We start from the raw sequence: 72089 nt of genomic DNA, 5'->3' as shown, positions 1-72089 counted from the left end.
CCGAGATCAACTGTAAGCATAGGGACAAACTGCTCCAAGAGGTAGTGTGGCAAGCATGCTATTTAACCGGAGGCCATTACTCCGTCAGTATATCCAGTCACCTTTTTAGTGATTATGGAAATGAGTGCTTAATAAGTCTGGTACGTAAACTCTTACTGTATCGTTATGAACTCAAGCATAACACTGCGACAGCAATCCGTTCTATTCATTATGTGGAAGGGGAAGGTGGAGAGATTTACAGGACAGCAAATAGTTGCTTCCAGAGAATTCGTGCTAGTTGTAAAAAAAAAAAAAATGCGTCGAAGATCAACGTAGGTTAGGTGCCCAAGGGTAACATATTCTAAGGTCATATGGCACGAAATTGAGAAAAATCCATCCAATAGCACACGATAATTGTGAAACTAACTTGGCATGTTCCAATACACTGTAGTGAATTACTTTCACGAATACACACACATACACTCCAAAATCATCAGGAGCCACCACAGAGTGTCCCATGAGTTTACCCTAGCTCAGGCCCAGAAGTGTGTGTGTGTGCCGAGAAATGCTGAAAAATCCACGTGGTGTGCGTTTTCTGAAACGGATTGTCACATGCGACGAAAAGTGGGCGTTTTCTCGAAATTTGAATGTGCATAAACAGTGGTTGAGCAAGGACAACTTCCAAAACCGGCCGCTTTCGAGTATAAAGTCATGCACTGTGTGTGGTGGAGCTATGATGAAATAATTTACTTCAAGTTCGTTCCGAACGGTCGTACCATCAATGGTGACTCTTATTTCGAACAGTTGGAACAGATGTATGCTTCAATTAAAAAAAAAAAAGTATTGGTGAACCGAAAGCATGCCCTGTTACAACAGGATAACGCAAAACCAAACTCGGCTATAAAAAGCAATAAAGAAAATCAGAAACTGATGTCACAACTGACATATAGTCATGGCTTTGTTTTTTGTCCCTGGCGGACTTCCTGAATTCACCACGTTTCAGCAACTAGCAGGAAGTGGACACTACAGTAACCGACTTCTTTGCCTCTAGGACAAGAGGTGGTGTCGACATGGAATCGAGGAACTGACAAGAAGGTTGCTGCAGACAATCTAATACGAGAGGCTATTCTTTGAAAGTTAATATGTTTTCATTGTAATGTAAATGTTTTCATTGTAATGTACCAAAATATTGGACAATTTAAGACGTTAAATCCCTTTGTGAATCGCCAAAGGCGATGATATATCTGGAAGTGGGTGACGTCATGCGGCAGGAACTTCCTCCTGGTCATATAGAACATACAGTAATCACCAGCTGAATTAGAGACTACCTAATAACGTGTAGCACCATTTTTTTTTTTTTTTACTCTGATAACGGTGGTAACCTGTCGCGACGTGCACTCTTCAAGGTCACTGAAGTGTTGTTTTGGCATTTCAATCCATATCTGCTGCAAAGTCTCCCAAGACCCCACAGTTTGACCGGAAGAAGGTCTACAACCCGAAGGCGTCGTTCCATGGCGTCCCAGATGTGTTCGATGAGATTGAGGACCGACGAGGATGGCCAGATAAATGTTGAGAGATTAGAGGAGTGCTCACCAAATCAGTCTGCTGCCGTCCTAGAGCGATGGGTCAGCGCATTGTCCTGCTGAAAGGAGTCAGCATCCGGTTGTTGCAGCCGATCAAATGACAGGACATGCTCATTCAGAAGATCACGGTAGTGTTCACTTATGAGAGACCGTGTCACGTGTGTTAGGAGACCTATTGCAGTGCAAGTAAATATACCCCAGATGAGAATATCACCACTGCGGTTTGCACAGTTCTCTGCTGGCACTATGGATCCATTGATTTGTGCAGTTGATGCATGCACTCGTACGCGTCCATCAGCATGTACCAATGTGAAACATGACTCATCTACCCAGGCAATTTCTTTCGCATTTCGGCGATCCAGTGAAGGAATTTCTTTCGCCATGCTAGACGTTATTTTCTGCGTTGTGCGGTTAGAAGGGTACTCGAGTGGGCCGAGGGCTTCTGTACCCCATGGCGAGTAGGTGATTGTGGATTGTGTGGCTGTTAATACGGTGTTGTTGCCTTACATTGAACCTTTCCGCGCTATGACGCACTATGGCTCGTCTATCGGCTGTTACGATGTGGGCCAGTCGGTGCCTACCACTGTCGTCTACATGCCCCTGACCGCGGCAGTTTGCCTGTGCGGGTGAGGTTTTACAGGAAACCAGGTACTCACGACACATCCTTGACACAGTTTCCTTTGAAAATCCGAATGTCGCAACCACTTCCAAAATCAAGCCACCCAGTCGTCTGGCCCCTACGATTTGACCTCGGTGAAATGTACTCAAGTCCATCTTGCCCATCACACACTGCACTGGCACAGAAACCGAGAGAGGAAACATACGGCAGCAGTACACGCGAGATGCGTTTCATTTACATGCACTGGTGGAGCCCGTGCAGGGCTGTCTCTGCAATTCTCCTGCTGTATGTAATTCAACTGGTGATCAGTGTGTATTTTAAAGTGGTAGTAATGCGAAACAGAACAACGGAACTAGTAGCAACAAACCTAAGATCTGTATTAAGTCTGCACTATATAGCCTGTATAATATTTGTTGTTGTAGCAAGCAGAGACATTTATTTTGATTCTACTTTTGAGCGCTTTAAAAGACATTAAAGAAATTCTGTTTTGATGTTTATATTCTCTGGAAAACGCGGAAGTTGAAGTTAATTTACATGATTTCACAATCCAATCTTTCATTTTTTGTCTCTATCCCAATGACATTTTTTTAAATGAAAATTCTCTTAAGATACCTTTTTAAGGAAACAGATAAATTACTGGACTCCTATAAACTATCAATATGGAGTACTGATATCAGTAAAAATATTTTATTTTTTTAATATATCGTGGAATTATTTTACGTCACTTCCAGGTCCTTTTTTGTCCTCCGGTCAACCGTAGAAAGAAGCGATGCCTTGAAATCTTCCGCCGAAGTTTTGAACGGTGTTCCTTCTACCATAGGCATTTCTGTGTCGGAATTTCATTTTCGAAAAAAAAAAAAAAAAAAAAGAGAGAGAGAGAGAGAGAGAGAAACTAACCCATAATTTACGATTATATTTACGACAGCATTTAATCACGTATCAAGAGCCAGGAAAAATAAAAGGGTGTTCATAGTGTCATCTTTCTTGTCTCCTTTCCATGAAAATTGTATTCATATTTCGGAGACATCGACTCAAAGAATTCACTGGTGGGAAATATCCATTATATATAAACGAACATTCGAAGTTTTCTTTTTTTTTCCTTCCTTTTTTTTTAAAAAAAAATAAGTTTTATTTCGTTTTGAAGGATTAGTTTTCTATAGAATAAGAGGAAGAATCAGAATTGGCACTAAGCGGGAAAAAGCAACGGTACATCTTCGGTTAGGATTCACGGGGAATGGAGTATGCCATATTCGATCTTGGGTGAAATACCTCCGCCAGTAAGTCCATGCTTCACAGCTTAAAGGAGAAGTGGGAGGCGGTAAAGCGGATAGTACCAAGAATTCCGTCTCCAAAAGAAAACTTTAAACTACTAAAGTGTATAGAACAGCGATTCTCAAACTGTAGTCATCAAAACTTGTTCCTGTGACCCTTTTAAAGGAAATATTACTCTAAAAGCCACATGCAATATAAATAAAATAAAGAGTTCGTTTGTGTGCCTGTCTGCCTGCCTGTGTGTCTCTGTGCAGCATGGGGACCAGACGAGTGGACCGAAAGTTACCAAATTTTGATCACGGATACCTTGGTCCAGGTCCCAGACCAAGACAAAGCGTATTTTTTTAATTCGAATTAGAAAGTCTCGGGGTGCGGCGTTTACCGGGACATGTGAAAATAGTAGAAAATGACAGATATGTTTTTTCTCCTTTCGTTGTTCAGTTTGTTTACTCAGATATTTTATCTGACCCATGCGGAGAATGAGTATTTCTGCTAGTAGAATAGTGATAAGATTCAAGTGACTTGCGTATCACAAACTATAGATAAAAATCTCAAATAACCATAGATTATACACATAATACGTTATGCAGTTCAATTATATTATACAAATTCTAGTAACTCGCGCAGTAACTTTCAATTATTATAAAAACTAATAGATATATGTATTTTCCTATTAATACTGATATGCGATACATTATGGCAATTTTAATTAATACTATCCTTGAAATGTAAGTATACTGCTATACTGATATATCTCTTATAAAAGAGCTATAAGAAGATATATATATATATATATATATATATATATATATATATATATATATATATATATATATATATATATATATATATATATATATATATATATATGAGTGTGTGTTTGTGTGTGTCGTTTCTAAGGGAACAAAAGCAAAGTAGTTCTTTGAATATTCTGACTAATAAGCGAGGTCCCTGCATGAAGACAGAAGTTGAGAAGCGCTGATATAGAAGATTCAAGAAAATTTTAGAAACATATGCTACTACAATTTGATACAACGTTACTTGCTTAATAATATATTCTTTTCAATTTTACCTCTGCTAAAATGCGCTGGCAAACAAGTGTATATACACAATATAATCAATAAGTCGCACCACAGTGAATTATAGCAAAGATTTTATTTGGTTTTGATTTTAGCGTCTGTTTCAGCAGCGAGACTCTGTGGGAGGTGGACTTACAGCTTAATATGAGATCGGAACTACATGAGCTCCCTCCGGGAATCAAACTCGGTTCTTCGATGCGAAAGGCGCGTATGCTGACAGCTTAGCTACAACGGGGCTCGATTGTGACAAAGAGATACATTGAAACATTCCATTACAGTAAATGCAAAAAATGGTTTATATTAACTTGAAACTACAGGTCAGTCCTCCTCCACATTTTTGGAAACACTTGAAGTGAAGACGTGTGATTGATAAATTGAATGTACCTTGTATGTGTTATTGTCATTCAGTACTTGAACAGTTTTAGGTCGATCCTAATACTGTTCAACGAATACTGTTGAACTACTTTTCAATGAATAATGCTTCACATGCTACATATGCTTGTCACCCGCTCGAAACGCGTGTTAACACCTCCCCCCCAAATAAAACTTGTTGTCCAATTGTTAACATTTAGCACACCCCTGCATTACTTGATATTCAATGGAACTCGGACTCGACATTTTAACAATATACCTGGTCACAATGTAACAGAAACCGTATTTACTATGCAGTATACGTCTGTATTGAGTTCAGCTGATTGGTAGAACGCTTACCTCTGGCACGTGGGGTCCCTGGTTCAGTCTCCGGCCAAGTAAGTTTGTGCCGGACAACATCATATACCGTGTCTCTTTCGTGGTACTTCTATTTTCTCCCACATTATAATTCTATCAATTATTCCTTTATCATTCACTTGCCTTAATCATCGTTTTCCTTAGTCTAAAGGGCATAATCATGGGACGTTAAACTGAAATATTTCTATTGAGTTTAAAGTCTATCTTCATTCATGTCTGTGCCGGACATTTGCATAACATAATATACGCAAACAAAAGGAGAAAAGTGAATGTTTCAATCTTTTTCACCGCCATAACAAGTACACCTACGTCCACTGCAGATCAGTTTTTTGAACGCACGTGTATATTCAACATCTTATGAATTTCTTCATATATTAGATATTTTATTAGAAACTATGATGCTGGCCATATGTTATATATGTATGTGTACATGTAGCGATCTCGAATTATCAAACTTTAGGAAAATCAATAACTATTAGTGTTATACATGTAGTAATTTGTTTGCTGAACAGCCACTTCTATCACATGAAAAAGTTCAGTGAGACTTGTACATTGTTAGAACTTTCATAACGAAGTTTATATCTCGAAAGTTAATAACTAGAACTTCACGAGTTGAGTTGCAGTATTTCACACAGTTCTCAGCCACAGAAACTACTTTGAATTCATCCTCTGTTGTGTCACAGCTGTCGTCAAACAGCTATAAGGAAATTATCAGAATGACAAGCATGTGTCCAGTAAGGAAAGCATGAAGACTTTGTTTCAAATTGGGCAATCTAATTACATAATTCTCCGTACTCTACCAAAGGAACAGTTTGTTGACAGTTTTATCAACACGGATGCTAACTTCAGCAAATGAAGAGTCGGGAAGTGCAGAAAGAGATAAAATAGCGACCAAAAAAGTAATACGTTTGAGTTTGAACATCTTATTGTTTTGACTAGTACGATCTTGGAAAACATCTCAAGTACTGTCACTTGTCCGTTTATACTTTCAGCAAAGAGAAAATCGTAATGCTGTACGAATCATATATAAACAAACAGATCAAACTGGTTTCGTTTCACATTGTGACGCTACGATAGGCTTCCAAATCATGTGAATCTATACTGAAACCGAAAGTAGAATATAAATAAAGTTCCGGTTCCAATAAAGTTTTGTTTTACATTGTTAAACTACAGCATGCTTCCAAACTACAGTGAATCTATATTGAAACCGAAAGTGGAAGATCAATAAGTTCCGGTTGCAATAAACTTTCGTTTCACATTGTGAAACTACGGTATGCTTTCAAACTATGTGAATCTATACTGAAACCGAAAGTAGAAGATAAATAAAGTTCCGGTTGCAATAAACTTTCGTTTCACATTGTGAAACTACAGTATGCTTTCAAACTATGTGAATCTATAATGAAACTTAAAGTAGAAGATAAATAAAGTTCCGGTTGCAATAAATTTTCGTTTCACATTGTGAAACTACGGTATGCTTTCAAACTATGTGAATCTATACTGAAACCGAAAGCAGAAGATCAGTAAAGTTCTGGTTGCAAATCAAGTTTTGTTTCACATTGTGGAACTATGGTAAGCTTCCAAACTATGTGAATCTGTATTAAAAAAAAAAATCGAAAATAAAGGAGATCAATAAAGTTCCGGTTGCAATAAAGTTTTGTTTCACATTGCGAAACTACGGTAGGCTTCCGAACTATATGAATCCATACCTAAACCGAAAGTAGAAGATTAATAAAGTTCCAGTTACAATAAAGTGACAAGTTTGGACATGGAATCTCTTCTTCGGACGCTGAATCCATATAGAAAACAATTTCTTGCTATCTTTTACAATTATTACTGTGTAGTCGTCAAAATTGTGACCGAAAGTAGTTTTTTTTTTATTTTATTTTCTTTCTTTTTACTACTCCATTTGCGGTAGAATAATGAGAGATGAAATAAAGTATATCATCCGGAATCTAAATTCACACAAAATAAAAGTTTGTCAACTCCTATTGCCTTTTTCTGGTCTATAGGCATCATTATTATTGGAACTGTAAGGAGTGGTAATATATTTTTTTCCTGGTTGGTTGATTAAAGTTTAGCGTCCCTTGCCAGCACCGAGGCTATACGAGACGTGGAACTATAGTTTACGGTGGAATCCGAACCATCACAATACATTTAAATTTCAAGAATTTCCTTCCAAGAATCTTACCCCGAACTCCATCCGGAGGGATTAAAATTTAACCCGATATGGACGACGAAAACAAATTTGTAACGTTTCAACGCATTGTTGTATTGCAAGCCCGAGCATTTTTTTTATTCGAAACGACGAACGTTTCATATCCGTTACGTTTCGAGGATTATATTTGACAAGTGGCGAAGCCTGGCGTCTTCAGTGTGGATCACAGCTTGATACCGAAAACAATTTTTTTCTTCAACAGGAAAATAATTCCGTCCATAAAGGGTTAACATCTCTTTTAGCAGGAAGGTTATATGAAATATACCTTATCGTTTTACGTGGAATATGTAAAACTATTAGCATTGATTAAACATTAAACTATCATGACTGCTAACTTAATTTTCATACATAAAAATTAACTAACTTGAGACACTCAGAATTTAGAATTTGATTTCTGTGCTTTCGGTACTTTTGTCCACATTTATGTTCCTTTACATGAGATATTACGTCACTTGGTAATTACACTATACGAAGAATTGCAGAGGAAGATAGAAATGGGGAGGAAGAAAGCAGCCTGGGGCCATTATTTTAGGTACCATTTCAGCATTTGGCTGGAGTGAATGAAGGTCCATGAAAATCTCACTTAGAATAGCTAACCTGAAAAAATAAACTCTTACACTCCCACCGGGAATCGAACGTGGGATCGCTCGCACCAATATATATCAGATAAGACAGACATCTTACAATAGGAAAAAGAAACGATTTTCGAGGCAAAAAAAAAAAAAAACTTTAACTATACATTTTCGAGACGCAACAGCCACACATCTAGTATCTTGGGCAACATTTGTCTTCAAATTACAATCATATGCCTATATAATAAAATTAAACTAGAAATGAACTATATATATATATATATATATATATATATATATATATATATATATATATATATATATATATATATATAAAATATATATATATTGACTTGTATTGCTTTTATATTCTGAGAACTCTGTAAAGTAATGCGGAAGAGCTCCTTCATGGCTAAGCGGTTAGTGTACGCGCCTTTGGCGTGGGTGACACGGGTTTGATTCCCAGCGGGAGCTCATGTGGTTCAGATTTCTGTTAATCAGTTGTTCCCGTTTCATATACCATCGCTGCTGAAAGCGACGTTAAACTCACAATCAACTCAAGTAATGCAGGAAACCAGTAATATCTTCCCTAAACTCTACGAAATAAAGCAATAACTCAATAGATACTGGTAGATGGTTCTTGTCTTGCACTCGGGAAGTTCGAAGTGCAACCTGGACTAATGTCTCCAGCATATTTTCTTTCCCTCAGTTCCACTGGGCGAACGACGCCCTCGGCCGACATTTTTGCTATTTTTTTCAGCATTGTTACGCATGACTGTAATTAATTCATGTGTAAATTGACCTTGCAATCTTTATCAGAAAGATTGTTAAGTAGATCAAATATTCATTCCTTTGTGAAGTATTTGTTTAAAATTAATTTATTGAAATTGATCTATTTTTTTTAGGAGAAAAAATGTAATCATCACCTAAATTAAGTCGTAAAGTTGTTTTTCCTTTCCTATTTTTATGATATCTGTTCCTCCATATTTCACTTAGTTTAATGATCATTGGGTGGTCAAGATTAGACATGCAATTTAAAGTAGAAAAAAGTCCCCAGAAGAAATGAAAATTATAGACACATGCATACATATATGCTTTTCAAAACTCGTACATAAAAAAATAATAATAATATTGGCGTAACAAAGTGCATCGTCAGTTTTCTAGATATAAAAACGTATGGCAGCGTATTTTGTTTGTAACCTTATCAGTCCCTTTTTATACCAACTCCATAGGTGAAAGGTATGACTGGTCAGGTAGAAATCCCATCCTTAGTCCATAGCCGTGAAACGATTTAGTGCTCATAATTATATAGCGAATGAGAGTTGTGTACTTGGGTTGATCCACTACCTTCAGGGGATTTTCAATATGTATGGAATGGTTAGATCGCTGATCGGCAGAGAAAAAAAAAACTCCACTCTGACTCTAAATGTTGTTTTTCTTCTCCTTTATATAAAAGTTCACCCTTTTCGCCATAACCTTCTGGAGTAATAGAATTTTAACGCTGCTCCGTTTACCGTATTTCCTCATCAAAAATTAAAAATAACAATAATAATAAATCAATTGTAAACTTATGATGCCGCATTGTTAAGAGTCGAGAATATTTTTTTTTTTCTTTTTGCTCTTGTAAAGTGTATGACCTAAAGCAAACTAGAAGATTTGAGCTACAAAAAATTAACAAATAAATAAATAAATTTAGGGCTGAAAATCTAATACAGTTCTTTCCGTTGTGTTTACGTTATATATATATATATATATATATATATATATATATATATATATTATTTCTTGCCAATTCCAACTGATAGTTTTTATTCTGTTGAAATTTATGTATTACTTCTAATATATTGGTTGCTTCATTTGAAGTTTAGCGTGAAACTACATAAACTCCACCGGTAAATGAAGAGAAATTATTTCGACCATTCACTTTATAACGGAAACAGGTATTCTATCTATACCAGATTCTGATTTCATCTTTAAGGATTTATTGCAATTAGAGATCCATCACGTTCTTGACACAATCGTTCATCATATAATATGTACAGGGTCGTATCCAGAAAAAGTAGGACAGATTTTTTTTTTTTTTTTAATTATTGAACATTTTGGCACATCGACTTCATACTGTTCAAAATAGGCCCCTTGGGCATTCACACACTTATAGCGCGCCATAGACGCACGCACTTGCATTACCAACATGTATGAAAGGTTTCTTTCATCATGCATCTTGAAAGAATTTTTTGCCCACACACGTACCAACGTGCTGTCCAACATACTGAAAGTAGTTGGAGAAATGTGGAGGACGAGGAAACGCGTGCTTTTTCTTTTTGCAACTGCACGACCTTGGCATGCGACGGAGGAGAGACTCACGTGGTTTCTTCCGCTGTCGTGATTGGCGGACCTAAATATAAAACAGCCACCTTGCATGAACGAGCCCATACACGGTAAACATGCATGCAGAACGGCAAAAACATCAAACATGTTTTCAGAAAATTTTGAAAACTTTCAACATTAATGAACGAGGCAAAACACGATCAACTTGCCTGTGGTTTTATCATTTTTTCATACAAGTCGGACTGTTTCTTCAGGCATGTGTTTACGTGTATGGGCCGCTTATGGTAGCGTGTCTTGCAGGTCGCGAAGGCCTTTTGGAAGTCTCCCTCTGGGATGCGGTTCAGCGCCCTCGTCGTCGCCGCTTGGACCGCTTCCACCGATTCGAAACGATGCCCTTTGAGTGGCTTCTTGATACGGGGGAACAGGAAGAAGTCCGACCGTGCCACATCAGGGCTGTAGGGGGGTGAGGCAACTTGGAAACGCCGAATTCGGCAAGGAGATTCCTCAGAACCCACGCGCCGTGGCACGGCGCCTTGACATGATGGAACTTCCATTTCCCCACCAGGTCTGGTCGCACGCATGTGATCCGATTTCGCAGCCGTGTGAACACTTCCATGTAAAATATTGCATTTGCACTCTGCATTTTTTGACCGTCGTGGTATTGTCCATAAGGAGTTTGTACCTCCTGGACAACCAACATCGATTTCACTTTCGATTTCGACATTCTGGCCTTCTTTTTACGGGATGATTGTGCAGCTCATGGTATCCTCCTTGTAGGCCTGCGTAAGCATGTCCTTGGTTTCGGTCGCTGATTTCCCCAGTTTGACACAAAACTTGATGGCGTACCGCTGTTCCAAATTTCGCTCCATCGCAACTGACGACGAGGCGTCACAACAGGAGGTCACTAACACAGTGGTCCACACTCAAATAACGCACGCAGGTGACTGCCACCGGTCGACACCTATTCCCAAGGCTCCCCTCCATAACATCCAGCCTTTCAGGCCCCCTACATTGCTCCGCGCGCGCGGGAAAAAATCAGTACTACTACTTCTGGACACGACCCTATAGGTTCTTAAAGAGTAGCAATCAGGTTTCTGTTACCTCAATTATATCATATTCGTAATCAGAAATAAAAAAAAATCACTACTCTTAGTTATAATAATAATAATAATAATAATAATAATAATAATAATAATAATAATAATAATAATAATAATAATAATAATAATAATAATAATAATAATAATGTTTCGATATAAACAGCTCTTAGTTTTAATTTCTAAAAAAGATCCTCGCTTATAATATTTAGGAAAACAAAAATATCTCGTGACTCCACTGTTGCCTTAAATTTTATTCTCAACGTTTTCAGAGAAGCAGGTGGTAGTAAAAATTTACGATAAATTTTATGAGAGCTAGAAGCCAAATAATAAGAGGTTTCTTGTTGTTACTTGTGATTTAAATATCTCCTCCTTTCAAGTTCTGCCAATAATATTTCCAGTTTTAAGCTATAGGTTACAGAGAAAGTAGAGATGTGGACGCAAACCATCTGGACTTAACATTTTTTTTATCTCTCTCTTAAATCGCTGGATAAAGTTACTTCATTGCATTTTGTTAGTAATTATTATTATGATTATGCACCTGCATTATTTTTAAAAGTGTAACGCAATTAATAACACTGTCTGGTGTGGTAGTAAGTGAACACGAGCGTGGAGTTTTCCTTCATGATTATAATTACAATTGTTGACTTGTTGCGGAAGACTCGTGGATCCATGCTAAACTGAACATCCATATTTGTTATAAAAGTATGTTAAACGTCGAAACGTACAGTCATGTGCAAAATGATTGTCGCATATCTATAACTGTCTTCTTGTAAGAATACAATATGATAATGATTTTGCAGGGTACTTTTTAATACTGATACTGTGTGTATAATCGGAAAATGTATATTTGTGGTAAATTTCATAGCAAAAGAACCGTAAATACGAAAATTAGAATGAGCAAAACAAAATGTTGCTGAATGGACAAGAAAGTTTTATTTTCGTTTTATTGTTCTTATTTACTGCTCTTCTGACATGAAATTTGCTAGATTCATGTCTTTTCCGATTATACACGTACGTACATACATTATAAGGAATACCGGGCGAATTCGTTATCAAATTATATTCATACAACAATATATTTATAAACATGCGACAATAATTTTGGACATGACTGCACATAGAACAGGTAGTGTCCTAACATGTTATGGAATCACATATATTCAAATTAATTTGGAATTTAATTCAATTGTGATATCGAAACACCTTTATTGGTTTGATGTATTAAATAATTTAAAACAGCGGTTCTCAACTTTTTTTTTTTTTTTTTTTTTTTTTTTTTGCTGACGGCACAGTCTCCTTTGTTCAATGTGCCCGCGACACACTAACGTACGAGGTGGCACACTTCCTCACCTCTTTCATCAAATTTATCGTAAGTTAGTAATATCTATAATTTCTGGAAAATAAATATTGTTAGGCTTCTAGGATATTTTTCTCTTGTTCATTTTTTCCTTAAAAAACTTATATTGAATTATATCACGTGGCCTACGAAGAAAAATGTCCCTCCCACAAGTTTTAATGAGTGGTTTGTGGAAATAAGTACATACTATCTGATGGTACATTAAAAAAAAAACACACATATATATGTCATCCCTTCTTAACTATCTGTCGCAACACGTAACCAATAGCAATAATTACTGGTGCAGATTGTGCGGAAAACAATAAGACGTTTCATTGTAACTATGTAGGAGGGCCGGTATTATTTTGTCTTTCACCTTTATTGTCACACTTTCTTCAATGTTTCGCTTCAAATTGTGAAGGTACTATAAACATTCAAACTTTGGGATCCAATACTGAAACTAGGAGTGATAATATTTATTACTTCCAGAGGTATAAAACCAGCAATGTACATTGAATTCATTTTTTGTACTTTACCTATCTGTTGCGCATGGCATTTGGTATTGAAGCTAAAAGTGGTAAATTTCTAAGATTTTTTTTGTTTGGTTTAAATAGAGACAGAAGTTCTGGCAAATATAGTAGAGAGGATCACACGAAATATGTCCATGCTTGGGGTACGGATATCAACCATTAAAGTCTCCATTACCAGTCAATATGCTAACTAATTGAGTCGATTCATGAACTCGGCACAGATAATCCCTTGCGCTATGTATTGCAAAAATATATTTAAAAAAGCAATTCAAAAATTTGCTTACATGTATGGCATAAACCCCGTTAGTAACCGTTATCCGTTAATATGTTAATGATTGACCCCATTAACGAACTCGGCTCTAGCTCTCGATAACGATAATTGTTCTAGCTATCTATTGTAGAAAGCAGACTTTTAAAATATCGCTTCTGTTCAAGAGTTATTGTGCGGGTTAATGGAACAAACATACTAAAAAATAATATTGTAAGTCTCAGTACGTGACAGTGGTGAATTAGTATTTTTAGAATGCTAAATTCTCATCAAAATTTATTTTCCCTTGTATACAATATGCATCAATTGTTCTAAAAATGGCGCCCACACTCTACATATCACTATTCCACAACTCAAAATGAAACAAATATATATTAAAGTGGAGTTTTTAAATTATTATTATTATTATTATTATCCTTAACGACTGAAGGTGGTCCCGGAGATCATATCGTATATCATTTTATGTTGGCGTATAAGAACAGTGCTCTGTTGTCCGAGTAGGACACTTTTAGAACACTCGAGATATATATGATTTACCGTGTTGCTCTGTATAGTCGATGCTTCAAGAACTGCTGAATATCTCATTTTCCATGCATCACGAATCGGCGAATGCGCAAAAATTGACATGTTGAACTTTTTGTCGCTGTTGGTATTGAAGTGGGATGCATGAGAAGTGGGATACTCGCCGTTTCGTGAAAACATCCACGATATGGATCAATATTAAAATCAAAAGCAGTTTGATCAGCCATGTTTGTCTTTAATAGACGGATAAAAACTAAGATAAATCCTACTCTTGGTACATTGAACTTTTACACATGAGAAGAAAATGTAGTAATAATGAAATTTGCAAATTCTCATTCACCTTTCGGTGCTAGATTTTTAAAAATAGATTATGATGATGTTTCAGGCAATGTGTGCTGATCATGCCAAAAATGGTAGCAGTCCAACAGTGCTTGGACGCCATAAACGAACGACTTCTTTCGTGACGATTTCAGTGTCTTGTTGTTTTGGTCCTCACGTGGTAAGGTTTGACTTTTTGAAACATTGTTTCTTCTAAATATGGACGTTCTTTTTTATTCGCGAACGCGAATTTTAACTTCCTTCATTGGTCACGAAGTAATCGCTCATCCTAAGTGATGCAACCACGAATACACAACGAAAACGTCTGTTTTTCTCTCCTTTTAAATATATATCTAATGACACTTTTTTCGGCTCTATGACAACGCTTTCTGTTCCATCTTAGCAATACGTTCAACCTTCTGACCTTACAATAATATTTATTAATCATCTTAATTTATGCTCTGTTATAGAAACACAACCAAAGTAAGCGGACGAGGCGGGTGTCTGATAAATAGTTCCATTATCTTGTCTTTGTTGGTGTGGAACCATTTAGAGAGGTGATAATGGTACTGTGTTAGCTTGTTAAAGAATAGCTTATTTTGTTTCTGGATCCGTCGTTCTGAATGCAATGAAAGAGTGCTCAAAGAGTCTTATTCTGATTTATTTGTAACTTGATTATGCGAAAGGAGGAGGGGAAAAAATTGCATTCAACACCTGTCTGACTTCAATTTGTAGTATGCAATGACTTCTCGGAGGACTATATTAAAGAACGTAGTTTCTGGAACTCACATGGCCTGGCCGGAAGGAGGGGCTGGACTTGCAATGTGGAGCTTTATTTTCTTCTTTGCAGACAACTCACAGACATAAATTACAGCAAACTGGCAATTGTTGTTGGGTTTTCCAATAGCGCTTCGACTAAAGAAATCGTTGAGTTGCTTTGGGCGCTGTGGCTTTCAAGTTTGGAATTTGGTAGGTGTTTCGTGCAATTGTCTATCCAACTAGGAGACATACAAACTTTAAAATTCAGAACAATGATGAAAAACATATTTTTTTTTTCTTCGTAGTTGTTTAACGTGTTCTTCCTTCTGTCTTCTATTCACAGCTGATGAAATTTCTTTCCCCTCATTTCTCATGCAAAAAGAAAACAAAGTTTTTTGTTCCTCTTTTTTTTTTATTTTCAGCAAGCAGAATTCTATGGTTCCTGTCAGTGTTAGTAACTACGAAAGTGAAGATACTTCTAGGTGTGTCACTCTAACTAACTAAAAAAAATGAAAACAATCAATCGAGTAAATTATAGTGAAACGTAAAATTTTAAATATATATTTTTCATCTATGGGCGACATCCGCCGGAATTGAGACAATATACGAGTAAGGTAAAAAGCATGTTTAGCCTAGAAATACAGTTTAAAGTAAAAACATTGTTCAGTACAGACGGAAATGTATAGTCAACGAAACAAATTATTCTATTAATGTCGTGTTTACTCGAATATAAGCGCTCCTATAAAAAATAGGGTATCGATTTTGAGAATCCGTTTTCTTTTTATGGGGATGCAGTAGAATCACCCTGCAGTGGCGTACAAAAGAGGGATTTCAGGGTTTTAACCCCCACTTGATCAAAATATTGTAAAAACAAACATTTACTAACTTAAGATGTATATACAACTTCCTTTTGCTTAAAACAATGATATTGATATTCGTCGACTAGTTATGTTTGCTTTGTTGCCGTAAGTATAGGCTATATACACTGAGTGCTCACCGAATAACGACCACCTACCGAAAACTTTGTTGGTCCATCATACAATAAGCCCACAGATGTCAGTGCAGGTCTGCAGGAGTCATGGTGCGAAGAGCTCGTTCCGCAACATCCCATAAATGTTCTAAAGGGGTCAGTTCATATGCTACAGCTCCGTGGAATGTTTCTTAAGCCAAGTAAGTAGTACTGACTTGGTGGCGGCATGTATTGTCGTCCTGCAAAATGTCGTCTTCTTGTGGGTAGAAGTGCTGCGTTGTAGGGTTTGCGTGATCCTTGAACAGTTGCAAGTACCCAAGGAATGTCTCGCTGTGATTCATGTACACCAAATGTTCCAATACATGCCAGCAGAAGTATTTCTAAACCATGCAGTCACCCGCAGCTGCCTGTACAGTACGCACCATGTACGAGGGGTCCATAGCTTCTTGCTGTTAGCGCCACACATGCACACCTCCGGTCGAGAGAAGTAGCACAAACCGTGATTTATCGGACCAACATGCCCTTTTCAAGTCATCCGTGGTACAATTAGCGTGTTCCTGTGCCCAAGTGCGACGAAGTAGGCAGTGACGAATAGTAAAGAATGGGTGACGAATACGTCGTCTGCTGTGGAACTTCATACATGCTAGTGTACGCCGTATAGTTGCGTGGGATATCATTGATGTGCATTGTATTGGTCACGTAATTCCCGGACACTGACGTTGGCTTTCACGAGCTGTTTGACGGGACGCTTGACCCACGTTTTGAACTTCCGTACTCCTCTGTAGTTCCGTCTTTTGGAGATGGATACCCCATTTTTTCCCACTACTTGTACACCTTCACTACACAGGAACAGGCGCATCTGACAAGTGTTGCTGTCTGGGTTATTGACGCATCTATTGCTCGGGTAAATACAATCATGCCCTATTGGAATACGGATAAATCCTCCCTACCTCCCATTATAACAGTGTGCTGTCTGCCAAGACGTAGTCTCGATTGCGTTCTTCCTCTGCAATACTGCCAGTTGAGGTGGTCATGTAATCAGCTCGGTTCTTGGCCAGACTTTCTTGTGTGGGGGGGTGGTCGCAATTCAGAGAGCACTCATCACAAGTGTGTTATTGTCATTTCTTTCCAGTTATTAGAGTCACGTAGTGAAACTTATGAGTTATTGTGAGTTAAATGAGTGTGTTGTTAGTACGTTCGTCCATCCGTCCGTTATTCTCTACGACAACTTTTGAGCGGATGTTCTTTTATTTATTTATTTATTTATTTATTTTGTAATAGATAGAGCAACTAGCTCGACCGGCTTTGTGAGCGGAATCGATCCGTTAACAACTTAACGAAATAACGGCGACTTTAAAAGTGGCTGTATATACCCCATACATGTTATCACAGATATCACAGGGCAGTTATTACAGATAACGGCGACATTAATTTTGTTAATCCATAGTCCATATTCAATGTATGCAACCGAATTTTGTGAAATTATGTTTCTTGTAACAGATAGCTAGAACAGTTAACTCGGTCGACTTTGTTAATGAAGTCAATCCATTAACAAATTAACAGGACAACGGGGACTTTAACGGCGACTATCTATGGGTCATACGTATGAGCGAGTTTTTGAATTAAAAAAGTATTTTTTGCCAGACTAATTATCTCGGCGGCCAAGTTCATTGAATCCATCCGTTAACATGTTAATATATAATGGTGACTTTAACGGTGGATATCTATAGCCCATATCCCATATATGTACCGTGTCATGCGAAAACGAACTAAGCGCCAATTTCATACTTTTGAGAAAATTACGTTTAAAGGTTGATGTCTAGCATTAGTGTAGCCGTAATCAAAAGTGAAATTATGTTTCTTTTTTTTTGGAAATGTTGATTTTCCTCTCTTTTCGATTGTGCAAAACGTTCTAATGCTTATTAGGAACCAATCGTAGCATTTACGTGGATTTTCAAAATTTGGCGCTTAGTTCACTTTTACATAACACGGTACATATGTGCGTGAATTTGTTAATAATGTTTTCTGTAATAAACAACCGGAGCAATTACTGCGGCCGGGTTTGTTAACGGAGGAAATCCATTAACGGAATAACATGTAACGGTGACTATCCATATCCCACAGACATATTTCGCGTTATTATCTTTACTGTCTTTATCAGAGTTTATTACTAGTATTGTTATTTTACTAAGCAGAGTAACGATGAACTTGCTTCCATCTTGACTACTTTGACTGGAATAGAGACAGTTGCAGATTGTGGTTCCTTAATTTTAGATTTTCAGGCTTCAAATGTTGGAAGTCTTACGGATTAATCTTTTCCGTCTCTGTCTCTCTCTCTCTCTCTCGACATGTACTAGAGTAAAAATGGTTATAGATAGATAAAATCGGTTTCTTGATATTGATTCAGCGTCCCAAGGATAGATTCCATTTTCGTGTATATCACTCTGCTGAATCCAAAAGTTGTTGAAATCAACTGCAGTTTCCACTTTCAAATTCATTGCAATAGGTAACCAGATGAGAATGCTCCAAGAGCATTATCAGAACGAACTTAAACATATTTATTTTCTTATTAACTTCTGCAGGCTTTAGACCAATTGTTCTATGTACTTTATTATTATATTCATTAAACAACTCTTATAATATAATTATCTGTTCATTTATAATTTTCTTGGGTACTACTTTTTTTTTCAACATATTTTGTTTAAAAGTTCTGTTAAAATTTTCCATGATATGCTATTTTACGGAGCAGATATGCAAAATATTTCAAAGTATAATAATAATAATTACAAATGTTATTATATTGAATTGATTTTTTTTTCACGATATGGATATTGTATTGGAAGGTAAGGCATAACGAGAAATGATTTTCTGGTATGCGTCAGTGTCCAGGGAATAAATTCCGTTTGCAATCTTTTTCCTCTATTCAAACCGAGAGAAAAATCTAAAATATTACTGTTAAAATTCGAATAATTCTTTTATTCGAATAATGGATTCTTTAAATATTTGTTATTCGAATATGTGAATCAAATTCGTTATTTAAATAATTATTCGGACAGCAACTACATTTTTTTTTCGAAGAATTATCCGGATCACGTATAACTATTCAAATAATTGTTCGAATAGCAAATAATATTTCGAATATTGAAAACGAATATTCGCATATTCAAATAACAGATTTAACTAATTATTTGAATAATTTCAAGAGCCCTAATTTGAAACTTTTGGTTTCAACGTTGTGAATGTTATGTTCATAGTTTGAAAGTTTGCCCCAGTATTATAATGTGAAACAAAATCCACTTATTTATTAGCTAGTTTAACGTCTAGGATTTATGATTCTTTAATCCGTGGTTCTGCAGTGTATTTTTCTTCGCTTTCATTTACTACATTTAACAAGTTATCACAATATCGCTTCCAGAATTATATTTAAAATTCCTCCGTCATCAGAATAGGATATGTCCGTTTCTATTCTGAATTACACTCGATCGGGACTGCTTTTTTCAACAAAATTGTTATTCTTTTGTACAAACCCATTATTATTATTATTATTATTATTATTATTATTATTATTATTATTATTATTATTATTATTATTATTATTATTATTATTATTATTATTTTGTTTTTGCTATTTTTCTTTTAGTTTACCCAATATTTTATTTCATGTACTGTTTCATGCACTTTCTATTCTCGTAACTTTCCATATGTGCAGTGCTCTCTGATGCTGAAGTTATTGCAATTTAATTTGTTTTCGTTATTGAACTACATGTTTACAATTTTCATGAAGTTACAGTTTACTATTCTTGACTCTTCTTCTTACATATCTTACACATTTCACAGTACCACATTTTTTTTTCTTTTGTGCACTTTTCTTGAATATTGGCGCTAGTTTCGATGTTGCCTTTCTTTTAGTCATGGTCTGCCTCCTGGAGAACATCGAAACTATTATAAATACTAGTCTGATATATTTTTGAAGTTTCAAATTTCTAGCATCTTATCTTGGGATGCTTCTTCCACTTAAAGTTTCCTCCTTGTTATTGAGTTTTTTTTTTTCATATTTTCACAACAAACTGGAATCAGTGTTAAAATTTGTTCTTCTATACTAATCATTTGCAACTGGCCGGTGTACTCGTATGGCGTAGGAGCGATGTTTTTATAATCTGAGAAAGAAGTACTAGACCAAAGGAGGAATGACTATAAAGTAGGAGAATGGTACAGTTAGCGATCAAAAGTGTTTTCCTAACGAGTAGTCATGCGTTCACATGTATTGTGCTTAAAAAAAAATCATCGACTACGCTATCGAGGATCTTATTTTATCTTTCGCCACTGCATTTTATCATCGTTAGGTCACCTGCTAGTTCCTTCTCCTTTCCATGTGATTTAATGAGAAGGTGAACAACAAATAGGATTCGGTACTTGGACCAATTTTATTTCTACTAATAATTAATCATCTACTTTTTTATTATCTGCATCGCTCAATATTGAATGCTGATTATACTACTTTTTGATACCAGTACTGATTTTGGCACTTAATATTATGACTGCAACATTATGTTTGCTTCATTTATTTTTATCTACATTATGTTTTTTATATTAGTTTCCCTGATTTTTTTACTATTATTATTATTATTATTATTATTATTATTATTATTATTATTATTATTATTATTATTATTATTATTATTATTATTATTATTATTATTATGTGCATACACATTTATAGCACAAATGTAATTACACTGTCATTTCGATTGGATAGACGATAACCAACTATCCATATTTAGCAATAAAATCTTATGAAGTGCTGCGAAGGTATTGTTCTTAACAACAAGGACAGCAACAATAAATAAAAATAAAAATCCGTTTCCAGCCTATTCCCGCGAGAAAAAAAAAACGTAAACTGTCCTATTGAGGAACAATCGCCTATGATCCATTTTACTTCTTGAGTAGTTAACATATATGCATATTTTTTTATTTTTTTAATACTTCCTCTAGTGGCGCGTGACACAAGTTTGTAGAAAAATTCTCACGTTTCACATTCCTAATGTGATTTTATTTTTAATTCCGTTCTCCAGATTTTTTATAGTAGTCCAGTCCCGGATTATACTTACTGTATGCAGAGTGTAATTAAGTTTTTTTTTTTTTTTCGCTGCTGTATTGAATCTGCGTTAGATTTGTATGTTTTCTTGTGTTTATCTTTCATAAATACTCTACAGATTATTTAGCGGTAACTATTTGTTTTCAATATTATACTAAGATGTATTTTTTTTTATTTACAGTTGTATTGAATCAGGACTGTTGTGGCATAGTGTAAAAAAGATGTTTAGAACAGCGTTCTCCTGTGACGGGTAATGATATGAATCCCTCATAAAGTATAGATTGGTTTTGAGAAGTTAAATAGGCATTCTTGATTTCACATAATTGTGTTACATGACTGCACAAAGTAGCCAATTTTAAGAGTTGGGTCAAACTAAAATTGTTCTGTTGTACGCAACAGTCGTTTCCAACTCAATGCTGTGTGACAAAACAGTTTGCTGCTTCCCTTCTCAGTGAGTTACATGGAGAGGAGAAGGAACAGATAGGAAACACGAGTTGATAAAATACAGTAGTGACAAGCAAACAAGAACTTCGATAGTGTAGTCGATGGCTTTGTAGGCATAGTGCTTGTGAATCAGTGACAACGTGTACAGTACATGCACACTACCAACACTTACCTATTCCATTACCCTACTATAAGTTGCTGTTACTGTTTTCTCCAGTGTTTCTTTCTGCTATTTTAGGTTGTAAAAGCACGGTTTTAAGTTGTGCATCGGTTAGTTCAAAATGGCTATTATACGAGATACGTAATTTCTTCAGGTGCGTACGTATTATTAATGTTGTTTTGAACTAAATTGCGGGAGTAAGTGAGAGATACAGCTACCAAGAAAACAAATGGGATATGAGAAAATAAAGAGCATCTAAATCACTTTTCAGCTCTATGACTTGTTCACTGGTCCGGTCACTCGCCACTCTGTACAATATTTCTAGAGCTATGTGTGTCTGGATTCTGTTCTTCGAGAAGAATATTACGGTCTAATGTAGTCCATACTCTCAAGAATTAAAATGTTATTAGCCTCCTTCATAAGCATTCGTACTGCATTTATCAGCTGTATAGTCAGCTTACTGATTGACAACGTATTACTAAATTATAACAATAGGGTGTGCTCTGCCCCTAGGGTTCGTGCTTCGATCCCAAGTTATCAGAATTCGTATTAGGAATAGGAATTACATTTCTGGGATATCGGCATGGCCATGTTAACTTGTCACGTATGGGTGGTGCCGTCTTTCGGCGATCATACTATCCAAGGAAAGGGAAGGAAAGAAGCGACCTAGGACCTGTATGTTAGGTACTATCCTGACATTTGTCTGGTGTGAATGAGAAAAACCCAGGAAAACCTCACTCAGGATGCCTGGCATGAAAAAAAGAACTGTATATTTTCTGGACGGAGTGTCCCCACTAAGAATCGAACCCGAGACCGCTTGCACTAAAGAAATCAGAACTCATGATGAACAACAACATATTGATCGGGATTATTTCGTGTTTTTTTTTTCTCGCATTCTCAATCCATTCACTTTCTTAATAATCCGCATCAGTTGACATAACCATGGGGTGGCACAACAATTTTATTACATTTCTGTCAATCATACCAATGAGTTCAAATTCTTTATTGTACCTAGAGTTTAAAATAAAATTCATGTTTATTGGCGTGTAGAAAAGTAGATAATTAGTTGGGTAGATCGGAAAGCAAGTGATAAAGTGTTACGAATAGTAGGGAAGAAAATAATATTTGAAATACAAGGTCCATTCAATAAATAACCGGAAAAGTTTTATAAAAAATACAGAACCTCAACTAAGTTTGTGCTTCTTTGTCCTTTCTTGGTTGTGTCTTGAAAATATTATCAGATGCGCCTGGCACGCCTGTCTCGAGAAAGGAATGCTGGGAATCAGTGAAACAAGATGGAGACACCATTGCAGGTTTGATCCTACGTGGAGCAGCGGAGTGTCATTTGATTACTCTTACCTGAAGGGTTGAAACCAATCGAAACTCACCGTCGGATGGTAGTACAATATGGTGAAAGTTGTTTCACTCGAACACAAGTCTACAAGTGGACAGATAAGTTCAAACAGGATGTAACAAGTGTTGAAGATTCGCCACGCCCACGGCGCTCTGTCTGTGCAGTCACGAAGAACAACATTGCGAGAATTGATGAGTTGATAAGGGTAAACAGGCGTATTACACTTGTGTTCGACTCAAATAACTTTCACCATATTGCAATGTCAACCGACGGTGAATTTTGATTCGTTTCAACCTTCCAACTAACACGTTGGTGCAAACTTGCAAGGGTAACACCATCTAGTTTCACTAACTTCTAGCATCCCGTTCGCGAGACAGTCGTGCCAGGTTCATCTGATAGTAGGACACCACCAAAAAATAACAAAGAAACACAAACCTAGTCGAAACATATTTTTGCACAACTTTTCCAGTTATTTATTAAATGGACCTTGTATTTAAAAAAGAGAAACAAACTGTTTAGGACATTGCTTGTGAAGAAATCTTACTCTAAAATGAACGTAAGAAATGGTACGGTAGAAGGAATGCATGTGAAGAGAGGAAAGACTATATTAAAGAAATAATTAAAATGACCAGTTATCACTAGTTATTAGTGGTAATTGATAGATTATATTAAAATGAATAATTTCTTCGTGAAAGCTCAGTGGCAAATTGAAAACGGCAGTGTATGGAAATGTAACAACATGCTACAAGTGATCTGTTAATGATGAGGAGCTAAAATATGAACCCAAATTTGGGTTTTAAATATTGTACGAGGCAGCCCTAGCAGCCATGTCCTCTATTGTACTGAAAATTGTTAGAAGATAAGTGAATTGTATTGAACATGGAAATAGTTTGCACTAAAAAAAAGTCCTTATGACAACCGAAATGGCGCGATTGGAAGCCCTAATCCGTCCGTGTTAATCGTTACACACACACACACACACACACACACACACATATATATATATATATATATATATATATATATATATATATATATATATATATATATACAGGGTGGGCCATTTTAATTAATCCACGGAAATATCTGAAAAATGATAAAACATAGAATAAATGTTTGAAGTACACATTATATATTGCTAAGGGGGAAAACCATTTCTGCAAAAGGTACCCCTCTCCACCCCCCGGAAATGGGGGTAACGGGGGGTAACTTTGAAATGTCAAATGGGAACATGGGTCAAGTAATACCTCGTTCGAAAGGTCTTGGAAAACTAAGTAACGCTGTACCAAAATTTGTTTCATATGAAGCACCAGTTTCAAAATGGCCGCCATGATATAGTTCGGAAACTCCAGTAGCCGTAGTATGAAAAACATGGGAGGTAAATGAATGGAACAAAATTGAAATACGTAAATATCATAGGGCATATCGAATGGTGTGGTCCCTGTTATCCCAGTGGCCTCCCTGAAGGGGTCTTGGGGGCTAACTTCAAGATTTCAAATAGTAACATGAGTCGAGTGGTACCTCGTTCGATAAATCTTGCAAAATCAAACATCTTGCAGGAGAAAACGATTGAGGTGAAATGGCAGTGCTCTCAAAAGGCCGCCGAAACATAGTATCAGTGTCAGAGAAAAGGTTTAGTATCCGTAGTATGAAAGCGATTGGAGATAAATCAACAGAAGAAAAACTGGAGTAGGTAACTGACGTAAGGCACATCGAGAGGTGTTGTTGGGGTGACTCCACTGAAAGGTATCCGGGGCCAACTTGAAAATTTCAAATAGCAACTTGAAGCGAGTAACATCATGTTACATAGACAAATGAATATCAAACAGCTTCTGTAAGAATATTTTCGACATGAGACACCGTTTTCAAAATGATCGCCAAGACATGGTGAATGTGTCTAAGAAAACGTCTAGTGCCCATAGTATGAATACGGGTAGAGATAAATGAAAATAACGAAAATTAAATAGGAAAACTACGGAGGCGTTCCAAGGCTCGAGAATGATGCAACAGAGATAAAAATGTTAGAGTAAAATTGCCATAATGTATAGAGAGATATCCAATTCCTGCAAAATAATATTTTCCTGTGCTCTGTATGTGAGTGGGGTGGAAAGTAATAGTGAAAGTTCAAATGAGAACTCTACTTTAATTCGCAAATTAAGGCTACCTTACAAATAGGTATGGTATGGTTGAAACATTTGTTTGTAAGGATGACGCTGTAGTGACTATAAAAAGGTGAAATTTTATTTGAATGGTAACGCATATCTGTATGGCTAAGGCCCTGTCCAAAAGCGCATAGTGCACACTTCGAGGATGCACACTCGAAGTCTACAAATGGAGTGCACACTAAATAGTGTACACTTCGTCAAATTAGCTTTTGATCCACACTTGTTTACAGCGCCTCATCGTGGTGGAATGTTGAATATTGATAACAAAAGAAGGGAGAATTTCGAGTACTAGAAAAAATTAACATGCTTTTTTTTTAAAGATGAATGACTTTCCAGTTATATTAAAGATTAACATATCGTACAGATTGACAATATGGGGTAACCATAAAATGACTCAAGAGTTACTTTCATGTATGCCAAGAGCTTCAGTTTTGCCGTATCTCCAAATATTTATCAGCATAAAAACCAGTAAACTATTGGCGATGTTCTATTTTATTAGGCATGCTTGCGCGAGGGAATATTTATTAATCCCCCGGAAGAAAAGTAGCAGTTAGGGCGCTGATGACACTGTTCCGAAGTAGCTTAGCACTTTTATTACAGGTGAAGGTAGGCAATTTGCAAGACCGTTAGGACACCGAAGGTACCGAGGGGAGCTCTATTTACAATAATGTGGATCAAAACTACTTTGGGAGAGAGTTCATATTGACTGTACTTCCTTTATGTACGGTAGATACACAACACTATACTTGTCGTCATTCTACTGTATTGCTTCAGTTACAAGCATACTGATTAGACTATTTCTACCATATTGTGCTAATGTTGAAGTTCCTTATATGTTATTCTTTGTGAATATATAGATTTTACCCATAAATCTTCAAAATAGTGCCTCCATATTCTTAATCTACATCAAAAGTTAACACTTACAAAGATGGCAAGGAAAGAAGTGGTGGCGTTGAACAACATGAGGACCAAAATTTACAGGAAAAAGCTATTATGTCACTATGAAATACCAATTTATAAGGATCACGTGTACTCTTGGTGGATAACCCTAATTAAAATAATATGTTAAAAAAAATATATAAGATTACTGTACATTGTATACACTTCAACATTTGCGTGCACTTCACTATGCTTTCGGCACCCTACACCTTTCTTGAAATATACCCGCTGTCTCTCCTATATGCTTTCCACTACGAAAATGGTTACTCAGTAACGAAACAAATCCCCTCGTCCAAATATAATATAAAAAGCTACTATCAATCTAATAAGAAATTTATGAAAATTAAGAGACGGTTTTATGAAAAAATACAGTATGCAATGGCTCTCATGTTCAACTATACGGAAGGAATTATTTGTTCATAATCAATTCATAATGGGTACCGTAATGGGATTATATAAATAAAAAGGAAGGCAAGTCTTTACTTTGGCCATTTCATTCAATGAATCGTTCAATGAACCGATTCGTAACCAAGACTGAAAAGAACGTCCCCTGCGAGCCTCCAACCTGCCTTCACTCGCTGAAGCTCGCTCAGCAATAATATGTGAATTAAATATTAAACTTTGGTATAGAAAGGAACCTAGTTACTAACTTATATATATATATATATATATATATATATATATATATATATACGAGCTAACAGGCAAGTTCTCAGAACCAGAATCGAAAAATCAAATCCCTGAATCGAAGAAAAAAATGAAATGGCCTAAGTAAAGACTTACCAAGAGGAATTTGTGAAATCTTTGATAAATGTGGAGAAAGAATTTTTTGATTTGTATTTCACTTTTTGGCAGCTGTCAAAAATGCAAAATGTATGGTAATTGGTATATTACAGTCTCTTAAGTGCAAGGAAATATGGTAGCTTTGAAAGGAATTTGTTTAGAATCAAAACTTGGAAATTAGACCTATCTACCTACGAATTAATATTTGTAGCTGTAGGTATAGAGAAATGAATAATCTAGGTATTCATTATTCTATGATAGAGCTTAACATTTTAATTCATACGCCATTAAAATTTATCATTTACGTGCAAATAGCTCCATTACCGATAGTATAATTATTTCAATTAAGCTACATAAACCATATAATATTTAAACACAAATGAATTTATAGCATTGTTAAAGAAACTATTTGATTACTTTCCCTAAACTATATTAAATTCCATTGCATACTCAAAGAACGCAAGGTAAATACGTTTGTTATTTGCGTAACATTTTTATATTCCACTTGTAAAATCACTAATTTGTATATTTATCAAATAAACTATTATTAGATCAGCCCACAAATATATTCACCTCAACAAAAATATTAAAAATATGTCTTTTAAAATTTTATTAAGTCACTTTGACATTATTGTTGTTCCTACGACGAAGAAATGCCATCTTAAGTACGCAAGTGTGCTAACGTAGTGTACATCCTCACACACTACGTACTATGCACTCGCAGACTTGTGAACTTGGACCTTTTGACGCACACTAGGTGACGTCAGTTCCGGAAATAAGCGTACTTCGAATGCACACTTGTATCTTTTGGACACGGCCAAAGTATGATTTGATGCGAAAACAGAAGGAACGTTATACGAAAGAAGTTGTCGAATAATGCAGTTGCTGGAACTTACAAACGTGTGAATTTGCTAATCTCCGTCGCCAAAGAAACTTCTATGCAATGCGTGCTGGTTATTCGGAAAGCATTTCGGGGATATACGTACACACTGTTTCTTCCCTCAAGCTCACAATATTTCATGAGTGCTAATAGTTAATCAAAATGTAACTGTGGCCAAGGACGCCCATGTTGTGGTTTCCAAGGGAGGCGAGAAAAAGCGACATTTCAAATATAGTTTCAAATTTTGCTGTAGCTATTCTAAAAAATCTATTGAGTTTTCGATATTCCGAAGCATAATTTCCTCTAGGGGGGCGAGAGCCCCCTTGCCCCCCTTATGGGCGCCCTTGACTGTGGCCATCCGCATTAACTGAGTGCACTAATTCTCTATCCCTGAAGTCTGCCTTCCAAACATCATTGGGTAGGACAAGCGTACGCCCGAAACGTTGACCGGTCGGACATTGAAATTTTGAAGTTAGCTCACAAGATCCCTTCAGGGAAGCCGCTGGGATTGCAGGGGTCACATCATTCGATATGCCCTATGATATTTACGTATTTCAATTTTGTTCAATTTATTTACCTCCCATGGTTTTCATACTACGGCTACTGGAGTTTCCGAACTATATCATGGCGGCCATTTTGAAACTGGTGCTCCATATGAAACAAATTTTGGTACACCGTTACTTAGTTTTCCAATACCTTTCGAACGAGGTATTACTTGACCCATGTTCCCATTTGACATTTCAAAGTTACCCCCGTTACTTCCATTTCCGGGGGGGGGCGGTGGCTCAGTGGTAGAGCGTTCACCTCTGGTGCTTGGGGTCCAGGGTTCGATCCCAGCCCCCGCCAAGTGAACTTTGTGGTGGACAAACACCGTGCTCGTGGGTTTTCTCGGGGTTCTCCCGTTTCCTCCCACTTTCTTCATTCCACCATTTCACTCATCTCTCATCATCACCGTCTCCTTTAGCCTAACCGGCATAATCGTGGGACGTAAAACTCAAAGATTTCATTTTTTCCCATTTCCGGGGGGTGGGGAGGGGTACTTTTTGCGGAAATGGTTTTCCCCCTTAGCAATATATAACGTGTACTTCAAACATTTCTTCTATGTTTTATCATTTTTCAGATATTTCCGTGGATTAATTTTAATGGCCCACCCTGTATATATATATAAAGTTATTGTAGGGAAGCAACGACACTAGAGATGTTTATGCACTAGAAACAATGAAACCAAGCAAAATAAATAATTGAAAAAAAAACACACACACACTTGTATTAAATGAGATAAGATTACGAAACTGAGCTCGAGAAATCCTGTCCAACCTCCACGCCATAGGATCTCGAAACTACCGAATCAGCTGTTCACCACGTACTGCAAACTTCCCTCCTGACATCTAGTGTTAACATTCTGAAATAACTGTAACAAAGAAGACAAGGAGGTTCATTAAATTTGCTGGAAAGAAAAATATCACGTGCCCCTTTTCTGAAACCACTGGCTCAAATTATCATGGTGATTACTCAATTTAAGACCCGTATTGTCCTTTATGTTTTCCAACGTAAACGTCTCTTGTGTTTACCAGCTCAATTCCCTTTCATATGTTTCTAGTAGATTCGGTGATTTTCCTTTATTTTTAAGCAACTAATATGGTTTTCTACTGGTACAGGTATTTCGAAAATTAATATATTGAGACATGGATTTGTCTTAAAATTATGAACTGTCGTAGTCGATCCTCGATAGTAATTTCTTGTCATGAAAAATATTTTTGATATTCCTTCTAGCTAAATTCTTTGTAACACAATAGAGAGAGTCTGTAACCGAAGTCGCGTGCATTTACTTCATATTTAACTGCAGACAGCCTTTCATCTTTGATTGGTGGTGAAGACCTTTTCCTAGAGACTGAGGTTCGTGCCACGTAGGTGTGAAGGAATAAGCATTGTCTACTGCTTCGCACATAGATGTAATGTGAGCCCTCCCATTGGAGCAGAAAACCGGTTCTCCTTGCGTCGCTATTGGCTTTAAGAGGATATCTAAGTGAAGTAATGAAGAAGGCTGGTGAGAATGTATGTCAGAATGACAACTAAAAGAGATTGAGTTTATTCAAAAGCGGAAGAATAAGCACCTGTGGTGAAGTGGATGAGGTTCTTGAGGCTTTTGGGGAGGAGTGGAAGAATGTTAGTGCTGCCATCTTTCCTTATTCGTATTGTATTACCTTATAAGATTTTGGGTAGCTACATTTCGTAAAAAAAGAAAAAAGAAAGCAGTGACGTAATGTTTCGAGAGAAGTTTTATCAGAGCTTCATAAAATGTCTTCATGTCTTAATGGGTCTTCAGTTAAAGGATTACTTACCTCTTTATTAACAACACATTTCATGGTCTTTAGAAAGTTTTGTGCTAATATCTAGGGAATCTCTCTAAGATTTGATACTAAATATGACAATGCATAAATAAATATTTATTTCTTTTTTATTGTTTTTTTTAGTAAATTAAGAAGAAACAAAAGCTAAGAAAACAAAATAAAAAGAGCTTTTAGGCATGTAGTGAGCAGTGACAACTATTTTCATACATGTACTCGCAAACATAATGACAGTATCCGGTTTTCCTTGGCATTTGACCTAGGTGTATGCCGTCATCAATATTTTCTCCTTGCGGTTTGGAGTTCTGGAGTTGTTGCTGAAGATGTACACTAGCTTTAGTTAACCTTTGCGTATAGGTTTTGGGTCATTTTTACTGTATTTCTCAGAAACGCACGATCGGCATACAAAAATCACATCAAAGATCAACGATCTCACGCATGAAATATGTTTTCACCTTGAGAAGGTCGCGTTTGAGTATTCGTACCCTCCCACCTTTAAAAAAAATGTTGACAATAAGGATGGAAAACAACTTGATGTGCAATTTGGCAATGCATTAGCGTAGTCTAAAATACGTATCCATATTCAGTCTATCACATTTTTCGTTTTCATTAATTATATTTTTTTCTTTTACGTTTCAAACTAGAAACAAATGAGCATGTTCACACTTCTGCTAGATTGGATTGTACACAAGATTTATTATGTTGTAATTTAGCAGTCACGTTCTGCTACAGTTGTTTTCCTTCTACAAGAATAATTGTATTGTCCACAATTCTGCATATTAAGCTTTTATATATATAATACTAGCCTTTGGCTATATAGGGGGTTTCTGCCCCCAGACCCCCACGTTGCTCGGCCTACGGCCTTGCACCACTTAAACCCACAATCCTACCAAATTTCAAGTTTATTTTCGTATTCCAACTATCTAAAAGATAAGATTGTGCATCCCAAGAAAACATCTATTTAAATAACACAGGAATTACTTCGTCCTCTTTTTAGACCCCTCAAAAACTAAAAATATTCACTTTTGGCAATTTTCCTGTAGGTTAGTCAAGGAAGGCTACAATCATTCCAAATTGAATCATTCTAATTCTGCCGCAAGTGCTTAAACATTTTCGGGTGTAGATGTCACATATAAATAACATTAGGGAGAGTTTTCAGTTCCTCATAAAACCACCCTAAAGTTTTTTAGTGATTCACGTAGGTAAGGGTAACGAAAACGTACAGACATACCGACTTTCAAGTTTCTATTCCAATTTTAAGTACTTAAAATATGGTATTATAAGTCCAAATAAGGCCCATTTAAATAGCATACAGAATTTCTTCATCCTCCCCCTTTGGACCCCTAAAAATTAAAAATATTCAGTTTCGGCAATTTCCCTGTGGATTAGTCACTGAAAGCTACAATTATACCAAATTTATACTTTCCACGTCAACCGTAAGTACACCTTTATTTTATGTCAGTTCATGTAGTTTTATATATAGTTATGCTTTAAGTTTTACAGTGTGTTTACTTAATTCGGTTTGCTGGAACCTAACTTTTTTTTTCAACATTGGGGTCCTATGAGACTTAGAGGTACAGTTTAATGTGAGATTAAATTAACTTTTCGCACTCGAAGAATCGAGCCCTGGCCAGCTACACCAAAGATGAAAATATTAACCCTTCCTTCACGAAGGAGCTCTAAGATTACTATTGTTTCCCCCATATTTTATGGAACATATATCAAACGTACACACACAATTAAACAACAAATCAATTTTGACTTTTATTAAATCTTTTAAGACTATTGTGAATATAACCTATGTGTATGTGTGTGCTTTGAACATTTTGATCGTGTATTCGAATTAACATCCAGTTGAAGTGACGTCGTCATAGGATGTCCATATAATGTTCATTCCACATCCTTCGATAGCAGTTGAGTGCCCAATGTACCCTGCATATCCTAACTTTACTCAATCATTACATATAAATCAAAATAAGGATTTTTTTTTTTTTTTATGTGTTACCTCGGAATACATACACACTCCAAAGATACAAGAGTTTAGCGGCATGTGGACAATAATGGTCGATAATAGTCACCTCCCGAGATTCAAACAATGAAATTCTTAATTGCTAAAGCTGGCAAGTATATCTAACCTTTCGTTTTCTTTCTTTCTTTTTTTTAAAGAGCATAAAAATCCTTTACAACAAATCATAGAGCTGTCAAGGCGGTACTCATCGCAGAACTTGTTTTGTTAAAACCCAAAAAAGAAAGTAATAATAAAAAAATAAAAATTATAAATGAAATCGTGTAAGATTTCATGTGTTGAGTGCCGTTAATAATCACGAAACATTAGTTCTGTAAAGAACAGTAAATTAGCAGGATAAGAAATCATCGTGATAGGGGCTCACTCTCTGTCTTTCACAGTCCACGTGACGCAATTTCATTGTTTTTCTCTGTTAGCGCTCAGCCAGGGGCAAATGAGATTTGCCAGTTTTTCAGGGAGTATTTCATATGAAGTTGGAAGATGAGCGAGGGAAAACACCATGTCTGCATATGAAGATTCATTCTGCGCCAGGTGAAAATGTTCAGCTCGGAGAACAACGCGTTGTGATCGTGGTCTGGACCATATCACAATGAAGCCTATATCAAGAGAGCATGGTGAATCAAGAGAGAATTATATATATATATATATATATATATATATATATATATATATATATATATATATATCAGCGTTTCCCAACCTTTTTCAACTTGCGGCACACTACGGGTGTTACTTGGATTCTCGCGGCACATTTATAGATATTACTTGGATTCTCGCGGCACACTTATAGATATTATTATTTGTAAATATAAAACAGAGTGGTAATTTTTCTGTGATTATTGATCTCCTTCTCAGAGAGGTTTTTCCCCGTGGTAAATCATTATGCTTATTTTTCATTCTATTTTAAAAATAGAAAACAATTGCAAGGAAATATTGGACTCAGGTTTTTAAAAACACGCTTTCTTTTTAAAAACTATACCCAACTTTTTACTAAGAAGGAAGATCACTAAATAAGGAACGAACAAACAAATCTCTTATACTTTTAAAACACAAATGTAGGTAATTTGTCGAAAGGATTGAATTATATTTTAAATTTTCAAGTTACGAAATAATCTGCAACAATAAAGAAGCAATAATGGTCATAACAATGGTAACAAATACATTTTTCAACATTAGAAATATACAGAACAGTAACCCTGTATGAAACTTAAAATTTTAGATTCATAGTAGAGGTTCATAGTCATGTGAAATACAAATATAAATTTTCCCCTACGTTTGGCAATTTGACTGCTATAAAAATTTTGCTTCGATTCCTCGCGGCACACCAGCGGCCCATTGACGGCACACCAGTGTGCCGCGGCACACCGATTGGGAAATGCTGATATATATATATATATATATATATATATATATATATATATATATATATAATTCTATTAGGAATCACCAAGTGCTTCTTGATGATAAAAGTGTTGTCTTAATGTTGCTTTTCGAAAATAACGGTGAATCTAGCTGAATCAACAAAATGACTCTTTTGACTTATTTGAAATTGCTTCATGTGATATTCAAAATGTTTACTGATGCATTTATTGAGTTAAGTGGTTCTTTTTTTTTTTTTTTTGACTCTTTTCTATAGGGCCGGCTCTACAATATGTGCAACACGTGCATTTGCACGGGGCGCAAGTTTCGAGGGCGGCTGTATTTTCCATAACTATATTATTTAAAATAAATATTTCTTGTTGGAAACATATTTCATGATGATAGTAGTTCAATTTGCTAAGCTGACCTATTTGAATACTACATTTACAAATCATGTTTAGGTCGCATTAGTTTGAGGTCACATGGACAGTGTTAAAGCAAGTGGTCAAACAAATCTCAGCATGAATTGCTTGGTGGTTGTTAAATACTCGGCTGTGTCTTCACGTAGCGTAGCCGCTAACGCTCTGGCTTTCGGTACGAGAGGTCCCGGGTTCGATTCCCGGTGGGTTCACTTGTTTGAAAACGTGTGAAGCGTTTTTCTAAGGCCAGCCGTCCTGAATGAGGTTTTCCTGGGTAGTCCTCATTCATACCATGCAAATGCCAGTGTGGTACCTAACTTATAGATCCCAGGCCGCTTATTTCCTTCCCTAATCCTTTCCTCCTTCCCTTTCCCCGGATAGTATGCTCGCCGAGGGACGCCATCCCTCAGACGTAGCGGGCTAAATGGCCTTAGGTGTCAAAAGCCCAGAAATCTAAATCCTAAACAAAAACTCAGTTCTCGAACAGTAGTGAACACCTGTTCCATTTAGTTAGTTATCCTAGTTTTGATACGAAAACGTCTTGTCTTTGTCACAAACAAGTTCCTTATCATTGAAGGTGGAAACACAGTTTTGTTTTTAAATAATCTTTTAACAGATGTAGAAGGAAAATCAAGAAATAAAGATAAAACAGCTAGTTGAACAGAAATTCCAAACTGATTACATTTGTAGTTGTTTATTCCTTTCTGAGTTTGAGTGTCCTTTCACCACTCCATTGTTCATGATGGTGTAACATACTTAAAATCGTAACTTTTAAGATGTGTTCTTTCTGGAGAAAGGGGGACGTCAAGTTGCCTAGGGCCGGCCCTGCTTCTTTATTTCATGATTTGCTGATGCGAGAAACAGATTATCATGATGATCAGTTGATAACAACATGGCAGGCAATTGTAAGCGAAACGACAACTATAAATTTTATTTTTATTCAATAATATGTCCTAAAAAACAATATGCAGAATAGTTAATTTATTTAATAACACTGTAAAGAGATAATGAGGCATATGCCTGTCTTGTGCAATATGCAAATATGATCTACCAGTAAATGGCATACTTCTGTTAAATTGTAATCAATTACGGCATCTTTACTATGTTATTGTCTAGTAACATTTTTTTTTCATATGTTACCATTTAGTTTGCTTTAAAAATATGATTACAAATTAATAATTGACAGCTTATTGCTAACAGATGTTTTTTTTCCTTTTTTCTTGTTCTAGTTGTTTCGTGCGTGCCCCTAAACAACTGTTAAATAATTGCTGTATTTTTGCGTATGTTCATTCTAACCTTCGACACCTGATCAACCTAAACGAGATTTCAAATATGAATATGTATGTTTATTTATGTTCACCTTAAAGTTAATTGCATTATATAACCATGTTGCCTGCAATGTTCCTTCGTTTAACCTAATGCGTACGCTTTTGTGCATTTGGTAATGGGTTTGATTCCCTGTCCGGAACTTGTCGCGGATACAAACTAGACCTCACATTAAACAATAAGCCCATTCTCACATGCCTCGACGCTGCTAGTGCTAAGTTTGCTTTATGGAAAATTAGTGAAAGATTTCAGTTTTACGGTTACATAAGCTAAAGAAGACAGATGCAGATGAGAGTTGAGTTGATTTTTAGTTTAACGTCCTTTCAGCAGCGAGGCTATTTTGAGACGTGGACCTACTGATTTACGTGGAATCCGAACCACATGCGATGCAGATGAGAGTAAGGGCCTGTAAAAGAATCGGTGGAACGGGAATGTGGGATGAAACAGAATAAGTTAGAGCAAAAACACGGACACTATGTTCTTCATTAGAACCTCTTACAGCTTGGGATCGAACTAGGAATTCCTTGCACCATAGGTGAACGCTTTACCACCGAACCACCCTGTCTCTTATTTGTGGATAAAAGTGCCTTTTTTACTTACATTAAATTAGCCTCTTAATATATAGATTTTGGCTTAAGTTTAGAGTTGCCCCTCCAGTCTGAAGGTGCCCTTGAACTTTGCAACATACAAAAAAAAAAGTGCCTAAAGTATTAAATGTTACATTTCACTTAACCTCAGTACTCCGTGGGCTTCACAAAAATCTAAAAGGTTTTCTTCATTATGTTTGCGCATCCGTTACACCTGTTCGCCATATTTTACAACTACCATGCTGCTCAAACCTTCCGCGAATGCTTCCGCATCCGGCAAATAGTACTAACTTCCGCATATATTTTCTCGTATTAAACATAATTCTCCTGCCGAACTTACATTTCCAAACATCAAATAAAAACTTCAAATTATCATTTCTTACCTCATTTCTCCTGTAAATTTTCCTGATTTTTATAAAAAGCGGAGGGGTAACTCTAAACTTAACCCTAGATTTTGAACAGAAAGGTATTTCGATATATATATATATATATATATATATATATTCAGTTCAAATAAGCACTTCAGAACACTATAAATGATGATAATAATATTGATTGTCGACAACTCAACAATGAGATACATGCATTTGAAACACCCCTTAAAGTAAAATCTCGAGTACACTCATGCTCACAATGGAACTAATATTACCTATGGAAGTTGTGAAAATAGCCTACAAAATACGTTTGAATAGTGAAAATAAACATAGAACACGAGGAATGCCGTCAAGGAACAGACACAGACAGACATAAAAATAATAAAAACGCTAGAATTTGCTTTATCACAACCACTGCAAAATACTGAAATGTTGAGTGGAGGAAACTACAGTGGCATCTACTGGAAATACATGTAAACAACTACTTCAACAACACTATCTGGCGGAAACTTACAGAAACATACGAAAACCAGTATAATCTAATTTTAAAACATCTATGGAAAAACACAAGTTAACACGAGTATACTGGAGGTTTTATACTTTTGATAAAAGTAAACATTCGAGTATTATACGGCTTTTACGTTAAGAGATTAATCCTTGAGGTCTATCGTAGTTTTACAATGAGAAGTGAAGCTAAATCACAAAAAAATCCCTGGATGTTATACTGTACATGCCAACTTCAGGACACGTTTGATTGCATAATGGTAAAGGATATTAGCTAATATAGAACAATTAATAACTTAATTAATTTTACAATAAAACGATAAGCTAGAGTAAAAATTATGTAAGAACATTGTATTGTCATCCCGTTTACATACCTGTATACAATTTCAAAGCCTTCGTTAGTATGGGGGGGGGGGTGAAATTTAAGTTCAAAGATTTTAGTCGAACGAAAAAACAAAGAAAGCAAGAAATGGAACATAATATGAAGGCCTATTATATTTTTGCACTAATAATACAAAAATGTATCCCACCGAGAATCAAACACGGGACCATGCGTACTAGACGACTACAAGGAACCATCTCAAAAAAGTCCAGGGCCTATTTAAACAAAATATCTAAAAGATTCATGAATGGTGGAAGAGTAGTGTCGTCATATGCATCTTACAATTAATAAAATTTAGTTCAAATTGTGGTAAAACTGTGTTTTTTTTCTTACTTTTTTCGTAAGACGAGCTTTAACTTCGAAAGAGAAGACAAGAGACCAAGGAAAGTCAGTTTCCTATTTGGATGAGCTCCAAAATCACCTTCTCTCTGATTTGGAGTCATCGTTATCTAAAAGCCAGGAAGCAGAGAAAGGAAGAAGAGGTTTGTTGGTAATCATGTAATGGAACACAGTTGTTGAGGAACGATGATAGTAATGTAACGTGGCTCGTAAAGGTGGGCGGAGTCTCCCAATGTTACTGTCATGCCACAGTAATTAAATATGGTCTCCATTCGGATGGAAGTGTGGGGGGGAAGGAAGACATCAGACATAGAGAGAGAGGGAGAGAGAAAGACAAGGGAATAATCGAGCGAAATACTTGCATTAATTGCGATGGGAGAAGTAGTCGCTCCATGTTTTTAAGGTCAAGTGAATTATCGTCGGGAAGGGCAATCACTAGTAAAGCTACCGAAATACTCTTCACATAGCCTATGCGGCTACTGGAAATCCTTTATCGACTTCAAGTGCATCGACAATTACTGGTTTCCCCGTGCTCTTGGCGTGCTTCTCACATCTGAGCTAGCAGATAATAACTTCTGGTGGGTGCTTAGAAACTGCGTTCATTTACATACACAATCAGGTAAAAACAGGAGGAAGCAAGAACAGTAAAATATGTTGTAGGTTGAGCATCTTGGAAGGTAAGGCGATCAATTAACGCAATTATAGTCATTGGAACTAAATAAAGATTATCTGCTTCCTCCGAAATGATCTTTTGGAATTGTGAACGAAGGAACACCTACGTTTCTCCATACATTTTTTTTTTTTACTTAATTTACAATACATAGCGGCCAAATACGCTATCACAATTGTTCTCAAGAAACAATTCAGTGCAATATGAGCAGCAACCAATTATTCTGTAAATTTAAGGATGTTGAGTGACCACTTAATATTTATGTTTTTAGCTCATCAGTTTATATGAAGGAGTATTATTTAAAATGGACAGGACGTTTTATGGTTCATTTTTACCTATTTCTTCTACAAGTCTCGTTAAATCCCCCTTACTTTATCGAAGTCTAGAGTTTTCAGCCTGAAACTGAAGTAAACCCTTTATGGCATATAGTGATTTCTATGAAAGAAGTAATGCATCACTTTCAACTGTATAGCTGCGCAGGCCCGAAACATGCCACAGAGGTTTGGGGGGGGACATGAATACGTTAGGGGGGCAAGTCATTAAAAATTTTCTTACAAATCTAAATTATGATTTTTGCATTAATAATAGCATTTTTTTGTATTGAGGTCTGGAGGGTCACGGAAAGTTTAAGGGGGACCAAGCCCCCCTCTGGTTGCGGGCCTGTAGCTGCATCATTTCGTTCGAGGCAGTCATTTGAATCAGTAGCTGTGTTGAGCTTCTATAGTACATGGCAATACTCTAGTCCCAAATTTAACACTACAACCTTAGCAACAACAGTCGTATGGTCTGTTGTATTAAGTATTATGATAGTACTGGCAGTTCACTTTCTTCCAATTTAAATAATTTTCTATATTCCTCAGTTTCCCTGTTCGTCCTGACGTTAGAAATGATTATTTGATTTGTATTTATGCACTTGGCCTGGAAGGGGGCTGTAGAAATGGAACCTACAGTTTAAAGTGGAATCTAAACCACTGTAGTGTGTTGGATGTTCTGACTTCAGGAAACGATCCCCGGCCCTTACACACCAAATATTGATATTCAAGTGACTAGATTAGTGAGGAAGGCGTAGCAGTTATTCTTTATTTTATCTTCCACCATGGGTGTCAATTTCCCCTTTTATGGTTCACGACGCACGTCCTTAAATTCACTGACACATACCTCACTCCCCCTTTAAAAAATGCTACTTTTTTTTCGAATTTAATGATCCTAACTTCCAACATTCTGTCCCTAAACCATGGGAACAGTCTTGACTACAGTAGGAGATAGCGTTTATGACGTTTGAAGGCGGTGCTCCAAGTTCCCTTTATTATTTGTTTTTTTCCTTTTGCTGAGAGAGCTACAATGTTGCCAGATAACGAGATGCCAACTGTCAGCGCTGTGGTGTGCCTGATTAGTTAATCCTTTTACTACACGGAAATGTCGCGCCACAGTATTTATTTCATTTGCCTAGCACACATGCCATCGACTGTTTCACACACACTTCAAAAAATTTTATTATTGTAGAGCTTTTTTTCTCGTACAATTTTCCTTGTTTCTCACTAATTTCAATTCAATCCCCTAATAGGTTAGGGACACTTTGTGTCATAACCTCTTTTGGAGACCTCTTTCTTTCAGGAACTGTAGTATATTTTCTCCCTTCCCTTTCATTCCCACGATAAGTTATATCATATCTCTTAGAACATATCTCCTAATTGGCTTCTTTCCCGCTTTTTAATAACTCCAACATTGCCATTTTCCGCTACCCGTTCCAGCACATCCTAAAGCTATGAGGTTAAATATGGATTGCATGCTTTTCCCATATATACAGGGTGTTACAAAAATGTGTCGCAATATTTTGGGAAGAAATTCCTCACATCAAAATAAGAAAAAAAAGTTAATATGTGTATGTGCTCAAAAATGGATAGTTTCGGAGTTATAGGGTCCCGAAAACATGAAACAAGAGAACTTTGGAAGTGCATAGCTCCGCAGCTATGGGACCTATCGCAGTCGGGTCAAGACATCGCTGAGGAAGTATTGTGCTGCCAAAATGTCTTGAGCCGTGGCAAAAATGCGAACTAACACTCACACACCCACGCGCTGAGCCAATAAGGGTTCAGCTGTTGCTAAGCGAGAGAAAGCGAGTGGAATTACTTCAACCGATAGCAGCGCTCGCAACGGGAGACTAGGGATCAAGTCAATGTAGCATATCTCTAGTATGAAAACTATCCAAATGTCTATGGTTAAGAATGTTTCAGTACTTGCACACCAACTTTTAGAGGGTTGGGTGGAGAGTGATCAAGTGCTCCCAAACAGCCTCTCTAAAAAATGATTGTCGAAAAACCGGGAGTTCTGAAAGATGAGTATTTTGAATAGTTCAGATACTAGTTTCTCAGTGATGTCTTGACCCAACTACGATCGATACTATAATAGTGGAACTATGAACCTTTAAAGTTATTTTTTTTTACGTTTTCAGCATCCTGTAACTACGAAACTGTGCACTTCCGACCACAGGTCCATGTGAACTTGTTTTCTTTTTATTTTGATGTGATAAATCAATTCCCAAAATACTGTGACATTTTTGTAACACCGTGTATATGAACACGAATGTATAGTTATTTTACAAAATGTGTGTTGCTCAAAATACTTTCTTTCTTGTAATCTACAATATTAACGCAAAACTCATTTCACATTTAGGTTCTTTAGTTTCCTTTTGAATATTATCCATCATTCAATTTCCACCACACAAGTTTTAATACACAATATATCACATTCAGTAATATATATATATATATATATATATATATATATATATATATATATATATATATATATATATATATATATATATATATATATATTATTTTGTGTATTTCGTGTGATACTAAACAGAATAACTCATGTCTTGAAAGAATGTAAGGACTCATTCTGAAGTGTGGTAAGAGGTGTATATGTGTATGGGTGTGTGTATATATAATATGAAATTTTAAGAAATTATATTTCTAGAGTTATCTTCATCACCATTAATTGCCAAGTTGGACGGTAGTACTTACTGAAAATGCTTACCGTAAATCATCCTTGAAGCTGTCTTCTTTCCTTGAATAGCTTTTACATAACTCTGTGTTTCATTTCCTGATGTACTGAAATAAAAAAAAAAACATATATAACGTGGCAAGAAAAAGGGAATAATAGTCGTTAATTTCAGAGAGAAAATAGAAAAGAAGAAAAATAAAATATTACTCATTCGAAACAATCACACACACATGCAAGATTTTGTAACAAAACTTAGAAATCATTTGAAAATACCTTCTCCCTGCTGCAAAAGAAACCACTAAGACAAATTGTTCGGTAGAGTTGACAGGTATTCTTCGTTGGGACCGACATGTTTTCTTGGAGGAGCACAGTGGGAAGACGCATCCACTTCAACTCCGAATTCAGAACTTGGTGAAATGCCTAAAGGGGCCTCAACTTCGAAGAGCATAAAACTTTGGAAGAGTAAGTGAATGAATAACAGGGAAGAAAAGATAGTCGTTTTGTGGAGGGTAGAATGTTAGAAGAGAAAAGGTAGTCTCCATTAGATTCTTTTTTACTTCGTAGGAGTACGATTTGTTCTTTAAGAACTTCAAGGCAAAAAGTGACTGGAAAAACAAGTTGAATCAAAAGCTTCTTTCTTTATTTCTTTATTTTTTATGTGGAGTGTGGTATGCTTTACTAAACATTTTCTGAACTGTTGAAGGAACACCATGACTTGCAATTTTGAACAGCTCTCGACAAAGATTATCTGTCAAATGAGGATATAGTTCAAACCAAGAAACCGCTCATTTCTTGCTACAATTTCTTTCTAGTTGACCTAGCCTCTCCCAAATAAATATTGAAATTGTGTATTTGACTCGAAATGATTTTATTTTCATTATCTATGTTGTTGTTTTGTTATCTATGCTTTATATTACCATTAACATTTTACGAAAGATACTATGGAACCCTGGATAGAGTTATTTTGTAAAACACACATATTATATATATATATATATATATATATATATATATATATATATATATATATATATATATATATATATATATATATATATATATAAAGTTCTGACTGACTGATCAACTTCTGGGCGAAACTGTTAGAAACCTTAAATTAGGACTGTGCATAGAAAATATAAATATATATGTGTGTATATATAGTGAAAAAAAAGAAGTCCAGAATTAAGGAGAAAACAAGGATAATATGCCTTCTCTTGGAAACACCATTACAAGACGGTGGTGTCAATCGTAATACTGGGTGTGCCAGACATTTCGGAACCAAATAATGTCTGCAGGAAACAAAAAAAAAACAAAAAAAACACCAGATATATAGAATTTATCACAATTTAAAATACGGTCCAGGTGATCACATCTGCAATGGACGGCATCATTCAACGAAATATCTGTCAACCATAATAACAACCTCTACACGCTGTCGATATCCCTGCAGGCAGTAATGAGATGGGTATTGGCAATACTCGCAATTTTATCAACAACAGCTGCCCTGAGATCCTCAACTGTGTTTTGTGGATTTTTTATGTTTTGGAGTCCCTCTCAACTGCGCTTCATACATAGCAGTCCCTGGAATTTCATCTGGGGAGCTGAGGGGCCATATGATGGGATTGGCATTGTCATGATAATTATCGATCAGCCATTCTGAAGCGGCATGGGCTCTATTGGATGTATCAAAATCCTGCTGAAGAATATATGGCCTTCACACTGTACAGTAGTAATCTAGGACTTGACAACTGTGCTGAACACCTCGATATAGGCAACGACGTTGATTCTGACACTTTCACGAAATGAGTGTGAGGGTATCATGTCACCATCACTGCTCACGACCCCCTGAAGCACCACTGAGTACGTGACGGTCAAAACCTCCTCGTGGCTTTTGCAGAGCCACTGATCATTTTTCCAGTTCACCTTCTGGCACGAGCAAGTTTTTTTTTTTTTTTTTTTTTTTTTTTTGCATCGGAGAAAAAAAAAACAGAACATTCCGGGCTCTTCCAGGTATGTCATCTTGTTCAGGAGGCGCTTCTTTCTAATCAATCATTCGTCCTGGTTCTCTCGGACAAGAACTGTCTCTCCGAGTTACGTACGACTTTTGTAACGAAGGTTTCCATAAACCACACGCAGGTTGGTGGCCTCGTCAATCCCTTTGACATTTGCTAGTATGGACTTTTCAGGATCCCCGTCAATAGCACCTTGAACAGAACATACGAATTCCGAGGCCCCGATAATGCCCGAGCGCCGACAATGTCGTTTCTTGTGGTAAACTGTGACCACATCAACCCTGACAACCCCCCAGTTCTCTTCAAACTTTGAAGACGAATGGCCGAACAAAATTTAGGAATTCGGCGATATCTGGATCGAAGTAGCTTGCAGTCAAAGAGATGATGGCAGCAAGGCTTTTCATTTCCAGGGCTAACCTAGGATCTCCATTGCTTACTTACTAAAGAAAGGATTTGTAACTATGACTTACAGGATACCGTATCTCTTACAATATGTGTTATCAAACACCTGCTGCACTAGAGACATTTCGTAAAACTGCTTGTCTAGTAATTTGCTTTCTACAAGTTTTAAAATAATGTGAATTAGAACTACTAGAAACACATTGGAAGTCATTTGTAAATACTAATGTTGATACATGTAATTTTCATTGTTTTAAGGAACATTCAATTGTAAAACATTTAATTTTGAAAAGTTTAACACCAAACTTACAAGACTAATAGTTTTGAGAAGTAGGCCACTGGCATCTTCAGGAACTCATTTTATCCCAGTACTGTTACATATTACATTATATGCATTTTTGCAATTTCTTGGACAACTGTAAAAATTTAAAGAAATCATAGAAAATTCTCGTCCAGAATTCCCGATATGAACTGAACTCTACAATTTGTGTACTTCCTACTATCCACTATGCCATGTCATGTGAATTTCTCATGTGTCATGGAACCTGTTGAAGCTGACGTAGAATACAGAAATAAAAATCGAAAAATATCTGAAAAATTAAACAAAAAATACTATTACAATTGTATTCACGAAAAGTCCCTCTTTACTGAGTGGTTATTGTACGCACTTTTAGTGGGAGAGATCCTGGTTCGAGTCACTGTCGGAGCTCATATTATTGGAACTCTACATTAAGTTGTAGGTCCATGTGTCATAAGACCTTGGTGAAGACAGAGATGCTAAAATCGAAAATAACTAAACTAAGTATCTCCAGGAGCTAGAGTCCGTTCATATATTCAAACATCTGCAACTAGTGGTTCGTTCTTTTTCACTTCCTAAAAAATGCTTAAGAAGAAAGCTGATAGTGTCAGTTTGCAGCTATTTTAAATAATATTTATTCAGTGTTTCATATAAGAGACAAAATACAATATTGAAAGTAAAAGAAAAAAAATCATTCAATACTATAAGTGTTTTCACACACACATCCTCCATATCCCATTTGTCGACCTTACTATTGAATCAATTTTTATTTCACAGCTAAGTTGCTTTCTATCCTTACTTTCACAGTCGTCATCTTCGTATACCCAAGTATCAGACTTTGCGTTTCTCCTTTAGACTAGCATATCGATATCTCTATTCATGTTCCTCGACGCATGAAGATTTGAAGCAGAGAGAACAGAAAGGAGCTTTGTAGTGGAAGGCCTTTTATATAAAGTAAGGAAATCTGTTGGAAGCCCACATCTTGTGGTGTGGCCTGAATTTTGAGTTTAGCCCAGTTCCTCATTTTCTCCTGCTGTTATCCAGGGATACCAACACATAACAATGGACCTGTCTACTGCATTTGTTGTCAACTTCCACCTCGTTCCAGAACTCTGCAGACCGTCTTAAACTAAACGAAAACTCTGTTTTCCAAAATTAACTCTAAGCTGCAGAAGGATTTGTTTAATTGTCAGGCGCACAAGAATCCTATAACAAATGATTTTTCCCTGTGAGTTCTCGTAGTTTCTGCTCAGTCTTCTTCACAACTGTGTCACTTTCTTCTTCTTACTCTTCCTCTTCGTCTTTTCATCTTTATTATTATTATTATTATTATTATTATTATTATTATTATTATTATTATTATTATTATTATTATTATTATTATTATTATTTGAAATTTGCTCAAGATCACTGGCAACACATTTCGAAAATTTGATTTTGATGGGAAGACACGCTTTTCCTTAATTAAAAATGATTACAGTCTAAATTTTCAAACATATCCTAGACATTTAGTCATACGGGTTTAAATCGTATTTCGCAATATTTGCACATTAACATAACATGTAAATAACCCCTTTATTATAAGATTATGACTTTTCCTAGAAGTTATAATGATTAATATTTACTATAATTTATTTAGATTTATGTCAGAAAAAGAAAACATCAAATTTGTGCATTACTATTTTATTTTTTTAAACCGATAAACCATTCCGAACCAAAGGTTACTATGTACACCTTGTCTCAAAAAGGTTGAGCGCATTCTTTATTGCTGTTTCGAGGCAAAAATTTTCTAAGTCCAACTTCGGGTATCTTCGGGAAAAAGTAAACCAGGTTCGAACCTCGAAGCCAACCTTTGCAATCGGGAAAAATCTTGCAGATGTGTTTTTCTTCTTTTAAATATAATAAGACTTGTTACAAATTATATATAAAAAAGCAACATTGATTGAAATACTTAATGATACAATATCTCGAAACTGTATTAATGCCAGCACATGCTTGTTTGTCATTTTGCTCTCCATACTTAATGGAATATTTAGATACGTAAACGAATCTTTCCATTTGTAAAAGAATGGTGAAAGTTAAGACATAAAACATTATTCTCTCCTGAGTACTAAAATAAGAGTCAAAGTAGAACAAAAACAGCGTTTGCAGTGGATATGAATGTAATTATTATCTTAAATACCGTTATATATCGCTAGAAGTATTGTTCGTGGAGCGCTTGTGTTAGCTCAGTGGTACGCCGTTGGATTTCAAATCGTAAGGTCGAGGGTTCGCTTCCGATCTGAGTCAATGTTGTTTTATGAAATTCTTTTTTCCGCAATGCATGAAAAATTATATAAAATAATTACATTAAAATACGTCAGCTGTATATATATAACATACAATCATTGCAGAACAAAGTGATTATTATGTTTAAAATATAACAGGTGATCACAGTACGTTGGTATTCTATGATATATGTGAATGTTAAATACAAATTAAGAAAATAATATCATTGCAATGAATAAATTATGTAGTGTATTTATTTGGAGCTATTTGTCATCGGAAGTTACTTCTGAATTTTCTCATTACAGCAAGTGATTTACGCTTTCTGAAGGGTAAAGAGACCATTCAGGTATAAACATAAATTATTATACAAACTCCAATCTTCGTTACAGACACAAAACTCCCGATCCCCAAAACTATGTAAACAGGAAATTTACGAACACGAAGTCATGTCTAAGAGACTTATTTATACTCGAGAAAGAAAGCAGAATAGGATTTCTTTCCAAAGGATTTCAGTTCAATAATCTGCAAGGCTTTTGTATATGGATGTGGTCCCTTTCTCTCCGCCAATATATATAAAGTAAAAGCGATCGATATTAGTGTCGAATCCATAGTTCTCGTTGTTGCAGAAATTAATAATTACAACTCCGAAAGCGTTAAAGTCCAAATTTAACTCTCATCGTAAAGCTCCTTTGTGGTTAAGCGTATAGCGTACACGCTTTCGGTGTGGGAGACCCAGATTCGGCCCCCAGCGAGAGCTCATGTAGTTCGCGTTAATTAGTAGGTCTACGTCTCATATAGCCTCACTGCTGACGGGACGTTAAACTCAAAATCAATTCAATTGGTTCAAAACCCATTATTATGGCGGGCGATAAAGGATGAAAAATAAAATGTCTCAAGTGATTGAGATTAGTGTGAAATCCATAGTTTGAGTTCGTGACACTGTTACAAACACAATATCATTTAATGCCACGTTTTGGTATGAGCGACTATGCCTCCTGGATTTTGAATTTACAGGAGCAACATCAAAAGCATTGCTCACACAGCTCTAAATGTTTTGATGTATGTATACGTGTATATTCCAGCGAAACTCCGGAATGTCTGGAGCAACTTTTACCTAACATGGGAGACATATTACTTTCAATCTAAGGAAAAAAATATTGTGGAATTCAGATACCTCAAGGGATTGAAGTTGGGAAGAGTGGCATGTAAAAATAGTGTAAAATGACTGATTGTAGAGTGTTATCCATTGTTTTCTCGGTCGTTGAGATGAGTAGTGAGGCACTCAATGGCATTATATCCAAATTCATCCTCATCTTTACAGGATGAGGGGCTTGGAGATATGATTAATAAAATGAAAACACATGAAAATTTTCATTCACAACATGAAAATTTTAGATGTCATGTTAGCAGTTATTACAGCAACATACTTCACACTACAACCTTTCCCTCACTCCTGTTGTTCGGCCATGTTGTTTTCAGGCGTTTACGTTTTTCTGAATATCTCAGCATTATTTGTTCTATCAAAATGAAAATTGCGGAATAAATCTCTATCAAATTTCCTTTAGAAATAAGAAGCTACTGAGTCATAATGTTATATGAATCACTTTTACTCTTCTAATAGAAACAAACCCTTGACCCCCAAGCGTTACCGGACCAAATGTTCTTTGGACGAAATGTGCTTTGAACTAAACATCCCTGGACGAAATGTCCTTTGGACCAATTCTCCTTTGGACGAAATGTCCTTTGGACCAATTGTATTTTAGACGAAATGTCATTTGGACGAATTGTCCTTTGGACCAAATGTCTTTGGATTAAATGTCTCTGGACGAAATATCTTTGGACTAAAAGGGTGGCCACCGGGTGGGCCAGTGTGAGTCACGGTGAGTGGTGTTTCGCAGTAGGTCACGTCCTTTTGACCCACGATCCACTGATCCACTCACAAATCTTGACCCATTTCACCCACTTACCAACCGACCCACTGACCCACTCCATCTTTGATTTTAACATGTCTTGATTCATTTAAAAGACGAAACATACATCCACATAATTTTTTCATCGATTGCGAAGGTTGGCTTAATATCATAATTGTAATGGTAATTTGTTCTTAAGGTGAGAAATTGATATGATTAAAAAGCCCATCTAGACGTGGGTACAAATTACCTTCCAAAGTTATTAGAAACGCTTTCTCACCCCGAAAACTATGAATTCGACAAATATTTAAGTAATTTTTGAGATTTTATTTTTAGCTCTCCCAGGCCATCATCCTGTGAAGATGGGGATGAATTTGGATGTAACCTCCATTTGGAGCATCACTATCCATCTCAACGACCGAGAAAATTATGGATAAAACACTAAGATCAGTCGTTTTACATTATTTTTACATGTCACACCTCCCAACTTCCATAACTTCATACTACTACAATATTTTCTTCTTTGATTGAAAGTAATATGTCCCCCAAGTTTGGTAAAGGTTGTCCCAGACATTCCAGAACTACGCTCTCCTTATTAGATGTGCTGGGGGATCTTACTCTTACTGGAAGTTGAACTTAAACTTAAAGGTCATCAGAACTGCTCCCAATGAACTTGGCGACCACGAAAGATATGGGTTGTATACTAACATTGGTTATTTTCAATTATTTCTACATGTCAAATTTCACAAACTAATTCATTGTGTTAATGGGGGCTTAACTTACATGGCATCTGAAGTTCCAATCTTTACCTAAGAGACCCCCAAAATTATAGATTCGACACTAATGTAGGTCTTTTTTTTATAATTTTGATGTCAGTCCCTTTCATTCCTCCTAGGACAGCAAACGGATACTGCCACTGCTAGGACTAAATTTGGTCTTAAATGGCATTAAAATTTCTACCAATTAATTCAGCGAACAGTGCTGCATTTAGAAGCTCGGCGTCCCTACGCACTTTTGCTCTCGGCGCCCCCAATAACTACACATTTCTCCGTCCCTTGATCCCTAACTTACAAATAAAACTTAATTCGAATATGCTTAATTAGTGAATTTATTGCAGTTAAATACCACTCACTAGATGCTACAGCTACAATTACGTAACAAAAAATAAATGGTAAACATGTTCTGAATTATTTTCAGATTTCTTACGCTATCATTAAATATATTAGAATAGTAAAAGAGGACTGCTCATGAAATAGTATATTTGCTCTCGATTTTTTTAACTTTTTCATACGAAAAAATTAAAATTTTAAACTTTGCACTCTTCAAATATGTTACGGGCCTAGTTGGACTAATGGGAAATGCGGCACTGAAAACTTACGCTTCGACTCTAATATTGGTTGATTTCGATATTTTTTGTCGCTATGTAACCACCCTGGGTGCTAATGGGAGCTTAATTGGACTTGAATTGAAAGTAGAACTGTTTACCTAAGCGACCACGAAACTATGGATTCGATCCTTTTCTAGCATTTTTGGTATATATCCCGACAGTACTCTTTTCCAGATTGTAAGAAATATGGTTAAAATTGCTCTAGACATATCAGAATTATGTCGAAACACACACATACATCCACTTTCATATATATAAATACAGAGTGAGCGAGCGAGAAAGTGAGAGAGAGCGACCAAAGGCATCACCACTTCCACATTGCAAAAGCATATATCAGGTATTGAATTGAAAATCTATGTAAAGACCTTCTGCTGTGGCATGCTTCATAAGGACAATTCCAGTCTGCTCACGTGACCTTTGGGGTTCATGAATTTCTTGCGAGCGTTCCGACTTTGGATTCTCTGTTTATACCCTCTTTTTATGCATCGGATAATTTTTCAAGAATATCAATGACATGCTGTAATACGAATGTTCAGAAGTAACCCCTATATGACAAATAGCTGCAAATAAATACACTACATAATTTATTTATTGAGATGATATTATTTTCTTAATTTGTATTTAACATTCACATTTATCATAGAATACCAACGTACTGTGATCACCTGTTATATTTTAAACATAATAATCACTATGTTCTGCAATGATTATATGTTATATATATACAACTAACGTATTTTATTGTAATTATTTTATATAATTTTTCATGCATTGCAGAACATAGAATTTCATAAAACAACATTGACTCAGATCGGAAGCGAACCCTCGACCTTACGATTTGAAATCCAGCGGCGTACCACTGAGCTAACACAAGCGCTCCACGAATAGTACTTCTAGCGATATATAACGGTATTTAAGATAATAATTACATTCATATCCACTGCAAACGCTGTTTTTGTTCTACTTTGACTCTTATTTTAGTACTCAGGAGAGAATAATGTTCTATGTGTTAACTTTCACCATTCTTTTACATATGGAAAGATTCGTTTACGTATCTAAATATTCCATTAAGTATGGAGAGCAAAATGACAAACAAGCATGTGCTGGCATTAATACAGTTTCGAAATATTGTATCATTAAGTATTTCAATCAATGTTGCTTTTTTATATATAATTGGTAACAAGTCTTATTATATTTAAAAGAAGAAAAACACATCTGCAAGATTTTTCCCGAGGTTGCAAAGGTTGGCTTCGAGGTTCGAACCTGGTTTACTTTTTCCCGAAGATACCCGAAGTTGGACTTAGAAAATTTTTGCCTCGAAACAGCAATAAAGAATGCGCTCAACCTTTTTGAGACAAGGTGTACGTAAGAAAATTCAAAATTGCAAGTTTTTTTCATTTTTTTTTTTTAATTCTTGGGAGGAAATAGTTAATTTTCATTTTGCACCAAATGAACAATGTTCAGGTTCCTACAATTATATTACAAATATTTAATATATATATATATATATATATATATATATATATATATATATATATATATAATATACAGTGGCGGATCCAAGGGGACTATAGGGGCTATAGCCCTCCCTTGACACTCAGGTATACACTGTTTAAAATGGACTTCAATCCTGCTTTATACTGGATAAAACGACAAAATATGGTTTAGCCCCTTCCTTGATTATATCCTGGATCCGGCCCTGTATATATATATATATATATATATATATATATATATATATATATATATGTGTGTGTGTGTGTGTGTGTGTTTTGCATGTTAGTTGAAGAATAAAAGACTCCTTGTAATTATGCACAAGCACAATAAAAATGTTGTGTAACTTTATTTTTACTGCAATACAATTTTTCGGTGTAGAGATTCTTAGTTTACCACCGTAAGTTAAGGACCTGACTTAGGGATTCCTCACTGAGACGTAGGAAAGCAAAAGAAGGGGAAAAAATCTTACCATTTTATATTTTATTTCAAAATACAGTAAATTTGCATTAAAAACATTGCGTTTTCGAAAATCGTCGTATGAAACTGCACTATGAAGAACACACAATTGCAAGTATATTATATTTCCGAATTCAAACTGGGGAATTCTGTATAGTAATCCGTTAGAAACATTAACAGTTCATTCGGACAAGAAATGACAAATGAACATATTATTTGTCGTTGGTGTGTCAAGTTTTGTTTCGGTGACACGACATTACAAAATCAGCCCCACCAACATCATAAATGGATGAGATCCTCAGGAAAACGGTGCATGCATATCCTGGGAAAACTGTTAGTGGCATATGCAAACGAGTTAAGTACACGTCATATCACTATCATTCGGCGGCTCCGTACAATCGGTAAGGTGACAAGGTTGAAGTAAGGGGAACTACAGGACTTGATACCGGGCAATAAGAATCTGGAGAAGTGAAGTTTTCTGAGTATAAGGAACAATCAGGAATTTTTACTGCATCAGATTGTTACTTCAGATGAAAATGGATCCGCTGTGACAATTGTAAATGGTGGGACCATGATCAGTGTCCTGGAAGGTTTTCGAAAACCCTGGAAGATATTGTTGCTGGCATGATTGCTTGTATTTGGATTGATTTATTGTGTCCTTCTCCACTGAGATCAATTCATTAGTTCCAGTCGTCACAGTGCTGAACATCATGAAATATACTGAAACTTTATCCACAAGCATCGAAAAATGTTCAAAATACATTATATCATGTTTCATGACAATACATGTAGAAATGTTGCTCAAAGGACGTTGTAGATTATTTATGAGTTGCAGTATGAAACCGATCATCAATCACTGTATTCTTCTGACGTCTATCTCACTGACTGCCATCTTTTTCGGCATTTCGAGTACTTCCTGGGAGGATTTTCTGATGATTGGGCTCTGCAATGTGCGCTTGAGAACTTCTTCGCACCGCAGGCTCTGGACTTATTTTGATACGGAATCCAGTTATTAACTGAGCGAGAGCAAAATTATGTGGTTGCAGGCAGCGACTGTTTTGATTAGTCAGGTATTGCAGTCTTTTACTTTTTTTCTTCTTAGGAAATGATGCGCTTAGGCGGACATTTCATTTGTTTGTATCTGATAAATGCATATTGTAATTTTCCATGTGGTTTGGTTTACAAACAACCGACATGTGATTATATTAACAAACATCAACCATGTGTCTCTTACTACGGATTACTATTGCTGCAGACGACAGGAATACCAGTGACACCTTTGGTCATGTAACGACAAAGGAATACCAACGCCACCGCTTCACGTGGAGCATCTATATAGCCGAGAGTATTTCAGCGACAAGCATCAGTCTGCGAATGCCCACCTCCCTCATTTAGCTTGTTTCGGAACTGTAGGAGAGTCCTAACCCAAACGCTGTAGTTTACTCGGAACTCGAGGTTTCTCTTCCCACTCAGCTTGCTCGGAGCCTTGTTGGGACTCTTAGCCTCAGTCACTTAGTTCGCTTCGGCTCTCTGTGGTTCTTAGACCCCACCCTACATGCGTGGAGCATCGGGTGTCCTAAAATCCACCCCAGCTAGCTTGCTTCGGAGCTCTGTGGAAATCCTACCCTAGGCTGCTTAGACCTTGGGTCACTTCTCTTAAACCCGGTATTAGAGAAATTACAATAAAGTGATATTTGTAATGCACAGTTTATAGTTTGTACTAAAAATTGGTAGTGGGAAACGATTGCAGACTCTAATTTGCTCTGTCTGTGCTCTACCTATATCTGCATAAGCAAAACTTTAATTATTATTGAGTTATTTATTTTTGCCACCATTCCAACGTCTTTGCTCCAGATAGTGTAACTAGTATGTCTTTACCCACATCTCTTAGGATTAGAGTTAGTTGAATAACTGGACAACTTTGGTGAGTTTGATCTCTTCATTCAGTTCAAATCCTTTCTAGTGTACAGTACTGTGCAGGATCGTTCAATTGTCGAATATATATATATATATATATATATATATATATATATATATATATATATATATATATATTGCAAGTGATGGAAGATCTACGATCTTCTATGTAGACACACGTACATACGCATTAAAGAATAGAAGTTCAGTAGGTTCTTGGAGCATAGCATCTGCATTACTGTGTCGAAATTGTTTTTTTCGTGTTTCTTGTGGCTTTCTACTAGTAATCTGTCTGAGTTCTAGCAGACAAAAGATTTTTTTTTCAACAAAGGAAAATAAAAAAATGAGCTCTGGAAGTCACTGAGCCCTAGAGACAGAGGTCTTCCTTCTCATTCATGACTAGCAGACTCTCAATGACACCATATCCCACTAGACTATTCCTTTTGCTCGTTTTATTTATTTTTTCCACTTTATTTACAAGATCGGTCTCAACTCTGACCTAAACTTTCTTTCCTCTTGAGTAAGTTTTCACCTTCCTCCGTTTCATCAAAATAACGTGCTTGGAGTCTCAAATATGAGAAGATAGATTGAGAGTTTGGCTCCTAGAACAGTACCATATAAACTGAATTCATGTTCAGAAAGAACAAGAACTTAGACTACTTTGTATTTTTATTTTATTTACTTATTTTTTAGTCAGTCAGTCGGGAAGAATGTCCGCAAATTCATGAGGTTTTTTTTTGTGGGGGGTCTAATATAGAAAACTAACTTTCAATCTCTCTTGCAGGTCCTGGTAGCAAGCGCATGCATATTTGGTGAACTGAATCATTAGTTCGACTCCCGATGGTAGAAGCTGAAACAAAAATAAACACGTTACCGCAGTGTTTATTAAGGTGTGGGTCGCGACCCATTGGTGGGTCGCGGGCCGTTTCTTTGGTAGATCGCGAGAAGTTTTTCCTTTTAATTATGAAAAGTTTATTTTGATGCAGAAACACATGTTATAAAATAATTACCATTCAGGAAGTGAAAATTGAAAGCGTTTGTTAATGAGGTGAAGAGTAAATGGTTATTCAGAGCCCTGCCCTGTTGTACAGTCAGCAGAGATACTGGGTTAGGATGTAAAGAGAATGGGTGAGTCAAAATTTGTCACGGGGTAGGGCATTGCGTTGAGAATAGTGTGAGCTCTGTGTTACCTTTATATGGAAAAATTAGAATTATGATTTACAAAATTGAAATACCACCATTACGTAGAATGTGTATTTGAATAAAAGTAGGTGGGACACAAAGTACTTTTTTAAATATTTAATGTGGATCGTGGTAACAACAAGTTTGAGAACCACTGCATTACTGTGATTCCGATGACACCTTATACTGTAGGTTCAGATCACATATAGCTCTGATGCTGAAAAGAGACGCTGAAATTCAATAAACACACAAATCCTTATTATATAAACAATACGTATCAGTCTATCAGTCACGCCTCTAATAGGCCAATACTTGTTACGCTGTTAATATAAATTAGAAATTAAGGGCCTTATGCAGAGATATTATGACGCGTGATTACTACCATACTAAAGAGTTCACTGGCATATGTCTCCTGTAGTAATCAGGCCTTTAGTATGACGCTAATTATACGTCAAAACGACTCTGCATAAGACCCTAATGTCCCTTTCACATTATCCGGCGATTTGCCGGATCCGGTTCCGGCGAATTGCCGGACGAGGTAGAAAGACATTGCAAGCAATGAAGCTCATCACATATGTCCGGTGACCGCCGGACATTCATCCGGCGAGCAAAAACAGCCGGATCTCCCTGCTAGAATCCGGCGCGGCAAATCGCCGTGTATAGCCAAGCGGGACATTACAAGCAATGACGCTCTTCACATATACGCGGCAAACTACCGGATGGGTGTTGGGGGAGGAAGCAAGTGTTGCCAGGAAAGAGCAGAAAGTGGCTGCTATAATATGGGAGCGTGTGGTTTTGTGTGTTATGTGGAGTGTGTTTGTGTATGTGGTTATGTTCTAGCCCAGTACATCTGGAGTAATTAACCAAACCTGTATATACAACATATGGGGAAAGATGACATGTAAAATGAATTGAAAACGACCAATACTACCGAAGTGTCGAAATCAATATAAATTATTATTTTTCTATGTAATAGAAGATTGGAAGATGTCCGTGTAGCACTGGACAAATGACCTTCTATAAATTTGTGGTGACCCAAAATTGAAATATACACTATCAAATATTTCAGCAATACAGTCTTTTGCTATTTATTTTTGTACTATTTTGCTACGCAAAGCAAGAGAGAATTCATGATGTGATATTTGATAAATATACCGTACTTTACATATTTTATAATTATCTGGCTGTAATTTCTTGAATAGTCCTCTGAATTCAGAGACTAGAGCAGCTTTAAAGAGACTTGAGTCAATAGTCGGAACGCTTAAAACAAAAGAATAAACCCGAAATAGTATAATAATAATAATAATCTAATATAAATAAAATAAAGAGTTTATGTGTCTGTCTGTCTTTGTGCGGCCTAGGGACCATACGAGTGGACCGAAAGTTACCAAAATTTGGTCACGGGTACCTTGGTCCAGGCTCCAGATCAAACCGATGCGGGTTTTTTTTCAAAATTCGAACCAGGAGGTCTCAGGGGGGCGTTTACCAGGACATGTAAAAGTAGTAGAAAATGACCGATATTAGTGTCAAATCCATAGTTTTCGCGGTCGCTGAGATCAATGGTAATACTGCCATTAGCGATAACTTCAGCCACTATTTGTATGCGGGCCGGGGATCACCAGAGGGGGGGGGGATTTCGAGACATGTAAAAATAATCGAAAATGACCGATATTAATGTCAAATCCATGGCTTTCGGGGTCACTAAGCTCAATGGTGAAACTCAAGATAGCGTTTACTTTCACATTTAGTCCCCATCAGCTAAGGAACTTGGGCCAGGAGATCACCGAGACATGTAAAAGATAATCCACAATGACCGATAATTCACAGTTTTCGCGGTCTGAGATAAATGGTGATACTTTCATTAGCGATGATTTTCAAATTCAGCCACCATTGTATGCGGGCCGGGAGTCACCGGGCTGGAGAATTGCGAGACATGTAAAAATAATCGAAAATGACCAATATTAGTGTCAAATCAATAGTTTTCGCTGTCGCTGAGATGAATTGTGATTCTCCCAAGGCGTTGACTTCCAAATACTTCCCCCGTTGACTGGGAGCCAGAGGCTTTGTATTTTCAAAATTGGAACCAGAGGATCACAGAGGCGTTTACTTTCTGTGTAAAAGTAGTAGAAAATGACAGTTGTTAGTGTCACATTCATAGTTTTTGCGGTATCGGCTGAAGACCAGAGGCGATTTTTTTTCACAATTCGAACCAGGGAGGGGTCTCAGGGGGCGTTTACCGGGACATGTAAAAGTAGTAGAAAATGACCAATATTTGTGTCGAATTCATATTTATCGAGGTCGCTCAGATGTATATTGATACTCCCGATAGTGTTTACGTTCAAATTCAGCCTCCATCGGCCTTCCCAATGAAAACACGTACGTTGTTGGATACATATTCACACAAAATGTATCTAATTTTAGAAATGTTTCTTAATTCTTCTCTCATTGTTCAGTTTGTTTACATTGATATTTTATCTGACACGTGCGAAGAACGGGCATAACAGCTAGTAATAACAATAATAATGCCTACAGACCAGTCTTCGGGTCAGTGGCTGAGTGTTGACTTGAGATTCTCGCATAGACCTCAACGGTTGACTATCCCGAGAGGACTTTAGCCTGATTTTCTCAGTCACAACAGTTGAATACCGGAACGGTATTTTAAATATCCAGAACCGGGCCGCTATTTTGCCCAAGTTTATCAATTGTGGAAACAGTATAGAAAAATGTCTTCCAAAATACCGCTTCTCTAATAAAAAGTGCACATCTTTTCTGTATGTGGCATGTTCTCTCATTCGGTAACAAACAGGCCCGTATGTGTCTCTGACGTTTTTTTTTTCTGCCTGTGTCTTAACAAGGCGAGTAGAAAACACATTTTGCGTCTGTCCATTACAACCACTACAACACGACAAGAGTCACTGAGTTTTGTATCTTCAGTTGCACAGCAACCCTGCTCGCATATTTTTCATCCACGGCAAAACGCCGGATAATATGAAAGGGGCCGAAACCGGATCAGGCAAACAGCCGGAACCGGATCCGGCAAATCGCCGGATAATGTGAAAGAGGCATAACAGTTTTGGTTTAAACAGTCAATATATTAAAATGCTAGAAACGTTTATATTTTTGTGGTCAATCCTTTTGGCAATGATATCTCAAAAACCACAAGTGCTAGAAACGTGCCCTTTTCACTGGTCGATTCCAAATGTTGTGTAGATTGTCCAGTTATTATTCAAATTTTCGAAAAAAAAAGTCTTTATTTTTCTATTTCACATTTTAGGCGTCGTTTTGATTGTATTACTGTAATACTAGCTGAACCTGCGCTCTCTACACAGCGCATCATTCGCATATCAGCATAAATCTCCTTCTCATTCCTCACAACATATGTACATGTCCCTTTACAGACACAAGTGAAAGACGTCTTGATTTTAAAAAAATCGGCAAGGGGTATCATAAAGGGGAGATTTTTTCGATTATTTTTTCTCAATATTTCGCCCAGTTTGCAAGATTTGAGCCTACTTCCGGTTGGAGTTTCTAATTCACGTATGACCAGTGTTTTCTTTCTTCTTGCATGCAGTATGTAATAAGCAAATACGTTACATATACAATTAATTATAATGTCAGTTATATATGGTGTTCATTGGACAGAACACCCAAAAAATTAAGATTTATCTTAAGACTCGAGAAATGGTTATCCTTCCTTTTTCACTATTATTTGCCTGAAACATATACAACCCCAATATACAACATTGTGTTGTTGGAATGTATAACATATAGGGTATGATGCTTTTTTTTTTTAATTTCAACACTTCCAGCGTACCCTAAAAGAATGTAATAAAGAAATAATGACCAAGTTTTTTTTTAATATTCAATTAGAACTGGACAATCTACGCAAAATTTCCAATCGATCAGTGAAAACGTCATCTTTCTAGAGCTTGTAGTTTACGAGATCTCATTGTCGAAAGGATTAGCCACAAACATATAAATATAGTTTAAAAGAGCTCGGAAGATGGAAGCATAATTCACATCCATTGATTTTAGAGAAGGCTTATTAAAATACAAAGGCTTTGAACAATAATGTTATATCATAAACTTTAGGAAAAATATATTGTTAACTAATTTAGGCTATTTAAAGTACAAATACTTAAAATGTTTGTCTCTGTTAAACGTGAAATCACACATAACCGTAAATGAAAGATTTGAAAGCCAAAGTTATAGGTTGGAGCTCAGGCGCTTTTATTTGCTATTGTAGCATTTTAATAGATAGATTGCTACTAGGATATTAAGGTTGATACTCTTGTGAAAAGCAATCAGTAGAGAAGCTACGTATAGATGGACATTTCAGGCGCTTTGTTTAAATGGGAATGACAAAACCTCTTGCAAGCAGGGAACTTAGAACGCTTGTGGACCTACAATGAACATGAAACTATAAGAAAAACTATTTGTATTTGGTGTCATTTATTACTTAACCAAGTTTGTCACAATTCACCCCAACATTCTATATATTTAAACACTAAATGTATATGTTTGTCTATAGCAATTCACTCCCTTTGAGAGTCTTCCTGTCCTTTCCCTGCGTTCGTAAAAGAAACTTGCACAGATAGAGTGAGAAGTGGGAATGAGTTTCAAGCTCATATTAGAACTGTGCGCTGTGTAGATAGCACAGGTTCTCCTATTTACTTTTCATTTTCTTTTGCACTTTAATAAAGTAGAACATCTCCAATTCTGTCTACAGTATAAGAATATATTAGTCTGCAATCTAAGACGTTGTTTATATTGCAAGCTTCATTGTTCACGAATATCTTGATCTCCCCTATATTTATTAAATTAATCCACATGATCTAATGATTGTTACGTTCGATGTTTCATATGAGTCCAGACCGAACGCTTCAACAGCGACCGAACGCTCGCAATATCTTAAGCCATAAGCGCTCTTTACAGCCCAACAGAGACAATATTACGGTGAAATCAACTGCATTAGATGTAGTGTGTATGTGCGTAAAGAATATATATGTTACCGCTGGGAAAAGACAAACAAGAGTCTTTTAGTTTGCATTGTATGCTACTACATACATAGTGTTTTCTTTTTCTGCAAGAGGAAACTGTCAATGACTGTTGGCAACAGACGACATACATTTTAATGACTTTTTTTTTTCTGGAGAACTGTAAATTATAATGCACCCTGAGATATGTTATTTTGTTTAGTTTGTGGTGGTCTATTGCCTGATATATGTCTTATATCAGGATAATTCATAAATGTTTTCTACGTTACTTATACTTCAAAAACTATAATGTCTCAACTATAAGACAGAATATTACACCAAAATTTACTAAATGAATTTTGTTATACCAAAGTATATACTAGACAAAATAAAAATAAATAACTAAATATTTTTATACGAACTAGTTAAAGGTATATATAATAATAGTTCGTTTTTGAGTCTAATTAAATTTAATGCAAAAATGGCACACACTCGATAAAGATACTTATTATGCGACATATCTAGAAGGGAGCATTACAGAAATTTACCTTTGGTTCGAATGTGCAAAGCATATAATATTATATCACAAAAAAATGCCTAAATCTATCTAACTGAGTCAACACATGATTCATGGACAGTCAATGTGTTGCCCTAATGTCCTTTTGAAAGTTTTACTTCTAGTAAGAAAAGTTGGTTAGCTTCTTATTTTACTATACCTCCATTCTCTAGCCGGAACCTGTGGCGTGGTACCGTAATTCTTCTGGAGGCGCGAGTTGAATAAAAAAAGCTCATTCGTGGCTATGTGGTTAGCGTGGTAGACCCGGGTTCTGTGCCCGGCGGAAACTCATGTGGTTCGGATTCCATGTTAATCAGCAGGTCCTGTCTCATATAGCCTCGCTGCTGAAAGGGACGTTAAATTCAAAATCAACTCAACTCTTCTGGGGGCGAAGTAATGTCGTGGGGAGCATCATATAATTGTGACCGTTTATCTTGCACGATGATTTGTGCACCTACCACCTGCCAACTGTACCGAATTTAATCCCCGGTTCTGACTCGGGGCCCTTCTGTCCTTCATATACTCGGTGTTACATAACAAGTCAAAACACACACACAGACAGACGCACAAAAGGAAATCAACTCACAACTCGTATTTCAATCCCCTTGTAGATACATTATGCTGGCTCCCGATTGTATAATGCAGATCTTTCATTTAAGCATGTTCCTACCATTTAAAATAGAAACAGGAGCCTAGAAACAAATGAAATTGTATGCAATCAAATATCAGGATGGCATTTTTTTCTGCTTTCCAGTAGCCCGCATTCGCTGGTCGCATCCACTGTATTTGTGGATAGATAACAAAGAGAAAAAAAAGAACATGTGATATGTGAACTTTATATCTTCTTTATTAACTTTCCCGCATCGTGGCTGTCCACGAGATTTCTGTCAACATATATTCTACCAATTAGTACTATCTATTCATGTAACATGAGGACACTTGAAATGTAATATACGTATACAGTTGTTATTATTCTTTTAGAATGAATTTCGAGTGGTCAACAAACTCCATAGAATATATATATATAAATAAAAATTTTAAGATGAAAAATTGAAGATTAATATTAAAATCCATTGTACAGCGTGGCGCAGAGTAGCAGGGATGTTGATTTGTTCATTTCGGGTATATTTATTTTACGTTGGGTAAATTGTAACGATGATATTTTGTTCCTTCCAATAATAATGTCATTTAGTTGACATGGAAGAATGGTCAGGTGGAAAAAGGTGCTATGTATATGCAGTGTGTACTTGGGCAGAGTACCTATGAATCATCATCATCATCATAGGTAATATGCCATTACTGGCAGGTCACTTGCCGCAACTGAGAAGCTTCCATGCTTCACGGTCTTCAGCTAGCCTCTTCGCCTTCACGTACGATGTTTCAGTTTTGATATCATCAATTAATTGTAGTCTCCTTCGCCCCTACCTCTTTTTCCTGCCACCATACCTCTAGCACGACCCTCATGATACATTTCCTTCTTAGCCAATGTCCGAACCAGTTTATCTTTCTCTTCTCAATGATATCTAGAATTGTTCTTTTCTCTCCCCTTCATTTCTAAGACCCTCTCATTCGTTTTCCGCTAGAACTTATATGAAAGATTTGCTAAAATCAGTGATTTTTTTTTTTATTTCTTATTTTTTTCCACTATCGGGGAAATTACTTACTTTATTTTGCGCTTGAAGTATTTCATTTCTGATGATGGAAAGGGAACATCATCTCATTTTTCTTTAGAAATGCTGTAACGTGAATTCTAGGGAAGTTACTAACAACGTAGGGCGCACGACAAACTAAGAAATAATTTCAATTCTTACAGGGTCAATTGGGGAATTTAGAAATGGTAAACAATTTATTAAACGAAAAAAAAAACAATTAACTGTTAAAAACACTAGAAAAATAAACTAAACATTCTTTATTAATATACAGATGCATGTATTACCTCCGACTTAATCATACCGGAGCTTATAGTTTCACTTCATATATGGTATTTTATATCTCAACAAATACTAGTCAGCTCTGAACTAAATTTGATGGACAAATATTCCATCTTCCAAGGAATCAGCAACACTATATTTGGTGGCCAGGCTAGGGCAGGCAGGGGCGGATCCAGAGGGGGGCGATCGGGGCGATCGCCTCCCCCCCACAAGAGGAAACTTTCTTATTTTATATATAAATAAACCCATCCATAACAAGTTTGGAGCTCTTAAAAGTAGCAGTATTACCGCCGACCGCCCCCCCCAGAAGTCCGTCCTGGATCCGCCCCTGAGGGCAGGGACAGGTTTGAGTTGGATCGGCTCCCTTTGTATATGATACTTTATTTCTCGGTAATTACTGTCTGAATTTGAACTACATTTGGTGGGCAAGTGATACATCACTAAGGAATAAACATATTTTTATTTGATAGCCGAACTCATTCAGATAAGGCTTGGCTCGGCAACAGAGGGCATATTTCACAACTTTGCACGCCAGGAGTTTCTGAGATGGTTCACCTCGGGTTGTGTAAGCACAGAAAGGATGGCGAATAACTCCTAATTTACGTTTTTACAACTTGATTGTGATTGTCAACTTACACAGAGAAAACTTATATGGCGTACGTAAAAATGTAGGTTACGTGCGTAACTATTGCAGTTTTTTGGACTTAAAGTACGACTATATACAGGGTTTGTTTCAAATGTTTCCGGAATTATGTTTTGTAGTTGGCAACACTTGCTAACAGGGCGGAGGTTCGGATGGAGAAGTTGATGGGGGATCTAACCTTGGAAACGAGACCGCAGTATTAGTGATCTGCTTGCAGATGTTGAGGCATGGTCACGCTCTGCGCAGAGGTATTACGCATCCTCTCGTTTCCGGTCTCGTTTCCAAGCTCAGATCCCTCACCAACTTCTTCGCACGATTCTCCGCCCCTTCAGCCAGCGTTGCCAACTAGAAAACATAAATCCGGGAACTTCTTGGACAAACCCTGTATAACATCCGGCAGCAAAAGTATAACTGAAAAGTATGTTTTATAATACTGTCCATATATGTGTTCCATATATATGTCTTTTCGGTATGACTATCTATAGGCGGTAAAGATCTCTTGTACAGATTGTGGTATATAGCATATAGCTGACGTATGCAATATACGACATACTGTTAAATGTGAGACATTCTGCAGCTGCATGATGTAACATCTAAGCGGAAAAAATCAGTATGCACGTAGTATATGGATAATATATGCACCCTACGCATTTCCGTAGTAAACATATGGATTCCGTATGTTTGTACAATTTACCGCTGTCCAGAGAACTGATGTTTCTCAGTGTAGCAATTGTTTTTATCATTACAATGTTTTTTTTTTTTAAATTGGAATTCGAGTTGGGAAAACTCAATTCAGTTGTAAAACTATATTAAAGAGATCGTCACCACACCTTTAGATATCTAATGAAGTGTTGTAAAAGTTCAGTTTTATTGAAAATATATTATAAATAGACGTCACTGTGTTTTAAAAGTACCATTTTAATCTTATTTTAATTATGTATAATTTAAATATTTATTTTTTAAATTGCTAGCTATTTTTATATTTTACCATATTTTTTTAAGTTTTTTTATATACTAAGTTTTTTTTTCCTTCTTTCATATTCATTTCTTTCACTCACAAATCCTTTACATAAAATGAGTATTCCAAACAAGAATAAGGTCGACAATGGGAAACATCATAATTTTAGAGATGTCTAGGTGGGACTAGTCATAAAAAATAGTGGGGAAACACTGCTATAGGCAAAGTAATTATACATAAAGTTCAAATTCAAAATTACAAATAAAAAAAATATTTTAAGAAGCTATCTTATGGGGAATGTTGATGTTTTTTTTTTTTTCTCCTGAACTGTCCATTTTCTTGGAACGTTTATTTCGTATGGTTGAACACTTTCTCCACCTGTCTTGTTTTGTAATTTAATAAGCGCTTTCCTATCTCCTATATCATCCTTGACTTGTTCCATTCTGGTTTCCGATTCAATTTTTCTCCCCCTCATAGTTCCAGATCTTCTTCTTTCCTTTTTTGTGTCATTTTATTCAGTATCCTCGTGTTTCTTAGCTTGTTCTTCCTTCCGTTCAATGTAACTGTCCTCAAAGCTACCCTTTTGTCGTATCTCGTCCGCGTCCTTAAATTCCTGTTCTCAAAACTCTCCTCATTGCTCCCTGGAATTCCGCCCACAGTATTTGCTCGAAAGAGTAAGAGAGAAGGAAGGAAAAAAAACTACATTTCCGGGGTCTTCGTGGCATTTTTGTCCGGAAATATCCAGTATATAGAATCCACTTCTTTGGCCCAGATCGCGCACTGTTAATGGCCCATATCGCTGACATGCAATTTATAAAATGACGCTGTGTTACTTGGACAGCTGCAGAGGATTACTATTGCTCTTACCCTACAATAGAATTGCTTTTGCGCTTTCAAATATAGCATATATATATATATATATATATATATATATATATATATATATATATATATATATATATATATATATATATATATATATAATATGAATTTTATAATTTTGTGTTTTTGCTCTTTGCATTTGACACTGCCAAGTTTTTTTTTAATATAATAAAAACTGAAATATGGTATTTAACTTATTATTATTCTTATTTCCGTTCAAGTATTATTCAGTGAAGGATTTTTCATTTCTTTCTTTCTTTTTTTCTTTTCTTTTCTTTTCTTTTCTTTTTTTTTGCTTTTATTTTCTTTTTGATTTACTTCCAAACTCAAAACTTCAGCGTTATGTTGAATAGGATGTGGTTTTGAAAGGTACAGGAGTCAGTCCATTTGCACGCAAAATTAATAATTAAATTTATTGATGAAGTTCTACGTATTTTCCTGTAATTTCAGTTGTAAGGGAAACATTGTAGCTAGAACTCCGGTGAAGAAAGTCGCAAATAGTGGCGTTCAGAGCAGATGTACTAACCACACATTACTCGTTCTGATGTGGTCTTTCAGGCCCATTATAGCCCTTCGTAGACTCTGGTAATGAAACGATTTTGAACTTTGTGACGATAATAAAAGGGTTCGTTGCAGGTTCGGCCTTAAATTAGTTAACGCTTTTGTTCTGGTTCAAATTTCTTTCAGGCATGGTCACTTGGTATGAATCATCAATTTTTTGCTCTCATTTGAAAGTGTCTGCATCTATCTCAATATCATTTTATTCTATTTTAGGTAATTTGAATAATTTCTATCACCGTACACAGTTCAAAGAACCCTACCTCGCTGTTCCCAAATCTTCCCACACATTCGTGAAAAAAAAAGGTCATTATAATAGATTATTAAAAAAAAAAGAAACAATTGGGTTCAAATCTGTCGGGTCATTTTCTAAGTTAACTGGCCAAGGACATGATACAAGTTTAGAGTAACTTGCATCGGGAATCAGAACATTGTTTTGTGTCACGTTAAACTTCAAAAGATTCAGAGATTTTTAAACAAGTAAATCAAAAGTCATTGTTTCTTTTTAAATATTATACAGTTGTTTAATATTATTATTTTTGTTGGTTGGATTCAAGTTTACCATCTTCCAACACAGAAACTATATGAGACTTCGGCTGTGGAAAGGGGTTTTCAGATAGACAAAGAAGAACCATCTAAGATGGGCGCGGCATGTTGTTTTCATGAGTTAATATACGCGGGGTGCATGCAGTTCAAGATGGGATCCGAATCACATGAACGTCCGCAGGGAATCGAAACCAAAGACCGTATGCAAGTCATATACACCACATGAGAAATATATTATTATTAAATTTCAAAAACAAGTGTTGGACACATTGCATGGATATCAAAGTTGGTCGCTGACGCAATAAAAAGAGAGACAGAGATATATTTAAAAAATAAGTTTTGAGAAAAAATATATATTTACTGAGGGAAAAGACAATCAAAGAGGCGAACTTAGCAACCAATATAATACTAAACTTCACAATAAGTACATCTCAGTGAATACTGTACGGATAATAAAGCTGAAACGTCAAAGGTGAGTGAGACACGTGGCTTGCAGGAGTTAATACACGTGGACAAGGGCGCCCATCAGTGGGGGGCAAGGTGGGGCGCTCGCCCCCCTAAGAGAAATTCGTACTTGAGAATATCGAAAGCCCAATAGAATTTTTACATTAGTTATAGCAAAATTTGAAACTATATTTGAAACCTCGCTTATATTTGCCCCTCTTGGAAACCACAACATGGGCGCTCTTGCACGTGGAGTGAATGGAGTCGTAATTGGAACGGCTGTGGAAAGGGGTTTTCAGATAGACAAAGAAGAACCATCTAAGATGGGCGCGGCATGTTGTTTTCATGAGTTAATATACGCGGAGTGCATGCAGTCCTAGTCTGAATACTCAGGGGAAAGGGACCTTCGGAGGAGGGCAAGAAGAAGGCGGAAGCAAAATACAGTTTTGGTCTTAATGCGAGGTTAATGCTGATAATTCCAGACTGGATTGGGTTGGCACATTGTGTAAACCAGTACTGCTTCTGCAGTTAAGTTTTGTTTCAGCAGTTCTGAACCTTCTGATTTCTTAAACCTTTAAGGCAATTTGTTATTACAGTAAAATCTGTATTTATCAGAATCGAACAGGATTCGCAAAAAAAAAAAAAAAAAAAAAAAAAAAGGTTTCAGGTTAACGAAGGTAGAACTATGCAAAAAAGAAAGTGCAAGCATAAATTGACATGCTGAAAAAAATAAATTGCTGCACGTTCCTTAGTAAATTTACAGTATTTATTTCTACTACGCATTATTACTCACATCATCTATGAACAAAACAGACAGAGAAAAAAGAAAGTAATGTACACATGTTAACGTTTTTTCCCCAATAATCAAGGAGGGTTTCCTGTACACATCGCTGCTTGTCTGCTCAACTTTCCACAGATACTTTAGCCTGAGAAATCTCACTAAGCGTATAAGTGTAATTTCGAAGAAGGGAAAATGTTGCGATTCCTTTAAATTTTGACATCATATTTAGCCTACCAATTCAGTGCTTCATGTTTTTCTTCTTCCTCCACCTCCTCTTCTCCTTTCATATTTTCCGTATAATTCTCAAATAAAGCGTATATATCCGTCCATGTCTGTTTCGATTTGCTCATCAATGTATGTTCTGCTTAAAAAAAAAAGAAAAAGTATCTAACCTCTCATAGGATGTCTAAAAACTTTCTAAATGTTGCACTCCGAAACTTAAAATTTTCCGTTAACCTCTTAACTTCTAATAACGACTCAACTCGTCATGAAAATTTCGCTTGTATTTGGAGTCTGACGTCTACGTTGGTCATAATAAGATTGGACGTGACGTATTAATACGTATTTTCCGTGAGACTTAAAACTCAAAAGATTTCCTTTCATTTCATAATATGAATTTTTAGCAAATTTATTCCCATTCAGATGCAACTTTCTCATTCGGAAACTGGGGGGCGCGGTGGCTCAGTGGTAGAGCGTTCACCTCTGGTGCTTGGGGTCCCGGGTTCGATCCCCGCCCCCGCCAAGTGAACTTTGTGGTGGACAAACACCGTGCTCGTGGGTTTTCTCGGGGTTCTCCCGTTTCCTCCCACTTTCTTCATTCCACCAATTCACTCATCTCTCATCATCACCGTCTCCTTTAGCCTAACCGGCATAACCGTGGGACGTAAAACTCAGAGATTTCATTTCATTTCTCATTCGGAAACTCGCCAGTTAACAGGGAGACTTACCTTGATTTCCACTGCCCGTGTAATATAGTTTCCGTTCAGCAAAAGGAACTTAACACTATTTTCGCCAGTATATTCATGAGACCGTGAAATATTTCCGTTTAACACAATTTTCCGTTTAATAAAGGGTCTGTTAAAGACATGTTTTACTGTATTACTATGGCTATTTATTATTATTATTATTATTATTATTATTATTATTATTATTATTATTATTATTATTATTATTATTTATGATTATTATTACAAAATGATTATTATTACAAATGCGTAACTAACAAATCCATTGCGTAAGAAACACATTTGCAGTAACAAGCAAGAATTCAACATGTGGAAAAATTTTAATAAATAAATAGTATAATAACAAAATATTGGCTGTTAGTGTTAAAGAAACCACGCAATTCATGCATAATATTTGGAAGATTCCTAACAGAAAATATATGTATACTACAGATACTTGACTGTGCAGGTATACAGTAAATTTTGAGTCATTTCTTCTCTCCACATACAAACTTTTATGTGCTTCTTTTTAGTTTCGCTGTTCTGGCGTTAATCTTGAGAAATGAGTCAGGATTGCAGTTAAAAGAGCCTGAAGAGGAAATTAATTCTTGTCATTAATATCAATTTTACTTGAAACCCTGAGATTAATGTTCTTTGGGAGTACTTTTTCTGGTTCTCAAATGGCTGTCATTGTAGAGTCTGTCTTTTTCATTTTTCTCTTTTTTTTTAAAAAAAAATCTTTTTTATATTTTTTTATGGAGTCATAAATGAAATTTTCTTCAGAAATTTCAGAATGAAATCACTTTTTCTTACACAAAAGCTACACTGTGAAGGGAGAGAAACACACACACACACATATATATACAAAATTACATACAATGTATAAACACAGACACACACACAAACACACACACTCATGAAATTGCATGTATGTATGTAGTTTTATTTAAAAAAAAAAAAAGTTGAAGTCTGCATTTTTGCTCTCATTTAGAAGTAGCAAATTGCAGTTTGCAGAGTAATGAATCGGGGGAGTTAAAATCGCTTTGTGCTCGTTTTCGATGTTTCTGTGCAGATGTTTCAAAAGCGAAAATTACGTCTTTATCACACTCAAATTGCATTTTGCGGAACCGGGAAATGAATTGAAATTTAGTTTGCTGTGTCTTCGTTTCTCAATTTTAAACGTAGCTTAATTAATATTAAATCTACAGAGAATTTCTGTTTGATCTGATTCCTCCTGCGACAATAAAAAGTATACTTCCACCATTTTATTTTGTAAAATAAAGTAGAAATAATTTGCATGAACACCGAGCATGTCAAATCGTTAATTTTAATTTTTTATACAATATGGAAATTCGTTGTTTGTAACTTTTATTATCAATGAGAAAATAAAATCTGCAATATAACAAGTACTATACAGGGTGATAAAATAATTACGAACTTCTAGGGATTGCAATGGGTACGGGGTAGAATACGTTTCGAATAGTAACTGATGTACAGGAACATGCCGTTTGTATACTAAACGAAAACCAACAATGAAGCAAGTGTGAAAATCGCATGCGCGTACAGAGAGAACAAAGGCATAGTAGTAATAATGCCAGCGTTAAGAAAATACGTTTATGCATGTTGATAAGTTGGCGCATTGTGTAAAAGTGCATGCACGAAGCGGCTCGACGTACTGACCACCAAAGTAGATGCACACACAATACCTGTTTGTAGAATAGTTTATTTTACGGTCATTACGCTTGCTTCCTTTGACTCAGTGCAGAGTATATCAAATCATGTGGGTCCACAGAAGAAAAAAAAGGTCGATAGGATTTAATCCAGGCGATCAGGTAGGCCACGGACTTTGGTAAGTTTGGCCTGTTCGTCTAACCCGAGACGTTGGTTGAGACGACCAAGGGCAGTGCATGTGATATATCTCGGCACACCGCCGTATCTAATGCACATTTGTTGATTTGTCTTCAATACTGAGTTTCAAGCAGCTAACAACACGAATAAAACCACACATTGCACAACACGAATAAAACCGCACATGCATAATTTAATTCGACAATATGCCATTTTCCTAACAACGCCGTAATCCCGAACTATGTAACTTATGTGGTTTATTGTCAAACAATTGAGACATTTGATTTCCATAGGGATCTTTTGAAACTAACTGAACATCACTCAGAGAATTCTACAATGAGAGAAACATACGATGGTCTGACAGTACGTGGTCCGGGCTATACGATGGATGCATTAAAATATCCCAACCAAATTTTCTCACTTTCTGGCTGATCATTAAAGGTGGATACGACATAAGTTGTCAGCATGGTATACGGCACCCTCTCTGTTGACCAGTTCTGATCATATCTTTTGAATTGTTAGGTTTAATTATGGTGATTGTCAACGGTATAAATCGAGTCTATTGTTCTAGTCGGCGGAGCAGCTAGTAATGCACAATTCCTTCAAATCCCACCAAACTCACATCATTTCCTTTCTGGGTGTCGGCGTATCTTTTGCGACAGACTATGGAGCTTCTTGCTTTGACTACGTACTATTTTTTTTCACATTGTTATACGTCATTCACTTTTCATTACTCGCGATCAACCACTTCAGTGACGGCCTGAGTTCGTTACGTTTCAGTAGATATTTTTGAGATAGCAATTTGATCGAGTAAATGCTTTCCAGTCAGATCACCAACTTTCTCCAAATTTCTTAACCGTATTTAGTGATGGATGTTGAGGTCACTGGAGGTGTCATATCTGCTTACATGGTGGTTTGACTCATTTTTTTCAAGAATTTAATCCACCTTTTTAGGTAAGTGGTGGATCATTGCGAGCAGTATATCGTACAGTCAGCGACAAAAGTTATTCCGTTTGGTGAAATTAATTTTGAGAATAACGGTGGAACGTACAGAAAATTACATTCGTTTTAATCTACTGGAAGTTGTACTCAAATTATCCTTCCATTCTGAAATTATTTATGAAACGGAGAACTTTTGTAGGTGACTGTACAAAGAAATTTCCAAATGAAAAATATTGTACCAGTTTTTTTTTTTATTATTGACTGTTGCTTTTGATAAAGTATCTTGCCCATAAACGACACAAATTTCTCCATTAACCTGCCTTTATCGAAATAAACTTGTAAAATTTAGCGCCGTTTTGGATAAAGTTCACCCATCTTCACGGCGCAATATCTTAGATCTGGTTATAATAATTCCAAACATGTTTTGCACATCTACTAACTTCAACTGTCCATTGGCAGACAACGTTAGGCCTGAACCGCTGCGATATGCATAACTTGAAATTTGAGACACTGACGACATATCGTGTGCAAAGGCTCAATGCATTTTAGACGACCTGATATTTTACTTTAAAAAATGTTAAGATAACACTTCAAATCGAGCTCATAGTTCTCTTTACACCAACCATACTTTTGATAGAAATATACTATAGAATAAAATGCACATGAATGATCAAGTTATGTAATAAGTTGCAAAGTTCGCTTTAATTAGAAAGCAACATATTCTCATGTATTCATTCATTAACATATAGCCATTCGCAGTGGGTCTTCCTGATTTTTTTTTGTTGTTGTTTTGTTTTGCCGCTACAGCTTCATTCATTTGGCTTGCCTTCAAGCTGTACCTGACATGCTTATTTGGGCGAAATTAAGACTTAGTTATTTTCCGATACATTATAAACTAATCCAACAAATAAACGGTAAAAAAGTTATTATACAACCCGCATGATTGGAAAGTGTAGTTGGTTGCATATATTAACAGGCATCCGCAGACAAACAAAATATAGACCTGTATAAAATATACGGACTTTGAGATAAAATGAAATGAAATCTTTCACTTTAACGTCTCATGGTTTTGGGCTAAGGGAGACCGATGATTAAGGGAAATCAATGATAATGGAAGAATCGATGGAATGGAATGTGGGAGGAAACGGGAGAATCCCGGGAAAACCCATGGAGACGATGCTGTCCACCACAAACTTACTTGGCTGGGATCGAACCAGGTGTCACACGCACTAGAGTCAAACGCTCTACTACTGAGCTGCCGTGTCCCATATACAGATTTTATAGTAATATGTTGCATAGCGAAAAATATACTGGACAACAGGAGCTTGTGAGCAACATAATGTTGGTTTACTAGCCTTTGACCATGAGTGTACCTATAGATAGACTGGTAATAATTAACAATGACTAGTAAC

Source organism: Thermobia domestica, chromosome 6, assembly GCF_964235325.1.
Source record: "Thermobia domestica chromosome 6, izTheDome1.hap1.1, whole genome shotgun sequence".
NCBI lineage: Eukaryota > Metazoa > Arthropoda > Insecta > Zygentoma > Lepismatidae > Thermobia > Thermobia domestica.
Note: the sequence above shows the minus strand (reverse complement) of the source record.